General features: G+C 33.0%; 1 protein-coding gene and 3 long non-coding RNA genes across 4 annotated transcripts in view; 1 reads left to right on the forward strand and 3 right to left on the reverse strand.

The window, feature by feature from the left end:
* Positions 1–15,496: 15,496 nt before the first annotated feature.
* Positions 15,497–50,906, reverse strand: LOC143081602 (uncharacterized). The gene is made up of 3 exons (XR_012979986.1): positions 50,823–50,906; positions 32,560–32,661; positions 15,497–15,851 (listed from the first exon to the last, which is right to left on the reverse strand). It is a non-coding gene; the product is annotated as an uncharacterized LOC143081602 (long non-coding RNA).
* Positions 37,443–41,282, reverse strand: LOC143082653 (uncharacterized). Its single transcript, XR_012980430.1, has 2 exons — positions 37,728–41,282; positions 37,443–37,509 (listed from the first exon to the last, which is right to left on the reverse strand). It is a non-coding gene; the product is annotated as an uncharacterized LOC143082653 (long non-coding RNA).
* LOC143082652 (uncharacterized) lies at positions 44,683–45,154 on the reverse strand. The gene is made up of 2 exons (XR_012980429.1): positions 44,968–45,154; positions 44,683–44,749 (listed from the first exon to the last, which is right to left on the reverse strand). It is a non-coding gene; the product is annotated as an uncharacterized LOC143082652 (long non-coding RNA).
* An 8,035-nt stretch (positions 50,907–58,941) lies between the features above and the next one.
* Positions 58,942–72,089, forward strand: part of LOC143081603 (glutamate receptor U1-like) — a 19,183-nt gene continuing 6,035 nt past the window's right edge. The window contains exons 1-7 of the mRNA XM_076257387.1: positions 58,942–59,018; positions 64,490–64,674; positions 66,804–66,998; positions 67,772–67,957; positions 69,322–69,416; positions 69,922–70,012; positions 70,500–70,827. Of these exons, the coding sequence (XP_076113502.1) occupies positions 64,546–64,674; positions 66,804–66,998; positions 67,772–67,957; positions 69,322–69,416; positions 69,922–70,012; positions 70,500–70,827 (1,024 nt within the window). The 5' untranslated portion in view covers positions 58,942–59,018; positions 64,490–64,545. The remainder of the gene's footprint in view (positions 59,019–64,489; positions 64,675–66,803; positions 66,999–67,771; positions 67,958–69,321; positions 69,417–69,921; positions 70,013–70,499; positions 70,828–72,089) is intronic.

The following is a 72,089-nucleotide window of genomic DNA, read 5'->3' on the forward strand; positions in this document are numbered from 1 at the left end:
ATCATAATAATATGGATATTGATGATAATAATTTTGGTAATCCCAATTATGTTGAGAATATTGATTTTCTGAGTTATCTTTCACATTTTGTTGATAAACATGATTTTGTGTATCCTTTGATTTATCATTGCTTTCAGTAATATTGTCAGATAATTTATCCAATTCATTTTCAATCTTGTCCACAATAAATTTTGTGACTTTATTCCTTACTTGTACCAGTAAATCTTCACTATTATCCCTATTAAATTTCCAGATTCTGATTTTTCATTACGCAGAGAGGAGTTATTTTGATTTTCTTCCAATATAATAATTTTCCTATTCATTGTTTTTATGGTTTGTTCTAACTCTAAATTTCGGGCTTCAATTTGGTGAAGATAATCAAGAAGCTTGGTTTTCTCTTTAAGTTTTTCATTCACTGACAACTCTTTTAATTTCAGACTTTCTTCTTTTTTCTTTAATTTTAGTTCTAATTGACGCAATTCTTTCTGTTTCAACACACTATTTTCCTTATCCTTATCTTGAATTTCTTTAGATTTATCAGTAATGTTTTCGTCTACACAGACTAAAGTTGGACGAGGTGAATTAACCTTCTTTACTGAAGTTTCAATATTCAAATGCAAATTTTCAGAATTTTGACTATGTGTTGCTTCACATCCTAGACATATTTTATTTTCTTTTCCCATACATTTTAAGTGATAAGATTGATCACAGAATTCACAAATTTGTTCATCAGTATTTAACAACTCTAAACATAAGGCACAAGACCTTGGAAATTCCTCCAATAAGAGAGATTGAGCAAAAGTTACTTTGGGTATTACTTGATCTTTATCTATATGTTTTACTGAAGTATCGGATTCTATTTCATTTCCTTCTAAAAAAGATTCTTCATTAATCATGTTGACCAAAGGTAAGTTGATACTACCACATACTTGAGTGACAATGGGAGAATTCACAGATAATACTTGCTTATCATCTATGGAGTCTATATCACAAATTGAACATATATAATGGTTTGTATCTAAATTATTCTCTAAAATGTTAATCATTTAACTTTTTAGTTTTTCGCATTTATAGTGTATCCAATGTTCACCCCTATTACACCAGACACTTCTAGATAAGCAATTTCTAGTACATTTGGGGCATACTTCAGGGTTCTTAATGTCATTACTACCAGCGGCAGCATTTGTAACAGCTTTAGATTGACTAATCTTTGTATTATCCACTACAACTGACGAATTATGACCGTTGTTAATTGATGATAATAAAAAATCACATTGCTCTTTAATTTTGGTATTGAGATGTTTATAGTCTACATCATTACTCATCTGTGATGCAATTTTAGAAAGTTCATCTATGAATGACATAAATTGTTTCCCATTCACTTCAATACGACATGTTGTATTAAAAATGTTCACCCTATACAACTGCTTTGACGGATTACTAACGTCGGCAAATGAAATTGACCTCTCTGATAATTTCTTTGATAAATCGAACCTTTCATGTACTGTTAGTTTTAAACTTTGGTTTGAACTAAAATACTGGTCGAAGCATGTATTGAATTGCAAAAATGCAGCCGATGAAAACTGTATAATTAAATTCCCCCTTTTCAAAGTTGCTTGAATATCAATGTCTCTATTTGCAGCTTCCTTAATTTTATTCAAAGTTCTTTTCTCATTTAATACATAATTCTTAGTAGTTTGAATACTCTTGCTGGGTGTATATATTTTAGTTGGAACTAATTCTCTACTTGACCTTCTCGACATTTTGAATTTACTGTTGGTTGTATCTACTCAGAAACAGTGATTTGGAAAAAATTTTTAAGTAAAACAATTGGCTTTCATAAAACTGTTCACTATATATTAAAAGTGTTCATTGTTTAAAAGGTAAAAGGACTGTTAATTAAAAACTTCTTTAAAATTTCTTCATAAAACCAAGATGGCGACTATGAATCGGCTATTTCTTTGTCTCGTGTATCTCATTTTCTTTCGAAAAAATGGCAGTAAATGTATTTTCACTTTGCTAAAACATCATTCAGGGCTCATATTGGCAATACAGGAAATAAAAGTTCACATTAAAACACTATCAAGTCTGTACAAATCTGTAAAATCTGTAAAACTGTCTCAATAAATTACACAACCACCACCTTCAACCACCACAATTTCAATTTAAACAAAATATTTCACACCAATAAGGGGGGCGGGGCTTTCTCCTTAATAAGAAATCTCTGTTTTCAGGCATAGGCTCATATAAATTTGCCTTTTGAAGAACTGAAATAAATATGAAACGGCTAATGAGTTTTCAGATGCTTTACATTAAAATACATCATGTACATACATGTGACATACACAATTATATATAAATGTAGAATCAAATCTTGATAAATGTATGTAGTTGAAATTGTTAGCTTTAAACATTAAAAAAATGAACTCCCAAAATTTAAACACAATTAAGAATGACCATGTACATGACATGCATGATGTAGTCTGTAATGTATGCCATTGCCATGAAGCTAGATCATTGTAGGTAAACTGTCATCTATTCCCTTAAATCTTTGTCCCCAGTCACCCCAAGTTTGATTTAAATTTATAGTCAAGTATATATCTACTCTATTAGGTCTCTAGTTTGGATAGTGTATAACTTGCAAATTAAAATCATACTCCTTCCAAATTTCTTTCTTTAAAATATTATGGATGAAATAGCAAGTAAAGGATGAAATTCAATTGGATGAAATGTGTTAATTTTTTTTGGTAAAGTCATGAAAGTAGTATGTCTGAAGTTGTCAAACTTAATTATAGACCCTTCAGGGGCGGATCCAGTCATTTTAAAAAGGGGTTTCCTAACCCAGGACAAAAAGGGGGGGGGTAATTACATGTCCCCATTCAAATGCATTGATATTCCAAGGGGGGTCTTTGACACATTCCCCATTCCCATTCTCTATTTATCATGTAGTCGTCGTAGTCCGAAGACACTTGGTTTTCCCATAATTACTTTTAGTATAAGTTAACAGAAATCTATGAAACTCAAACACAGGGTTTGTGACCAGAGTTTTTGTCCAGAGTTTAGGAATTACATGAATTAGGGGCCAAAAGGGGCCAATATTAAACTTTTGTTTGATTTTATAGAAAATTGAATTATTGGGGTTCTTTGATATATATATATATATATATATATATATATATATATATATATATATATATATATATTCCAAATCTAACTGTGTATTTAGATTCCTAGTTTTTTGGTCCTGTTTAAATTGGTCTATCTTAAGGTTCAAAAGGTCCAAAATTAAACTTATTTTGATTTTAATAATATTTAAATTCTTGGTGTTCTTTAATCATGTTAATATGCTGAATCTGAATATTTACTTAGATTTTTAGTATGGGCCCAAATTTCAAGTTGGTCCAAATTGGGGTCCAATATTTTACTTTGTTTGATTTAAAAAAAAATGAATATATGGGGTTCTTTGATATGCTGAATCTAACCATTCATTTAGATTTTTGATATTTTGGCCCGTTATCAAATTGGTCCACATTGAGATCTAAAGGGTCCAAAAATGAACTTTATTTGATTTCATCAAATAATGAATTATTTGGGTTCTTTGATCATGTTGATATGCTGCATCTAACTATGTATTACGATTTTGAATATTGGACCATTTTAGAGGTTAATTGTCAATTTAAAATTTTTAAGTACTTTGACCACATTCATTCAATGTCAGAAACCTATGCTGCATCAACTATTGAATCACAATCCAAATTTACAATTCAGAGTTGTATCCATAAAATTGAGAGACAAAGACTAAGAGACAACAACCCGACCAAATAAAAAAACAACAGCAGAAGGTCACCAACAGGTCTTCAATGTAGCGAGAAATTCCTGCACCCGGAAGCGTCCTTCAGCTGGCCCCTAAACAAATATATACTAGTTCAGTGATAATGAACGCCATACTAATTTCCAAAGTGTACACAAGAAACTAAAATTAAAATAAAACAAGACTAACAAAGGCCAGAGGCTCCTGACTTGGGACAGGCGCAAAATGCGGCGGGGTTAAACATGTTTGTGAGATCTCAACCTCCCCGTATACCTCTAACCAATGTAGAAAAGTTTGAATTGAATGTTGTGTCCATACTTGCTCCAACTGTTCAGGGTTTAAAGTGTACGTTTGTATCAAGCTGAGCCATGCATAGCATTCATATTGGTTATTTATATATTAATTTGAAATTTTGACGAGTGAGACACATACAGATTATACTGTAAACAATATTTCAGAGTTTAACGTAGTCAAGCAAAACAAATCATAGAAGAATAGTTGAATCATGTTTTTGTTGTCCAATGAAAAATTAGTACGAACACCAAGAAAAAGTATGGGAATGTTTGTTTTTTAAACTATTGACCAGGGTGAAAGTCTTTGAAAGTCATGACTGACAAAAAGTTTGTGAAATGAAATAGCACAAATATTCCATTCTTATTAAATAATATTGTATATAAAGAAAATACTGATGTTTAATAATAGTTTTTACCCTTTTTATGTTTTATAGGACAAGAAATATAGAAAAATAATGAAAAATATAACCAGTTTCAATAGAAATGAGCGACAAAACAAGATAAACAGAATACAACAAGGCCTAAATGGTAAGACCACTTCTATATACTGTAAATTCAGAAATTATTGCTTGCATTTATTATTGTGATTTTTCAGGGAATGGACAACTTATTGTGATTACAAAAAAAATCTGCATCAATTATATATACATGATATATATATGTTTCTGTTATCAAAATATGATTTCTTATTTTTGCGATACTCACCCAGTCACATTAATCGCATTACTAAAAACCTTTGGATAATTTCTAAATTACAGTAATAAACATGATAAAAGTAATTGCCTTTGAATGATGACTCTTATAAAAATAAGAAGATGTGGTATGGTAAATGAGTGACTTATCCACCAGAGTTTAAAGAAGTGGATGCAAGAAATTAAAGGCCAATGATGGGCTGGCCTTCAATAATGAGACAACACTTCCTTTATAGGTCAGCCAATAAAGATCCCAACATGAAAAGATTTAAACAATCCAATTTAGTTCAACAGGTTCAAAAACAATAACAATTAATAAAAAAATATCATGTCTGTGAGCACTCAACCTCTTACCTGACCATAATATAGGACATTTGTTCAAATAACACAACATATGAACATTCTATAACAACTTTTGCAAGTGGCTAAACTTTAAATATCACTGCAAGGCACTAAACAACGAATACTAAATCTTGGACACAAAGCACTGAAATTAGAGAACTCATATAAAGCATGACAAGTAAGAATATCAAATGAAAGTTTCTCAAATGTTAAAGTCATATGAAACGAGTGAGTGATGAAAAATAAAGTTTGTCCAACTTTTGAACCAATGCATGTATACATCATAAACTTAGTCCTCTGTGCACGATTTTATCATTATTTTCACAAGTATATCATATAAATCGTCAATTTTTTTTTCTCTCTGTTTGTTATGATTTAACAAATAATGCTGCTCATTAAATGCCGTGTTTTGAAGCTGAGTTTTACCGCTTGTCACCTTATAGTAAACAAATAACAAAAAGCATGGGTATTGAGCACGTGTTTAACATGTATAATCAGCTATTTGTTTATTTCAATGACAGATCTATGCGTATTGTGGTCACCGGATTTTTACAAGGAGGGTTACGCTCGGGTCACTATGTATATGGAAAATATGTATCGGTGAATTGCTTCCTGGAAGCAAGCAATTAAAAATAAGTAAACTTCTTCTAAATGTGGACAAATTAAAGAATTTTCCTCAGAAAAAAGTATATGTACTTAAGTTGCATAATGAAAACTATCCATTTAGTTATAAAAAACATAATTATTATACATATTTTTTTTTATTTGAGGTTTCTTATGACTTTAATTAAAACATGATAAAATAAGCTTATTTATATTGCTGTTTTTTTCTCCATTTATCATGTTTATAACTTTTTTTTTTATTTTGTGTATTTATAGGTCAGATATCTTGGTTTTTATGATCATCGTCAGGTCCTGCAAGTCTATACTGAAGAGGAAACTTATTTGTTAATACTTTTCTACATAATGTGCTAATTGGATTAATTAATGTGAAATGAACTCAATTGTGTGTTTTTCTGGAAAAAGAAATAGAAAAAATTCTACAAAATTGCTATAAACAAAATGGAGTACTATCAAAGATGCACAAGAACACAATGGTGTAAAATGTAACAACCTACATATTCACTGATGGATTATGGAGAAATTAAGAAAAAAATTAGTATCTTTGTCATGTTTGTTGTCGAAATAAACACATGCGTTATCCATTCATGTACATAATATTATGTACATGGTTCTCCATCATATCAAATATACAGAGAAGATGTTTGAAGAACAAGTTGCCAAAATTTATTCAACCAATTGAAGGAAGATGTCTTGTGTATGGAATTATTTAGGCACTGAACTGTTATGTAGGGGGTAGAATAATTATACACAGCAGCTGAAACAGAAGACAAGTTAATTTGACATGAAAAGTGTTTATTTTATATACTCTTTTGTATCAACATGATCAATAATTCAGTCTAGGAGAAAATATATTTATACTATTTGTCAATGTTTGTACTGTTATGAAATTTTTATAGAGGAAAAACATTTCCTTAATGGAAATTTGATGTTCAGAAATTTCCTTAGAGGAAATTTGATGAACAATGATTTCCTTAGAGGAAATTTCCTCAAAGGAAAATTTGAAGCGGCAAATTTCCTCAAAAGAAAAAGAATTTCCTCAAAGGAAATAATTATGCAGCAAATTCCCTAAGGGAAATCTTTTTCCCTTGAGGAAAACTCTTTTTCCTCTGAGGAAATTGTTGAAAAAAGGGGCATAACTTTTTCAACATTGGTGCTAGAGCCAAACATTTTAGGACAAATATCAGAGAACCAATACCAATCAAGTTATCAACTTCATTTTGACTTAAACTCCAAAAATTAAGGTGACAACTTTTGCACTCAGCGGAATTGCAAACTTGTCCTGGATACTGTTAATATTCTTATACAAGACCTGTTTATTTTCTCTTGCTTATGACCTTAGATATATTATTAATGCTGTATGTTTATGCTTATGACCTTAGATATTATTGCTGTATGTTTATGCTTATGAAATTAGATATATTATTGCTGCATGTTTATACTTTTGACCTTAGATACATTATTGCTGTATGTTGATTGTCACTTGCTTATGACCTTAGATAGATATATTATTGCTGCATGTTTTTTTTTAAATGCTTATGACCTTAGATATATTATTGCTGTATGTTGATTGTCACTTGCTTATGACCTTAGATATATTATTGATGCATGTTTATGCTTATGACCTTAGATATACTATTGCTGTATGTTGATTGTCTTTTGCTTATGACCTTAGATATACAATGTATAATATTGCTGCATGTTTATGCTTATGACCTTAGATATATTATTGCTGCATGTTTATGCTTATGAACTTAGATATACTATTGCTGTATGTTGATTGTCTTTTGCTTATGATCTTAGATATACAATGTATAATATTGCTGCATGTTTATGCTTATGACCTTAGATATATTATTGCTGCATGTTTATGCTTATGACCTTAGATATACTATTGCTGTATGTTGATTGTCTTTTGCTTATGACCTTAGATATACAATGTATAATATTACTGCATGTTTATGCTTATGACCTTAGATATATTTATATTGCTGTATGTTTATTGTCACTTGCTTATGACCTTAGATATATTATTCATGTTATTTGTGCAGGTTTATTGACACTTGCTTAAGTTATTTTATTGCTGTTTGTTTAACTTTCTGTTTTTGTTTCACACATTTTACTTGATGGTGTTATCTCAGTGAAAGATGAAATATTAAAACACAAGTGCCTTATTTGTTATACCAATTGTAATGTTTTGTCTTTTTGAAAATGATATTCTCAAATGTACATAACTTAAATTAAGAAGTGTTGAAATTAAGTAAGGATATGGTATGTGATTGCCAATGAGACCACTAAAAACCAGAGACAAAGGTATTTTCAGCCAGTGACTGAACAGCCGTCAACAATGAGCAAGACCTATCAACATTTAAATGTCTGCATGAAAAAAATACAAAAACATTCAAATGGATAAACATAAGACACTGTGTGCAATGGTGTGAAAGCTATATATGCAAAACTATATACTGAAAATTCAGAAATTATATTGCTAGCAATTGTAAGTGCGATTTTTCTCAATTTCATCATTTTTTTGTGTGCAAAATTTAGAATAATCCTGTTTAGTTCATAAAAAATTTCAATATGCAAGTGTATATTATTGTGATTATAACCCTGTCACTATTTTCACAATAATAAAAACAGCAATAATTTCTGAATTTATTGTAGTTAAATTTTTGACACATAGTGATTTACTTTCAATTAAGCATGCCAAGACAAAAATCGTAGAACACACAATTATATATTTCTACAATTAAGATTCAAAGAAATATTTGTACCCATAATAACTTAGTCCGTTTTGTGAAATTGCTTCACTCATGCAATGAGAGGATTTTTTATGTTTTCTTTTTAGTTATATCACTTCCCATGTGAACAATTATTGTTCCCATGGGAAAACATATTGTTCCCATGGGAAAAAATATTGTTCCCATGGGAAAAGTATTTTCCCATGGGAAGAAAAGGAGTTCCCTTGGGAAATTTAAAGTTTCCCTTGGGAAATTTAGAACTTCCCATGGGAACAAACAATTTACTTATGTTCCCATGGGAACTTTAAAGTTCCTATGGGAACTCTAAACTTCCCATGGGAAAAGTAATTTTTCCCATGGGAACTTTCAATGTTCCCATGGGAAATTCTAATATTCCCATGGGAATTATCAAATTTCTCATGGGAAATGTACTTTTAATCAGCTGTAGTGACAAGAGTGACAACAGTGACAAGTTGGGACATATGGCATTTTTTTAATTTTTCAATAATCTATCACTGGGCAAATTTTTTTTTTTGATATCTTGTAAACCGACAAAGTCAGATTTGCCGATACCGGAATGGCAAATTTGTCCCGCACAGTTTTTTAGGTAGATTTTTCATATTTGAGCTTGAATCGGATCGTTTTTAATGACTAAATCTGTTAAAATCTTTCATATAAACTAATTAATTCAAATAAAATAGACACTTAAGTGTTTAAAAAGTGGTCAAAATCTTTCGTCAGATGAACCTGAAATTTGAGGCCAAAATCGGTCCTTACCGGACCTACTCCTTTGAGATTTGTTCATAGTTATTTGAACAATGGCTTGGTATGAGTCATTATTAAGATCTTTACACCTGCTCTGCAAGGTTTTTTGTGATGCTTAGGGTATAGAGCATTGGCAATTTGAAGTTGTGTGCTTTGTGCTCTTACAAGTTTTATATGAGAAACCTCTTTTGTTAAAAAAAACAAATACTTTTTTGAAACCTTTCACTCGCTCTGAAGATATTTTCCGAATGTCCCTTTTTATTTGAATGTTTTCTTATATTTTAAATTGTGAGTCATGAAAAAGGCCTGCAAGTTTAATTGTAAATATATACAATTTGAATTGCACTATCCTCTTCACCTTGATGACCGAAACCAATTCATTAAGAAACCTATTTATAGCCTAGACTAAACAGCTTACATCTTGTACTTACAAATAAACAATAACACTAACATGGTAAAACCTGAAATTGCCACTGAATACCCATCACCTTATAAATATTAGTTAAAGGCCACATTTATGAACTGTTGTAAGGTGTTCTTTTTTTTTTTTTTTTTCTTTTATCTGAACACGATTTTTTTATTTACTCTTAAAGGGTTTCTTTTAAATGGTGAAGTTCACTTCTGTCTTATGGTATGTATGTAAATTCTTTTAAACCAGGTGTATTCATAAGCACATGTCCCAAGTCAGAAGCATGTTGTTAAGTGGATGTCTTTTTATGGTGCGATTCGTATTGTTTTTTGTTTAAGGTCCAAAGTTAAATTGGATTTGTTTTTTCTTGTTTCAATTGTTTTATAACAGTGTTTTGGTGCCCTTAGTAGGATGCAGTCTGGTGTGAGCCAAGCCTTTGTTTTGAAGGCTATATTATTACCCATAATTGCTTACGTTGACCACACTGTGTCTTGATAGAGAGTTATCTTATTTGTATTCACACCACATTTAAAAAGACATTCCCTCTGACATTTGACAAATCCATTAGAATAGTCTTAATATTGAAATTGAACTGAAGTTGCCTTGTAGGCTTCTTAAATTGACCTATCATTTTTCTCTCTTGCTGGATAGTTTTATACTGGTCATTTGGGAGCACTTTGTAGCCTATTGATCAGTGAGATGGCCCAAAATCTCCTTAGTACACTTTTATGACTATTTTACATTTTCGTACTTACTATATTAAAACCGAAAATTCATCATCAAGAAATAATGATTATTTGTTTTTATTTTGACGAATATTTTGAAGAGCCTTAAATACTACAGGAACAAATAGTTTAATGATTGGTTCCCTGACCCAGATAACTATAAATAAAAAATAATATTTCTTATATCTGCCTGCATCTGTAAGCACTCGGTGTCTATTTGTAGACATTTGATATCTTTTCGCTGGCCCTGTTAAGTCCACATGCGCTTGAATTGGGTATAAAATGATACAGATATTTTTTTGTATTTTTTTTTTTGTTGTTGTTGTTGTTGATTAAAATATTCAATTTTCTATATTTTTATAATACATATCTACATATCTATCACTTCTGTGCATGTCTCACCTAGTTTCGAGTGATTTAAGCGCCTCAGAGAAAATACCAAATTTTACTATACATACTAAGACATATGGATAGTAAAATTTGGTATTTTATAGATAGATCGATAAATGTATGTATTATAAATACAGAAAATTGAATATTTCAATCAACAACAAAAATAAATCTGTATCATACACCCAAGCGCCTGTGGTTACGTCTGCTAAAATTGCATACATGATTAATTTTAAGGTTATTGGTCGTAATTAAAGCGGCACATTTATTTCGTTATTTCATTGTTTGTAGTATATTTTCTTACATCTGCATGGTCAAATGTATTTTTATTAAATACATTTTAAATTTGGATTTTAGTTTAAGTTTTCTTTTCTTAATATTTAATATCTACTTATTCACATTTTAATAATGAAAAGGATCCAGATGTACCTATAACAATCTGATTATTTTAACTTGTTTTGATAAAAAGGAAATGATGCTACAATATTTAAACAAGTTGCTTTCTTTTAAAAAAAAAAAGCAATACGTGAACATATGACCGCTGACTGCCGGGTCACCAAAAGATTGTTGCTGAATTTGTATTTGCTTTGAATTGAAATAATTGACTTTGATAAGAAGAAGTCAGTTAAGAGTGTATATTTACATCTACTATTTGAATATACATTTTAAAGCAAGACTATTTTATTTAGAACTTGGAAATGTACATAATTTTCCCGATGATAACCTTTAGCACATCCCAATTTCTACAAACCTGATGACTTATGCAATATGCATAAACCAATCGCAATATAAATGTGTGCACTCAGTTTGCTTGATAATCTGAAATTCTGCATGCATTTACTTTATCTATCATATCTTTATATTTTGTTTCCTGTATGGACCTTCATGTTCTCAACTCGTTATTAAAGTTGTCTTTACTCATGGTAGATGTTAATTGTATAGATAAATCTAAAGTCAAATTTCCATGTGCAATGAAACCTGTGGCATGTAACTGATTAGGTCATCTTATAAAGAGACTTTTTTGGTTAAAACATCTCAAATTTTAAGGATTTCCTGAATTTACTTAAATCAATTTACATATTCCACAGGGAAACTTGGTTTTGCCGAAGAATATCTTAATTCAGGAATTTTATGAATACTTGTACATACCCTCAAATTGACCAATTTATATAAAAACGTATGTAGATATAATAAGATCCCAGAATTAAAATGATGTTCACCAGACGCAAGTCCATTAAAACGCATCAGTTACACTAGAATAAAAAAAGTTAAAAGGCCATATAAATTTATAAAGTTATAAGGAATCTATATTAATTCCTTGGGTAGATAATCATTAGCTTTCCGAAAAGGTCAAAGTTTATTATAGGACAATGACTTAAAAAGGAAACAAAAGAGAAACAGCTTGAAATCAGCCTACCGTAAGTAATGATTAATTTAGTTAAGAAAAACGAAAATACGCATTCCCGAGTAAAATTAGAATTAGAATTTGAATTTTTGAGAACGGAAACCAAGAGTGTTTGTTTAAAATGTGATCTATAATGTGAACGAATCAAGACGTTAAGTATACATGCCAAGAAATTGCCTCCGTTGAAATTCTGCAAATATCCCATAGAGCAAATTACATGGATGATTAATATTGACCATATGGTCGTGTTCTTAACGAGACGTACATAAAGGTCATAAATTAGTTTGTTGAATGAAATTAAATCTGTATCTACTAATGGGTGCCGTAGGAAGTCCACCGGAATTTTTAGTTAGGATTTCTTGGCATGGGTAACACAATAATATGAACCCCTTGCAGAAAGAAAGAAACAAAACAAACAAACAAACAAACACACACACATTAAGCAATCAATCATGTTTCTTAGGGGGGGGGGGGGGGTAGACCGTTTACAATTGCTTTTTTTTAAGCAATTGATTCATATTGTAAAACGGCGTTTTTAACCATTTGTATGTACCGTTTTGCCCCCCCCCCCCCTAATTTGTTTTTTTCCCTCCACTTAAAACTGTTGAATGAAGCTGTGTGCTATCTATCCTTTCAACGGAGAAGAACGACAACTCCGGTTTTTTTCTCTTTAATATTGTACTTACATAGATCTCTTCTGAAAAAAAAAATCCACATGCTTGCAAGTTTTCTGATATACTCTGAAACTACAAGTCCAATCGACCTAAAAATTTGCAGTCAGCAGGGCATACATGTATTAAAACTTCAAAAACAACGTGGCGCAGCTACCTCCCAAGAATTTTCGCAGAGAATAGAAATTGCAATGCCGTAAAAATCGCTCTCTAGGTCCGTTAATCTCAATGAAATCCTACAATAAAATGTCTGCTCCTATATTATATCAAAACTTGTGTTACAAGCTGCTATTGAGAAATGTACATTGTAAGAAAATAATCAATGATCGTGTTTTAAAGTTACACAGAATAAATTAAATCCAAAGCATGCACTGCTCGTGAACTGTGATCGAAACGTCAATTTCCTACAATGACAAAAGAAATATACATCGTGTGTATTCCCTCGTTATATACATGTTGTCTGTCTAACGTCTCCACCTAAAAAGAAAGAAATATACTAAGTTTTCGCTATTATAAAGCCTCGTCACGTGACGCCACAACCTAGCGCGAGACAAAGTCGCGCGCGGTACCTGAAATAAAATAAAAACTTTCCAGACTAAATATAAAACTTAACCGCTTGTAGAAATAGAAATGCAAAGTAAATATAAGACAGGATTTAGAGCCATAAGAATAACAATTAGTGTATCGCTTCTCTCTAAAGGCAACAGTAGTATACCGCTGTTCAAAACTCGTAAATCGATGGACAAAAAACAAAATCGGGGTAACAAACTAAAACTGAGGGAAACGCATTTAATATAAAAGGAGAACAACGACACAACATTAACATGTAACACACACGTAAACGGACTAAGCATTAGACAAAATCCGATGAGAATAACAAATATAACATCAAAACCAAATACATGAATTTGGGATAGAAAAATACCGTGACACGTCTTATAGTAATATGAATTCACTCAAATATAAGAGAAAACAAACAAACCAACGTTAAAATGCAACACACACAGAAATGAACTATAATATAACAATGGCAATAATCCTGACTTTGTACAGGACATTTTTTAATACTGACACCTTTGTGCTTTATAAAGAATATTTCCATAAAAAATTGGATGTGAAATACCTGAACGTATAAGAAGTCTGCATGTTTTCTTTTAAAGTATAATCAAGTATGTACAGATACAATAAGTTAAACTAAATACAAAGATTGTGACTCACCCCACAGTAATCATATATACCTATTTAAGCTCGCGGGTTACTCATGATTGATGCAGAAAATTGTTTTTCTTGTACTGATCACATTGAAGATTAAAGACATGAATTAATTTATAAGTTGCCTTGCATATACATACACTCATCATAGATACCAGATTACACCTTTTTACGCCAGACGCTAGTTTAACAACAAAAGACTCATAAGTTATGCTCAAATTAAAAAAAAAATCCCCCAAAAAGCACGAATTATGACCTTCCATTTCTATTTCGCAATGTTTTAGTACCGCATGCATATATATACAGAATATATATTCATTCATAGCTTGCGTTTCCTTTGGTAATGTTATCGATAGATTGTTGCTGCTTGTAAGCTATGGATAAAACAATTCAAGGAGTTAATTGAAGTCATAACTCCGTTTCTTTCGACAAACGCATTCACGAGTTGTTTGTCCGGAATGAATGTCTGTTTCGGAGAGAAATGGGATACATTCCAATTGTCATAACCACATTCTAGTCATAATTACCATAATTGTGAAGTTAATACACGAGATTGGTCACTATTTGAAATCTTTGAATTCTTTATGGGTGGATTTTACATAGATAAATAAAATGTCTTTTTGAGCTTCATTTTTTTTTTTTATATATTGATTAAGATTTATAACACTATATATGTTGACTACTGTGCCCCTATTTTTGACATTTTAACCAATTGTGTTTGTTTGTTCTGTTATGCATCGTTGTCAATATAATAGAATTTGATGCAACTGTCATACAAGTGAGAGGTTTAACTAGCTATAAAACTAGGATCAATCCACCATTTTCTACATAAAATGCCTGTACCAAGTCCAGGAGTATGACAGTTGTTATCCATTCGTTTGATGTGTTTGAGCTTTTGATTTTGCCATTGGATTAGGGACTTTCCTTTTTAATTTTCCTCCGAGTTCAGTATATTTGTGATTCTACTTTTTGAACTACCTAAAGCAAACATGACGGGTGTCAGGAGCAGTATTTACTTACCTGTCTGGGTCTTTTCAGATTACTCCTTGATTTGTTTGCAAGGGGTTGGTAAAGCCACATATAGTTTTTAGTGATGTACTTTGTGCTTTTTTACTTTTCAATATCTGTGCTGTTTGTATCGGTAAAAGAATTTGCGTTCTCTGAAAATTAACGTCTTTTATTTATTTTTGCCTGCGACCGCGAAGTCTATGTATGGATGTTCTTTAGTGTTGACTAAGTTTGGTATTCAAAGTGGTCCGTCGTACGTTTCGAAATAATTTCCCAGTTTAATATAATATTATAACCTTATATAATATATATAATATATTTTCAGAGTGTCAATATATATTAGCAGTAATGTTTAGTTTATACATATTGTATTGTTCAAAGCAATTGATTGATTTGGCAAACGAAATTACAAAGTGTACTAACATTGATTTCTCAAGAAAGAAATTAGTCTCTGTTGTAAAGTTTTTATATATTCATCTGGAATGTTCAAAACAAAGCATTCCGAGATGAAACCTTGTAAATTAAAATTATTCTACTCATGTCACCAAAACTTTCTAACTTACACTAGCTGTATTGTCTCTATAGACTTCCCAAACTTCATGGAAGGTACATCCATTCCTTTTCCTGTCATGATTCTCCCTACATTCATGATTTAAATCTCTTTTCTGTCTGTGTTGAGGTTTTAGGAAAAGTAAGGCATCCTTTCGGTCCTTGATAAAATCAGGAGTCTGTCTCGTTAGATGCTTTTTTCTGACGGGTAATTGATCTGGAAAAACATTTGCGTGAATAGAATACTGTGAATTCATTATTATTCGTTGGATACCAATTTTCGTGGATTTTATGGTTACCCGGGAACCAAGAATTCTAGTGTACATCGTATTATAAACTTCATATAAAAATGTATACAGACTTTAACAAAACCACGATATCAAATATCCACGAAAGTTTTCCTCAGTCCACAAAACAAAATTGGTACCCACGAAAATAAATGACTCCACAGTATAAAACAAACGTGATAATAAATTATTTCATAAATGTTTATAGATATAGGAAGATGTGGTGTGAGTGCCAATGAGACAACTCTTCATCCAAATAACAATTAATAAAAGTAAACCATTATAGGTCAATGTACAACCTTCAACACGGAGCTTTGGCTCACACCAAACAAAAAGCTATAAAGGGCCCCAAAATTACTAGCTATATATATTATAGTGTAAAACCATTCAAACGGGAAAACCAACTTAGTTTAATTAATACATTCCCCGCTTTGCATGTGAAAAGTAATAAAAGTTGTCACTTTGAAAATATATGCATGACAGATTTAGATATCAAGCAAAAATTACCTAACCAACTATCGCGGGGGGGTGAGGATCTTCAACAAATCATTGTCGTAACATCAGTGTATTCATTTTACAATGGATTCTTTTCTAGAATCAACGTGAGCGCTGAATTGGCTAATTTACTGAATTCTGTTCACTTATGTAACTAATTTAAGTCGGACTAACATCAACACATCGACGTCGTCATAGGTAAAATAGCGATAAAGTTAAGATGATCTGGCCTTAATCTGAGCTTAGGTATGAGTTTAAAAACAGAAAAACTATGGACAAAAGTGTTGTGCTGGAGAAATAGAAATCAAAAGGCATTGTAAAATTAGTAAAAAAGAAAAAGAGAGTAGATTATCATTACTGAACAAAATTTGCTATTATTTTAGTGAGTTTGAATGGTCTGTACTGCTAAAGTTGTATGCGCCTGGGTAAAATCAATTGAAAAAGGTGAGAATTCATTGTCAGATGGTACTTCTATGTTAGATGTTAGAATGTTGATAAGAAAGAAGGTGTTAAATAGAACAGCTAGTAGATTTCCAGATAAATCTTCTTAAAAAAATTAGATGTAATATATCTTATGGCCGCGTCACACTGTCCCGATTTTTACGCCGATGGCAACACGATTATGGAAATTTCCAAAATCGGGACTGATCGTATCCAGATCGGGCTATTCGTAGTGCCATCTTTAACCATCGTAGAACCATCGGCCACTTTTTCTAGCCTTCGGGGACAACTTCGGGAAGGGTTCTAAATTTTTTAACATGTTAAAAAATCCCCGAAGGTGCGTCCGATGTTGAGAATTCGTACTGAGTTCGTATCACCATTCTCACCATCGTAATGTCACCGGGAATGCATCTTTGAACATCGTATTGCATTCGTGTTTCCATCGTTTCCATCTGGCATTACATTACGATGTCTACACGAATGAATGACGAAGCTACCCGAAGGTCTAATGATGACAACACGACTTCGTGAAGACCTCGTAATCCCATCGTGTTGCCATCGAATAAAAGTACGAAGGCGACAAGATGGAACTACGACGGCAATAAATCCAGCTAAATGTAAGTTAACTTTTGCGCTAAAATACATTTAAAGTGCCATGAGCGATATGCACTGGTCAGTCTAATACGACAGTTAAGAAAGACGTTCACAAAACATGGAGCCCATATCATATGATTCTATGAGAACAAGAAAGAAGAGCAGCTATTACACTAAAATATTATGTTTTGTATCAAGTAACATAATGAAAATCATAAACGTGCCTCGTACACCAACACTGCAGGTACACGTATGTAGGGAAACCAACTTTTTCTTCATTATTCTGATATTTTATGTATCGTCTGAGTTGTTGTCATACGAATGTTTACTCCATAACCATTTTGTTTTCTATATGTCATATTTTGCCGCATTTGTTGCTTTCCCCACATCCTTCCTTTTGTCTATATTATTATGACATTCTCCTGGAAAGAGCTCTTTTTGAATAAAAGGGATCAACGAACCTATTACCTTACCTTTAAAATAGATCAGTAAACATGGGCATAATTATGGGTGATTATTCAGACTAGTGCACACATTTTACAGTTCAAACAAGGCAATGCCGCGCGTGGCATCCCCTCGTATGTAACATATTGGGGACACATATGGACACTATATTTGTATATGACAAATGCAGAAAATGGTAAATTGAATATGCATATTTGATATATAAACGTCTTTTAGACATCGTATGGCTATCGCGCCATCATCGTAATCCATCGTGTAGCCTTCGTAATCCACCGTATAGCCTTCGTGATCCATCGTGTAGGCTTCGGCTGAGATATGAAGCTTAAATATTCGTCTTCGGTTAACCTTCGTATGTCCATCTTTTGCTATCGTATATAATTTCGGGACCATCGTATAGACTTCGTTATTCATCGTACTTGTTTTGGTCACTTTTTGGTATTTTAACGAGATTGGGACCAACTTCGTACGAACTTACAATTTTCGCATTCGGGTGTCCATCGTCTATAAAAATCGGGACAGTGTGACACGGACATTAACATGGACATAATTTAGACATTGCAGGCAAGAGTAGATTTGTACAGCACATTTGTTCCACATGTTTACGAGAGGATAAGGCTAAACTGAAAAGTGCCGTGACTAGATTTAGAAAAAGCTGTTGATAGCATTGGGGATTTAAAGCCAAAAGTCATAGATACTTTTTATCCGGAATGGTTAAATGTAGATTCAAATAAGGATAAAATTCTGATTGATAAAGGTAGCACTCCACAGTTAGAAAATAAAATTAAAAATGAGCCACAAAATGTTTTATCATCTCCTATTCCTGGATTTCTAATACATTAACCTAACTGTTTGTGTTGTACATGTGCATATGTATGTAATCAGTATAGTCCATAGATTTGATTTTCAAAAGTTAAAAGAGTGAAAATTAATTCCTTTTATGTGTATCCATGGCAACATTCTGCATTTATTTACCATAAAATATTGCAAAAAGGGGGGTGGACATGTCACATATCCCCCCAAAATTTGGATCAAACTAGAATTTCAATGCCTTTGAGTGATACCTTTTTAGAAACTGTTTTCATAAATCTTCCTAATGATCAAATAAAAAATGGGGGTCTTTCGCCTCATTTTTTCGTAAATTCCAATCACAAAGTTCGTGCGATAAAAAGTTGGAAAAAAACATTACAATAATTGCCGGACCAATGTATGGTAGGGACATGCAAATACGGACTGTCATACAGAAAACAGCCTATATTACATACATTACATAATCTTGATGTTCATATAAACCCAATACAAAGGCTATTTTAATACTCAGCTATCCAAAAATGAATTTTATTGCACACTAGCTCTCATATTTGAAAAATCCACAGGGGCCAAAATGCGAAACTACACACCTAACTGTGGAGTGCTACCAAAGGTGAAATTTCTAAATCAAAGGATATTTCTCAAATTGATACGTGTACAGTTAATAACCAGGCTGAAGCTCAGTTAATATTGTCAATTATAGAATTGCTATTTCCAGTAAAATGGTGTTTAATAAACTATGGTCAGTTCAATCAGCTTTGATTAATGCATCAACAGAAAAAATGTTTAATTTGCGATTTGAATGTTAACCCTCTTGATTTACAATTTTTTGTGGATCATGTGGATATAATTGCTTTATCAGGTTTACCAAATGATCAGGGTTGAAGAATACCAGTTTTATCAAAGTTTTTTTTTTTTTTTGAATCTATGTTAGTTGATTATGATGATCATCTAGTATGTGACTTACCCTTTTGGTAAAATATCAAAAACCTCGTAAGCACATTGGAGCTAGAGATGTTCCCAATTTCATTATGAAGTATTTGAAAAAGGAGTTAGAATATAAAGCTGGTATTGGTCCGTCAAAAGTGAATCCTTTTATATATTCGTCATTAGTTTTATCTCCTTTAAATTCCGTTCCAAAGAGTACATCAGTGAAAGAAGGGTAATACTAGATTTAAGTTTTTCTTCTGAAAATTGTATGTATGCAGGTATTGATAAATATATTTATTTGGGCGAGTCAGTTAATTTGACTTATCCATTTGTAGATTATTTTATAAACCTGAAAACGTTAAACGGTAGATATTGTGTTATCTTTAAGAGGAATTTGAAGCGGCCATATCGCCAAATTCCAATGGATCCGGAAGTTATTAGTGTTGTTGGATTTTTATTGGAAAAATCTCATTTTTGTAGACAGAGTTTTAAGTATGGGGTTAAGATCATCAGCAGATACTTGCCCAAAGAGTGACTTCTTCTGTAGTTTACATGATGATCATGAAACACTCTGTATATTTATTATAAAATTATTGTGATAATTCTGCTGTAGCAGAAAAAGCAGAAGATGCAATTTTATGTTCGATTTATAAGGTAGACTCTTAGATAGTTGTGGTCTTGAAGAATCGGTGTTTAAGGCTAGCTCTTCAAGAACTGCTATGACTTTATATGAGTGGATTTTAACACTTCGGAACATGCTCTAACATGTTAAAAAAGTAAAATCACAAAAAAACTGAACTTAGAGGAAAATCAATTGGGAAAGTCCTTAATCACATGGCAAAATCAAATAACAAAATGCATCAAAAACAAATGGACAAGAACTGTCATATTCCTGACTTGGTACAGGCATTTTCAAATGTAGAAAATGGTGGATTAAACCTGGTTCTTTAGCGCTAACCCTTTCACTTTAATGACAGTCTCATCAATTTCCGATATATTTACATGGATGCGTTAAATAAACAGACACAATAAATAAAATAGTCAAAATATGGGTACATCAGTCATCATCGTATAACAATTTAAAAGGAACAATTTAACAAAACACAAAAACATCTACTATCTACGAACACATTTATTGATTTGAGTGTCTGACGTCAGAAAATTTTATACGTCACATAAATTTGTCGTTCAATGTGCATACAAACAATTTTAAAATTAACATGGGAATGTTAGCATACAGGGTTAAAAAAATCAATAGTATGTAAGAATAAATTTCAGAAATAGACCGAGATTTAAACTAGTCCAAAAGTTATATATAGAATTTATAAGAATCTAAAAATAGTTAATTCCACTACGCGATTGAATGATTTTGACGTTTGTGGTTCAACGTATATTGTAACTCATAATAGATATATATCATATAAATGACATATATAGAACAATATCATACTGACGGGATCTTTTAAAGTACAGAGTCATGTTATAAGAACAAAAGAAATACAAAAAGTCGCATATACAAAACAAACCACCAAAAAATGAAAGCCAATACAAACAATTGAAGTCTGGAGATGGCATGTCAGTTAACTGCTAGTAGTCTGTTGTTATTTATGTATTATTGTCATTTTGTTTATTTTCTTTGGTTACATCTTCTGACATCAGACTCGGACTCGGACTTCTCTTGAACTGAATTTTAATGTGCGTATTGTTATGCGTTTACTTTTCTACATTGGTTAGAGGTATAGGGGGAGGGTTGAGATCTCACAAACATGTTTAACCCCGCCGCATTTTTGCGCCTGTCCCAAGTCAGGAGCCTCTGGCCTTTGTTAGTCTTGTATTATTTTAATTTTAGTTTCTTGTGTACAATTTGGAAATTAGTATAGCGTTCATTATCACTGGACTAGTATATATTTGTTTAGGGGCCAGCTGAAGGACGCCTCCGGGTGCGGGAATTTCTCGCTACATTGAAGACCTGTTGGTGACCCTCTGCTGTTGTTTTTTATTTGGTCGGGTTGTTGTCTCTTTGACACATTCCCCATTTCCATTCTCAATTTTACATTGACGAGATGTATAAGTACCAAGCCACGTGAAACGGATATTACATAAAACCATTCAACAGTAAAAGTAATATTAATAATAGAACAAAGACAAATGAAAGAACTATAAAACACGTTGTTAAGATGATAAACAACATCAGTACGCAGAATCTATACATCAAGACCATCGTGTATTATTTGAGAAGTTGATACGGATATTTATCAACAAGGTCTTGGTACCTTCCGATGAGCTTTTTTAGAAAAAGGACGAGACGTTCTTTGACATACCCCTGGTTCATCAACTTTCTACTCAGACACGGATGACGTTTTACAAAGTCTGAGTAGGAGCTGCAAGTAACCCCGCCACATTATTTAAATATGTGCCTGTCCCAAGTCAGGAGCCTGTAATTCAGTGGTTGTCGTTTGTTTATGTGTTACATATTTGTTTTTCGTTCATTTTTTTTTTATATAAATAAGGCCGTTAGTTTTCTCGTTTGAATTGTTTTACATTGTCTTATCGGGGCCTTTTATAGCTGACTATGCGGTATAGGCTTTGCTCATTGTTGAAGGCCGTACGGTGACCTATAGTTGTTAATGTCTGTGTCATTTTGGTCTCTTGTGGACAGTTGTCTCATTGGCAATCATACCACATCTTCTTTTTTATATACAATATCAGTTACGACTGAAAGATTTGAGAAGATTTTATTGTTAGTGAGGATTTGGTTAAATAAACAGGTTGCTACAGTTAAACATTTACAGTCATTGTTTGATAAATTACATTTTACAACTAACTTTGATAGGCCAGGAAGGATTTTTGTTTCTAGGTTGCTTACTTGGCGTCGAAGTTTACCAGATGATAAAGGGCGACCATACTATATAGATATAGGAAGATGTGGTATGAGTGCCAATGAGACAACTCTCCATCCAAATAATATAAGAGTAAACCATTATATTCCTTTGTATATAATGAAAGATTCATTATGATGGTGTCACTTTTTGAAGTTTGACAATGGGGTTTCTATGATGGCTTCAGATGATTAATCTTAACCAGATGAAAAACTGTTGTCTGCTCTATGGTCGATTTGTTGTCTCTTTGACATTTTCCCAAATTTCATTCTCAATTTCACTGATGTTACCCTTAGTGGATGTTGAGCTTGCTTCCTTTTTTTCTGTTCAACCTCCTTCTTTTTGATGGATTTGAATTTGCGTATAAATCAATTTGAAATGATTGTATTGATGATTTGTGTTAAAGTATAGAGTGTACTTTTTGAAAATAGAAAGATAAAGTTAAACGTGATAATCAGTCTACTGTGATGATTTTGAATTCTGGTTGTACCAGAGATACTTATATGCAATGTTGTTTAAGATAAATGTTGTTTTAGGATGCTAAGTATAATTTTAAAATTAAGGCTGTTCTTTTTCCTGGAGTTGAAAACAGAACAGCAAATATTTTGTTAAGATGACATTCCAAACACGCGTATGGTGTATTAAATTATAATACTGTTACCTTTGATAACAGTTACTATTAACATTTTGTATTTATTTCGGTTTTTACCAGCATCTTTAAATTTGTGATTTTGTATGCTTAATTTTTAAGTAGGTCTTTTAAATCAGTGTATTCTATTAAAATCATATAAATGGAGTAAGCTTATTGCATTTTTACAAATTTTTTGAACTTCCATATTTACAGAGATTTTCATTAATACTTACTCTAAAGTATTACAGATATTTAATCCGTAATTGCCAAGGAACGCTCTTCATATAACTCCTTTGATTTTAAAACAGATGTATGAGTTTATTGACTTGAATGACACTCAGTATAAAACTTTTTATTTTTGTAAGCCTTTTTTTTTTAAACAACATAATTAAATATTTATTTCAAATATTGGCTTGTTACAATATCCTTCAGGAGTCCAAGCTCCTCCTGATGATCCCCGTTACATTCTACTAATCACCCAGGGTAGTGATTAGTTGTAAAAAACATATTACATTTTGTACATCAAATATATATTAAATAATATCACTTAATGACTTAATATCACTATTCATATGTTTTCTAATATTTGCTTAAACATTACTTTTAATTTTCAAACATACTCTTCTATTGAACTCATTGAGAAAAATTGAGAAAAAATTGACATTTTTTGTCTTTTGATCAGATATGTAGTAGGCTTTGTAAATTGAAAAAACCCACAATTGTTAAAAAATAGTCAGTCAAAATATTCTTCTTCAGAAGTTTTATATCCAAACACTAAGTGTCTTAGTTTTATCTTAAAAGTTATTTTACTGTTCTTTGAAACTTTATTTATTTAATACGGACACAGTATAAAGAAGTGATCATAATCTTCTTGTGTACAAAAAGGAGTAGGTCCGGTAAGGGCCGATTTCGGACTCAAATTTCAAGTTCATCTAACGAAAGATTTTGGACACTTTTTAAACACTTAAGTGTCTATTTCAATTGATTCAATCATTTTTTGGGAAAGATTTTAACTGATTTAGTCATTAAAAACGCTCCAATTCAAGCTTAAATATGAAAAATCCATCAAATATGCCAAAAAACGTCACTTTTCAGATGGTTTTTGTCAAAAATGAAAGTGGCCGCATCCGTGTTCATCCTCAACCTTATATATGTTATGTATTATCACCAAATACAACTTACATTTCAATATTATGAATGAACACGAATGCGGCCACTTTCATTTAAGACGGAAACCGTCTAAAATTTGACTAAAATGCTAAAATTGTGAAGATTTCAGTAATTTAGCATGATTTAATGATGATAGTACCCGATATATGTACATTGTATTGTCAAAAACCGCCCATATTTAAGTAGCAGAATCATTCTTCTTTCCAGTAAATATCTAAAAGATTACATTTTCACAATTTTGTAAAACTGCTATATTTTGGGGCCAAAAAGGGGTCTTACTGAACCTACTCCTTACAAAACTATTGTTTACAATTTTCCACCTGCACAACAGTTTCTTTGTATGTAGAATATGTTGTAGTAATTTCCATCTAAAAATTCTAAGTTTATTTTCTTTCGTCTGTCTTATCCCACTGTTTGTTTGAAACACTTACCAGTTTGTTCCAAAATTATAAAAATAATGTTTAATTTCAATTTTCCACCCTCCTACACAATCATTTACTAGTCTTTTTACCCACATAGCTTTTAAAGCAGTGAAATAACTTCTTATATTTATCATATTCAATCCCCCATTTTCATATGGACCAATAATTGAATTTCTTTAGTGGTTAGTGCATCGGACTACTAACACAAAGGTTCCTGGTTCGATTCCCGTCTGGGATGAAAATTTCAGGGACTGAATTTTTGGCGCGCCCTTGACACTATTTGCGAGTATGGTCTTGAGGAAACGATGATAGTCCGTCGGAAGTTGACGATAAATGGCTGACCCGTGTTAAGAGAGAGCCATATCTTTTGCACGTTAAAGACACCCTTGTAGATTTCGAAAAAGAGCAGGCTAATGCCGCTACAAGGCAGCACTCGCACCCGCAAAGTGGAAAGGGATTAATATAAGTTGCAAAACTTGTTTCCCAATCCACTATAATTAAATATGTTTAAACTAAATTGCCTGCATTTCGGGGATTTTCAGAGTGCAGGGAAACTTGCCTGTCACGCAAGTTCATTTCCGTCACTAACAGAAACAGTTTGTCTTCCTCGTTATCCATGTAAATGCGCCACATATCACGGCTTCTCTGAATACCTTTTATCCGTTAAGCTAGAATTTTTGTATCAAGGACCTTGTATAATTCTATGTTCGTAAGCCATAGAGGTCTCGGTGGTTTAACAGAACCAAATACATCGGTATCTGTCAGAAATATAGGTTTCATATAGTCACTGGAATCATATGATTCATCTGTAATATTATCAGCCCCAACTGTTTTATTTTGGTTTGTGTTGGTGTTTTTATTTGACAGTACCTCGGAATATGACGCCATACTTGTTTTGTTTTTATTTGAAATGTCCACCTCGGGGTCTAACAACTCTTCTTGCATACCTTGCATATCTTCTAGAAGACGTTTAAAACGATCTTTTTACATTTGTTTAACAAATGCTTTAATTTCTGGTTCCATCATGTAGTATAACATTATGAAAATTACATTTTTTTCTAGAGCGGTATCTCACTAAGCCTTAGCCATAAAGGGACATCACTCATGTAAGCCTTTCTCAATGGTAGGACCGGTAAAAAGCTTTCAACTTTTGGACCTCGATAAAACTATTTGATCGCAAGCGTCATTATATTTCGCGGAATTTCCCATGCAGCTACGGAATTGGAGCATTTGGAAGATTTTGAAAATACCGCCGAAGTAACGACGTTGCGTTTTACCTATTGTACAGCCCGTAACAGAGAAGTGATCGAATTGATGTTTCTTTACCGTCAAAATTAGCTACGTTATCGACAAACTTAATTGAGTAGTGACCGAACTATTGGTATTTTAACGTTAAAAAGATTGACAATGCTGACAAACTTTCATGTGTCGATTATCAAGTTTGATACCGATAATATTGAAAATAATTCTAATAATATGAAACAAAATATGTCCATGCACCATTTCGATTGGGCGAAAAGTAGTCATTTCTTCAAAGTCAGAACAGAAAAAAAAAAAAAGATTTATGGAAGTCTTGATAGTATTATTTCCTTTACAAAACTAAAAGAAATATACTGATAAACAATTAAAAAGGTGTTTGATAGGAATGAAGTCCTTTATTTTTTCGGACTACAATGTGTACCGTATGTGTGATGGATTTGAATTCAATCAATAACTTTGAAATGTTTTCTCATATGTATACACAAAAGGGAGGACTGATATTTGTACTTCTGTTAGAATATGTCTTCGTCCGTTTCACATGCCAAACTTTTCCTAGTACAGTTTAAACTGGAAAATTTTGTTGATTCTGTACTCATACTTCACGTGTAGTTGAGTGTCCTCGTAGTGAACGCACCCGTCTACGCGTGCAGTAAAAAGTGTACTCTTACGTCGGATACCGGGCAATTTCTTTGTTATATCTGTACTTTATCAAATACATGTACATGTTAATATTTACTAACTTAATATTAAATAGGTAACAATTATTGCTGAAAGCCTGTTCAGGGTTTCTTTCTTGTGTATGATTATATAATTTTTCACATGCCTGAACTCATTGACGATAATGTAAGGTGCTCTATTAGAAAAAAATAGATTTCTAGTACGGGTTTGAAAAAGAAATTTCGCCTTTTCTTTAGCCTGTTTTGTACATTTAGTTTAACAGATATGATTCAATGGAAATTTTCACATGGAACCTTCGGTAAATAGGAAAATGAAAAGATATGGGGTAATTTATAGAGAGACCACACTCCATCCATGAGAAAAACGGAGGGAATTTAAAAATCTAGAGGTCTCCACAAGGCTTTCAACAAGGGTTGAATCACACTCCTTCTGAAAAGCTCTAAATCGCCCCAACGTGTACATACGTTTGGTCATCAAGAGATTCTGGTTTCTCTTTTTGTGTGTCATAAACATTCAATTCGGATTTGAATTTAATTTACCGAAACATTTCCGTACATTAAATCTTAGGACGGTCAGAACATTTTGAGGACGCAACAGATCGAAGTACAATTCTAAGTAGTTCATAGATGTGCAATAATTCAGCTTCCTGTACATGTTCATGAAGTTCTAAATTTTGAATGTTGATTTCTTTAAAAAACACCTTTTTTTTACAATAAAAAATCTCAAAATGTCCGTTAACAATGAAAAAGTTTGACCATGAAAAATCACATATCTAAGAAAAGCAGTCGTTTAATTGATTATAAGTAAGTTTCAGTATATCATGTCAAATTTCTTTAATTTGAGAGTTTTCCTTTAGTTACAAATGTAGCTCCATGCATGTCTGATGGTGAAATACAAATGAATGCCTCAGAAAGTGGTGAATTAATTTCCATAAATGACAGATGAATCGGTCCAAGCTTAGTAACTTACAGTACACAGACTACTGTTACGTTGACGCACTCGTCGAACTGTTTAAAAGATTTGTGTTTATGACCAAAAATTTATATGCAACTTCATTTATAAATTAATCTGAATTTTATAGCGCGTCGTCACAATAATGAAAGTTATAAAAACAAATCTATAACCAGCAGATCTATACTTCTATAAAGAAAGTATTCTTGTACAAAAGGGTATTTTATAAAATGGTCCTAACTATAGAATAGATAGTTTACCACAGAAATCTTAAACGGAAGTTTCGACAATTTTAAACAGAAGAGATTTAAAAATAAATTTAACTTTAAATAAACACTGAAATAATTTTAATACCTCGAAGGTGTAAAGAATAAACCAACAATCTCAATCTTTAAAAGTGTCTTCATTGCACTAACCGACGAGTTCATGTTTACAGTAGAAACAGTGGATGTGACTCCAATAAATTCACATTATCATTGTAGTCATGAATATTTATCGCTAATCTTAAATTGATAAAGATTTTATCGAGGTCGCACCAACTGTTTCTACAGCTAAGATCAGTTACATGTAACATGATCTCGTCGATTCGCACGACGAAGCCATTGTTTATGACGGAACACACATTCTAGATTATGTATTTTTGTTTCCGTCAGTTCGAAAGTATTTGATCATTTCAACTCCTTTGTATTTCATAATATGTGTCATGAACAAAGACATATGTTCGATTGAATAATGATTTCCTCGTAACAAATGATAGAAATTTCGGAGATCCTGTATTTGATCCTTTACCGTTAAAATGAAAATGCCAATGACAGAGGTTGATTATAAAAAAATGTTTTACTGTGTTAAAAAAACTTCGACTTAAACAATGAAAACTTACACGTTGGACATGAAATATTTTGTCGATGAAGAACTTTGAAATTAAATTATGTCACTTCTGAAATAAGTTTGTCGATAACGTAACCTATTCTGACGGTAAAGAAACGCGAATTCGATCACTACTCTGTTACGGGCTGTATCTTAGATAATCTAGGGTTGACTTCAGTGCAAGACGAATATTTAGCGTTTCAGAATATTTGTGAGGTAAACGTTATGGTTGGGTTTCTGCTCTTTATATTACGATATTTGATTTATCGCCGCCATTTATTGTCTGTTGTCTTTTTCGATTTAGCACATACTTACAACTTTTCGTCCAATCAAATTACTTAATTTTGCCTTATAACTTTCATAGTATATACTTTTTCCGTGTACTAAGTAACGACGCATGAATGACCACAAGGGTAAGATTTCATTATATCGCAATCAAGATATTGAAATAAAAATTGCTACTGGCTATTTTGAAAAAAATGTTGTGTTCCAAATTAAACTAAATAGTTTGTAAATAGTTTTCAAATTAATTTTTAAACATCCCACTATTTAGTCTTTGGATCTAAAAATGTTTTTCACAATTAAAAGTTTCTTTCATTTAAATAAAAAGTAACAAATATAGTTCTTTATAACTTAATTTGAGTACAATGCCATCTAAAATTGTAATCATTTATCTTCCATGTAATTACTTTGTACCCACCAATAGAGTGAACCATGAAACCTTGTGAAGGGAAATTAAATCAATTTGATCCATTGATGCTATTTTGTCATGAATTGGTTGTTTATCGGTTACTTAATGTCCTGTGACAGACATTTCATGCACGTAAACTATCCACTAGACTACCTATGGGTACATACCAGGGGCAGATCCATCCATTTTAAAAGGGGTTCCAACCAAAAATAAAGGGGGAGGGGTCCAACTGTATGTTCTTATTCAAAACATTGATCTTTCCAAAAAAAAAAACGTTTTCCACCACCCTCTTTTTGGATCTGCCACTGCAAACTATCTATATGTTTTAAAATTTATCATGTCTAGTAAAACACAGCTTTATACAAATATACCAATAAACATACTAACACCAGCAACTGCAATCTTTTCATTCTGGAGTCAATATCTTACAATGATAATAGTAAAATTTAAAGGGGCACTAGCTGTCAAATTCATTGTAACCGATTTGACTCAAATTCTCATATTTGGTTTATAACAATGTAAAACATTTATCCAAACTATCAAAAGTCTAAAATAAACAGTTTACAGAGCATAGGGTAGATAATATATAGGTTCGTTTCGTGTGTATTTTAGTCCAGACGCCATCTAATTAACTATCGATTTGACCTCAGATGACCATATAAGCGATGTAAACAAAAATAAAGATACGAATAGATTAAACCAACACGTGCAATTGGATTTATATAGGTCTGTTTGATTTTATTTTATAGATTAAAAATAGATGTTTCTAATTGTTTTAACCGTATAAGAATGATTTTATGTGCATCGAATTAGTAATCAAATGATTTACCGTAGTTTCACTTTCATTGTTGACATTCTTTTTCTTTAAATAACCAGTACACGTACAATGCATGCGTTGTCAATCTCTAGCTAGGGGTTAACGTGAAGTTCACATGAATACCGGTTAGAATGAGGTCGACTAATTCATTTGCAAGTGAATGAGTCAAAAATTATGTTTAATCGCTTATTTTAACAAAATTAAAGCAAAATGATTGCTAAAAGCAAATTAATATTTCATTATTCCAATTTGATTAATGATTGATCTAAAAAAAAAAAAATACTTTATTTTGTTTATATATCGTAGCTAGTGCCCCTTTAAATCAAGGAAATATAGAAGAACAAGAGCTAAACCACGAAGAGATTGAAAAAAATATCGAAAATAATTTATTAAATGAAATGATTTCGCCCGATGAAATAATAAGAAATATAAAAAAACTTGAAAAATAACAAGGCAAGCGGTGATGAGTTATATACAATAATCAAAAATCTGATTTTTTTTCCCATGTAACACCGGAGTTAGACAAGGGGAAAATATTTCCCCTCTATTATTCTCTTTATATATCAATGACCTCACTGGTTTTTTGCTATCACATAATGTGAAAGGTTTGTCATCAATATCGAACTCCCTTGCAAATAGCCTCAATATCTATTTAAAGCTGTTCATTTTATTATATGCCGATGATACTGTTCTAATGTCTGAAACAAAGGAAGACCTTCAAATGCAATTAAATTGCTTCAGTGAATATTGTGATACTTCGAAACTTAAAGTAAATACATCAAAGACTAAAGTTTTAATTTTCTCTAAAGGAAGACAGCCTAATTATATTAATTTCATTTATAAAGAAAATGAAATTGAAATAGTGAAAGAATTTAACTACCTTGGACTATTGTTAACAAGATCCGGATCCTTCAATAAAGCAAAGAAAATACTATCAGAAAAAGCAACAAAAGCTATGTACAACGTTATTAAAAAAAGGGAGGCAGTGTAATTTATCAATTGAATAACAATTAGAGTTATTTGACAAACTGGTGAAACCAATTCTTCTATACGGATGTGAAGTATGGGGATTTGGAAAAAATGACATTATTGAACAAGTTCATCTCAAATTTTTATAGCATTTACTACACCTCAAGAGATCTACCCAAAGCATGATTGTGTACGGTGAAACTGGACGATACCCATTGGAAATAAGCATTAAATGTCGAATGATAACATATTGGTACAGGCTGCTTATAGATGAAAACAAGTTATCATCAATCTTATACAAATTTGTATATTCCCGATATCACACAAACATTGATGATATTTTATGGACAAAGAACATTAAAAATATGTTGGACAGTGCCGGATTTTCAAACTTATTTTATGTGCAAAATACAGACCTCACCAAATGGTTACCAAAAAGTGTCAAACTTAGATTAATTGATCAGTTTAAACAAATTTGGAATTCAGCTATTCAGAACACATCAAAATGCATTACTTATAGGCTCTTTAAGGAACATTTTGAATTTGAGAATTATTTCTACATCATAAATGACCGAGATATATTTACACTTTGTAAATTCCGAACATCGAATCATTCACTGCCAATAGAAAAGGAGAGATGGTATAACATTGACAGAAGTGATAGAAATATCGGAGACGAATACCACTATATTTTTGTTTGCCCGGCTTTACAAGATGAAAGAAGAAGATTTATTCCAAATGAACTAATACTAAGACATAACATTTTTACATTCAACAAACTGTTTAATTAAAAAAAACCAAAGACACTAATATAAGAAACCTCTGCAATTTTATAAGATGTATTAATAGTTAGCTCACTCCTTCTTAACAACCATAATTTATTTATAGAAAGTATTTCTTTATACAATTTTAGCTTTTACATTTGACTATGTAAGTCTATATATATATTCTTTTATATGTTATCTCATCCGAAATTTTGAATTTTATGCATTTTTAATGCATTTTTTATTTTTATGTATATTATTTTTTTAACTTCTCTGTAACCTTTGTACTTGCATGGTTTTATGAGAATAAACTATCCTATCCTAGTAGATTTCCAAAACTACGTAAATGAGCTACACCTAGTCAGCCAAAACATATCAATAGACTAATTAAAGGATTACTCAAGTTGTAAATATGTGCTAAATTGGATAATGTATAGAAAGGTAAATACTATGAAAATAAGAGCTTGGGGCAAGCCCCTCGCTCTAATTTTCATAGTACTATATACCTTTCTATACACTAACCGACACATAATAAAACAGTTACTGACTGGATATTCGTGAAATTGTTGGTTTACTGGCTCCTCGGATACAACAACTGCCCTCGGCTACGCATCAGGACAAAGTTGCACCTTAGGGGACATTAAACTTAATAGTCCACTTAAAGCCCGTGAATAAGTATCCATTAGTAACAAAGCGAACAATAGAACTACCATTATATAGTGAGCAACAGTCATGTGTTTATTAACTAGACTCGGTTGAGATAAACCTCTACTTAACTTGTGGCATCAATAATAATGTAAAACTTACACTGATCACTTTTCCCTAGGGTAATGAACACTAATGCCATATAGACGAGGAACTGAACTGTTATCTTCATAATAATGTAGTGAATCTGATCTTTCAAACAATCTGAAATAAAGCAGCCGAAATTAATAAAGAATGGACAGTAAAGAAACAGTTTTCGGGTGGTTCTTTCAACAGAAATGGTGCATTGATTCTCTTAGTGACATGAAACATAACCGATAAAAGATCTTGATGCACTTTTCCCCAATAGTCTCTCATTTTCTTGCAACATTGAAACATATAATTCAAATTGAATCTTAGGGCCATCAAAAGTATAAGAATATCAGTATAAGTGTATAATAGTGTTTCTTGTGTGGTTAAATTGCGAAAAACTATGACCGCTAACATGGTACATGTTGTATTTGTTCTTGTTGAGTTGGATTTTCAAGTTTTACCCTCTTCTTTGACTCTTCTGCTATCTTTAAAATCAGTAAGATTGGGGAATAATCTTCATATATATGCTACAGTAAATAGGTGATATTAGGAATTAAATGTAAGTACAAAAATTTAGGAATTACATGTAATTCCCGATGCGCGTAATAGTAGTACAAGAAATTCGTGAAACTGCCCAATTATTCCCTATAATTACTAATTTTAAAATGAATTTTTACACCTATTTACTAATTGCTGAGAAAGACATTTATTGTTCTATTCTTGTTCAATACCTTTAGGAAATAATGATCATCAGCATAAGACTCATTGCTGTGTGATACAATAACATCAGGTTAGAAAATAAACACAAACATAATGTGCTCTTGCTCCTTATTAACATATTTGAAATATTATTTTTTTAAAGTTTTATTTCTGTGATACGTTAAACATGTACTGTATATTTGCTATGTCAAGATTTAAAAAAAACCATAAACTATGTAAATTAACTGAACTAGGATTGATTTTTAGTTGTTTAGCAAGCCAACATGTTTTAAAAACTCACAACCTAACACTAACGATGATGTTCTAAAAAATCAAGAATAACCTAAAAATTGACAGAATCTGTTTAGGAATCAGAGCTTTTCAAGAGGAGACCTATACTTATATCCTAAAATATTGGCAAACGGGTACCGTTGTGAGTCTAATTAACACATCATAGATACCAGGATTGAAATTGTATATTTGCGCCAGACGCACTGTGTTGAAGGTCGTACTTACATTGTAGACCTATAATTGTTAACTTTTACAAATTGTGACTTGGATAGAGAGTTGTCTCATTGGCACTCATCTTCTTATATCTATGAACCAAAAACTTTGAATAAAAACATATTCCATTTTCATTCCAGTGCATTATAACTTTCATGAAGTTTCCAAACAAAGGCTGTAGTAGGGTAAAATATAAAAAAAAAAGTGCAATGCTGGTACTTTTGGAATTTTTAGTTTTGGGTTTATCTTAAAAGAGGAGCGAAAGATACCAGATAAAAAGGTAAGATAAGAAAAAAAAATAGCGAACTCTATGGAAAATTTGAAACGGATAATCCTTTATCAAATGGTAAAATCAAAAGCTCAAACAACTTTGAATCAAATCAATGGAAAACAACCGCCATATTCCTGACTTAGTTCAATATCGGAGCTGCTACGTAGTGCTATGTAGATTTTTGTCTATTGAACGTGTAGCTAGCCTATAGTTTCTATATAGATATTGATAGCAGCTACGTAGCAGCTAACCAGCCGCTACGTAGCTGCTACGATCTTAAACACAACCCAGGTACTTCCTTTAATAATGTAGCATGCAGTTTTAAAGGACCTTTAATTTATTAGCCCTCAAGTCAGCCCTACAATCCGTACCCTTTTACTTTCAACTCGCTCTGGCAAAGTTTGCTTTAGATGGTTTGGCTATTATACATGTATATAGTTCCTTTTTATACAAGGCTTTGCTTTGAAAGGATAGTCAGATGTTATCATTTACTAAAAGAGCTGTAAAATATCGTTTAATTATTTGACATAATAGGTGTATCAATAGCTATTTCACTCACATGTACAAAGCGTCACTAGATGAGTGCAACAAGTGGACCAATAACTGTTAAACCTTGCACAGTAACATGAGTGTAGCACAAGTTTTCCTTTAACAAAGCTCGTGTTGCTTAACAATGTTTTGTATTTTACACTGGTGGTAAGCGGATGGTCGTAACTTAAAGTTACGACCATCCGAAGATGGGAGACAACTCTAGGGATAAATGTTTCTTTTCCGATTTTCGCGCAGTAAAAAAATGTTTCAGTAAACCCGCTTGTCTCATACATACTAATCGTCAGTGCGTTGATATTGAAACAAAATTTGATACATAAAAACATTCCAATTTTCGTAAAATGATCATTCAATAATTCGAGCATGATGGTCGTAACTAAAAAAAACAAAAATGTTCAGGATGGTCGTAACTTAAAATTGTGATGGTCGTAACTCTTTATTAAATAAGACCTAATAAGACAAGTCAAGAGTTTTAAACGTGTCTTTTGTTATATGAATATATTATATGATATATTTGTGAAGTTGATTTCACTAAATGATAAAAACTAAGAGGTGAAGAGAGGGATACCTGTAAAGTGCGAAAGGAAAGAAAATTGGAACGAATCGAAAAAAAAACCAATACAAAATGAAATGACCAGTCACTGTTACTTAAAATATAATGTATAAAATCAACCAAGAGGCAACTAATTATAAGCTGTTAAGTTTAATAACAATATAAATTTCTCAAAAGTGGAGAATTCATTTTAACACACAGCTCTGGTTATGATCATTCTTAGTTACGAATTAAGAAAAGGCGCTTTTAACAAATTTGACATCACATGAAATAACAGTATCCTGATTTATTTTCTTTATATTGAAAATTGAAAAGATAAACTTTTTAAAAACTAGTATGTACCTACTAGGTGGATTTTAAAAGAAAAATCTACAATTTAAAATTGATACTTTAAGTATGGCAAGCCGTTCTCGTAAAAACTATGTTTAAACCATTTTTCGAGAAATTTACACACTGAGAATTACAAAAAAACACACTGAGATTTAAAAACTTCAAAACACACACTGAGAATTAAAAATTACACACTGAGAATTAAAAACTACACACTGAGATTTCATAAAGACGCACTGAGATTACAAAAATGAAAAACACACAATGAGAATTGAAAATTACACACTGAGAATTGACAATAACACACTGAGATTTCAAAAAGACACACTGAGAATAAATAAACTGAAAAACACACACTGAGAATTGTTAATTACACACTGAGATTTCAAAAATACACACTGAGATTAATATGCAAATTACTAATGAATATTCATGAGATGAATAATTCAACAGATTAATATCTTGATCTCAAAAACTCTTGTCATTATAGTGAAATGCGATTCCTTAAAACAATTAACATTCGTAATAAATTTCATGACTTAACATCGCTCATATTCACAAGTTTGTTGTCTATAATTCATATCATTACTACCAGTGTATCGGGACTTAAAATCGTTTTAGCATGGGTCCCTTTTAAAAAGTCTTCCAACTGTTACCCTGATTTCGCAAGTTATAAATCTTTTATATTTTTGTTACGTTTATATGCTATTATAGACACTTGAGTAAAAACTTCACTGCATTATTTGTTTTTCAGTGCAAATTGTTCCAAGTTTTCTTATAATTTTAATATAAAATTTTCACCATTTGGTATAAATATTTTGTAATAAGAATAAGCGGGTATTTTTCTTGTCCTTGTATTTCTAAAGTTTTTTTTATGAATAATTTGGAACCAAATCGAAGGACTAACGAGTTCTGTCCCCTAGTTGCTTTAAGCTTGTAATAGATTCAGATTAAGTATGCTAATTAGATATGTGCGCATAAAAAGTGCGCACAAATCTCAGTGTGTCATTTTAAATTCTCAGTGTGTAATTTCAAATTCTCACTGTGTGTTTTCAATTTATTTATTCTCAGTGTGTCTTTTTGAAATCTCAGTGTGTTATTTTCAATTCTCAGTGTGTAATTTTCAATTCTCAGTGTGTAATTTTCACTTCTCAGTGTGTGTTTTTCATTTTTGTAATCTCAGTGCGTCGTTATGAAATCTCAGTGTGTAATTTTTAATTCTCAGTGTGTAATTTTTAATTCTCAGTGTGTGTTTTGAAGTTTTTAAATCTCAGTGTGTTTTTTTTTATAATTCTCAGTGTGTAAATTTCTCGAAAAATGGTTTAAACATAGTTTTGACGAGAACGGCTTGCCATATTTAAGTCGAAAGAGCATAAGTAAGGAGTCAAAATAATGTTATGGGGATCGTTATCGAGACAAGACCATATCCGCGAATTCGCAGGTCTGTCATCGAATTAAACAACATACATCTTATTCTTAGCCTGGATTTTGAGAAGTCGTATTGTAATTTGGTATATAGTCAAGCTGATTATAAGGTGCAAATTCGAAGTTCAGGTATAATTATTACCCGTGGTTTTAGAACATTCTGAATACGCCTATTGGTACCATGCTATCCGCTATACATCTTTGTCTTTCTTATGGAAAATACCATGAACCCTGGACCACAGGTTTTTTTTTATTCCCAATTCATAAGGGGAAGCTTTTTTAATAAGATACTTGATACACGTCTTTGTAAATCCTTAGATAAATATCATATCATTGATGAGAGCCAAATTGGGTTTACCAAAAAAAAAAAAAACATGACCATCTGACCATATGTTCATTCTATAAACTATTATAAATAAGTATTGTAATACAAAAGAAGGTAGAGTGTTTGCCTGCTTTGTTGATTTCCAGAAGGCTTTTGATACTGTCATTCTCCCAGGGATAATACTTATGCTGAGCCGGACTCAACTAGATTAACCAGGTGACTGCAATCGCAATCTCGATGAAGATATAACGAACACAACTTGTTTGAAATTGTAATTATAAATTCCACCAGAAAGGTTTACATGATAGTCAGTAGATTGGTAAACTGAAAGAAATAAAAATACAATATTTTACAATGTGTACGAATTAAATATGAATGTTAAATACAAGATTATTAATCGAGTCAAAAACGAAAGTAGAATTTACAGTTCATTTCTCGGAAATAAATAACTTACAGTTCGTATGTATTTATAAACCACTTATCCAAAAATAACGGAGTTAAACAGATTAATTTATCACAGTTTATGAATGAATCAAACGTACTTGAAAGTGGTATGTCACGATTTCCTCAGAAAGTAGAAATGTCGTCCATTTTCCATGTGTTGAAATATTGATGCGGACGGTGTCACAGAAATTAAAAGTGGTCGATAAATACGGTGATTTAAGAAATCGGTCCAGTTCAATTTGTTCCGGATAAAATGAAAACAAGAAATAAACATAGAATGTGGAACAGAATACTCCCCGTCTGATGTCTAACTGATATCACTATTTCAAATATATCACAAACTAAAATATCTGATTATATAAATCCAAAGTATCACTAAAATATTAATTATACACATTCATTCTCGATGAGAAGAATCATGTCCACGATAGGGCGTGTGTAGGTTGTGGCTTTTCCATTAACGATTACTCGCACTTCTGCTTTTCGGACATGTTCGTCTGAACTTTTAAATGAGTTCACTATAATTCCAACGGGCCATTGGGTACGGCAAAGGTTTTTGTCCTTTAGAAGAATGACGTCTCCTTCGATGAGATCACGGCGATCTTCGGTCCATTTTCGTCTTTGTTGTAGTAACGGCAGGTACTCTTTCCTCCAACGTGACCAGAAAATACTGGCAAGAGCCTGTACTCGTCTCCATTCGGCAAGACATAGATCTCGTTTATCGAATTCTCCAAGATGATCTGAGGTGAATATGTAGTCGGTTTTCTGTGTCAATAACATAGCCGGAGTTAATATTAACGGATTCTCTGGATCTGTTGATACCGGTACCAGAGGTCTAGAGTTCACTATTGCTGAAACTTCTGCCATTAGTGTGTTGAGCACGTCATGCGTAAGGCTTCTTCCGGCTGCACTTAGAAGCATAGAATCAAGAATTCTCCTGGTGATACCAATCATTCTCTCCCAGGCTCCACCCATGTGGGACGAATGCGGCGGATTGAAGATCCAAGTTGTACCAGAATTGTACAGAAAGTTCTTGAAGGGTCCATCTTCAACGTTGATTGAGTCAATCTTTAAATCGTCGATTGCGCCAATAAAGTTTGTTCCACGGTCGGATCGGAAAATTTTAACTTGACCTCTTATAGCGGCGAATCTTCTGACGGCGTTTATGAAGGCTGAAGAGCTCATTTCCTCGATTAGTTCGATGTGAACAGCTCTAGTCACTAAGCATGTGAAAAGAATTGCCCAACGTTTTGAGTTTGCGTATCCACCACGTGTTTTACGTGAAACAATTGTCCAGGGTCCAAATGTGTCTATTCCAACGTTGGTAAACGGAGGTGACGGTTCAAGACGGTCCTCTGGCAAATCAGACATGATTTGACACTCAGTTTTTCCTCTTAGTTTGCGGCATGTCACACATTTGTGAATGAGAGAAGAGATCAAGCGCTTTGCTCCGACGATCCAGAATCCTGCGGATCGAATCGCTCCATCTGTGAAGTGGCGACCTTGATGTTTTATCTTGTCATGGTAGTGTCGGACTAATAATGTCGCTATATGATGGCGTCCAGGAACGATCAATGGTTTCTTTTCACGGAGGTTTAAGTCAGATTTAGCAATACGACCTCCTACTCGTAATAGTCCTCGTTCGTCCAAAAACGGATTTAAGTTAGCTATCGGGCTCCGCTTATGAATTTGTTCCCGACGTTTAATGCAATCTATTTCTTCTCCGTAAACTTCAAATTGAGCAGATATTAAGATGAAATTTTCGGCATTCGAAAATCCATCCAGAGAATTCACTGGTGCTGCTTGTTTTGACCCGTGTAAACGGGAGAAACGTTCTAAAAAGGCTATCGCTCGCACAAGTGATGTCCAGTTTGAGAATCTGTCGAATCTTTCAGTTCCGATACCTTTATGTTCAAGTGTGGCAAATGTTTTTGCAACGTTAACAGTTGCACGAATTTCTCCATCTTCCTCTGGATCTATTAGCTGATATATGTCCTCAGAATTCTTCTGTTCTGAGGAAAGAAGTTGTCTTGGTCCCAATAACCATTCACTGCTATGAATTTCGTGGGCTGGTACGGACCTTGTTCCCGAATCTGCGGGATTACGGTTAGTTGGTACGTAATTCCATTGACTTGGAGAGCTAAATTTCCTTATTTTCTCTACTCTATTGGCGACATAGATAAAGCACCTTCTTGTCTCATTACTGATGTAACCTAAGACAACTTTACTGTCTGTGTAGAATTTCACGGTGTCTATATGTAAATCTAAATTATCCACAATGGTTTGTGTAATCTCAACTGCTAATACAGCAGCAGATAATTCAAGTCGTGGAATAGTGTGACCACTCGTTGGTGCAACTTTAGCTTTCCCAAGAATAAACCCAACGTTAGGTTCACCATTACTATCGGTCGTGCGTAGATATGCAACAGCCGCTATAGCTTTTTCTGATGCATCAGAGAAGACATGTAACTCCTTTGTGGCAGTTTTGCTAAGATACGGCACGTAGGTACGTGGAATGCGTAGTGTTTCGATAGCAATTAGAGTATCTCTCCAAGATTTCCACTCAGCTGCTGTCTCATTAGAGAGAGGTTGGTCCCAATCAACGGTTTCTGATACTATTTTCCTTAATAGGAGTTTCCCTTGTATAATCACTGGAGCTAAAAATCCAAGAGGATCGTAGAGACTGTTTATCGTTGATAAAATTCCTCTCCGAGTGATCGGTTTGTTTTCTGATGATAATTGAAATAAGAAATTGTCAGTGTTTACGTCCCAGCTGAGTCCAAGACTACGTTGTAGGGGTTTGTTGTCAGATTCTAAGTCTAGATCCTTTAAATTTGAAGCCAAATCACTGGCATGAAATGCAGACATAACTTCCGCACAATTAGAGGCGAACTTGTGAAGACGCAGGTTTCCATATTTTGCTAATGCTTGTTGTGTGTCCTTCATGAGCTTAACAGCTTCCTCTTTTGTAGGACATGACGTAAGACCGTCGTCAACGTAGAAGTCTCTTGTAACAAAGCTAGTCACGTGACTGCCGAACTCTTGTTCTGATGCTTGAGCTGCTTTTCTGAGTCCAAGCGTAGCAACGGCAGGTGACGGACTATTTCCGAAAACATGAACTCTCATGCGGTATTCGACAAGGTTCTCCTGTAGGTCATTGTCTTTATGCCATAAAAATCTCAGGTAATTTCGGTGGTCTTTTCTGACAACAAAGCAGTGAAACATATGTTGAACGTCTGCAGTTACTGCGACCATTTCTTTCCTGAAACGTAGCAGTACTCCCAAGAGATCATTGGTCAAGTCTGGTCCTGTAAGCAGGACGCTGTTAAGTGAAACTCCGTTACATTTGGCGGAAGAATCAAACACACCTCTTATCTGATCGGGTTTCTTCGGATGATAAACACCAAACAATGGCAAATACCAGCACTCCTCGTGTTCATGCAATGGTGGAGCGAGCTCTGCATGATTATTGTCTAGGATCTTACTCATAAATGTAAGAAAGTGTTCCCGCTTAACTGGGTTTTTATTCAGACTGGTGTCTAACATATTAGCACGATGAAGAGCTTGTTGTCTGTTGCTTGGCAATGGCTGTCTTGGCACTCGGAACGGCAACGGTGCTACCCAACTTCCTTCCGAGTCTCTCACAAATTCGTTGTCCAGGCTTATCATCATCCCTTGTTTTTTCAAAGAGTGGCGATTGTAAATCTTTCATTATGGGGTCTGTGTAATTTTCCCGGATATCAAATTTGCTTGTGCATGGTTGAAAGGTTGACGGTTGTCCAGTTGGTAGAATGTTGGTTATTTTGACGTTTAATTCAGAGGGCACGTGCTGCTTGTTAATGCAGGTCTCTCCTATCACTACCCATCCAAGTTTCAATTGTTGTGCATATGGAGTTCTGGGTGGTCCTATGCGCTGGTCAAGGACGTGTTGTGCCTCTATAAGGTCTCTGCCAATTAGGAGAATAATTTGGCAATTTTCCTCTAATGGTGGAATGCTTCCTCTGAGTTCTTTTAGATGAGGGTGATGCATTGTGACTTCCGGAGTAGGAATTTCGTCCCTATTATTGGGAATATGATCACATTCTATCAGGACCGGCAGGTCAAATCTGTCACTACCAGTAATTGATTCCATGATGAAACCTCTTCCTCTTTTCCCGGAAGTGACTACTTTGCCGGAGCATGTTGATAAAGTATAGTTCTCCGGTTTATCTTTTACGTCGAAAAGATTGAAGAATTCAGGTGATGCTAGTGACCGGTTGCTTTGGTCATCAATGATGGCGTACATGCGAATAACTTTGTCCTGGTTATCTTTGTGATAAACATTCACAGGCAGTATTTTAGCACAAGATTTCCCGCTATATGTATCTTTGCAGATCTCAGTACAGGTAGAGTTAACTGAGGTTGCCTTAGTTTCAGCCGATTCTGTAGGCTCCCCGCCGTAGGCTTGCTTAGGTATGCTAGACTGAGAACTTGCAGGTTGCTGTGGTCTAGTGATGTGTAGTGCGGTAGTGTGTTGTTTACTTCCACATTCTTTACAACTTATACTTGCATTGCATTCCCGGCTTCTGTGTTTGGTAGAATCACAACACTTGTAACAGACATTGTTTTCTTTCAAAAGACCTTTGCGTTCCTCTATTGATTTGGCTCGGAACGCTCGACATTCATTTAAGGAATGCTTTGTATTGTGCAGAATACAAAGACCTTGTTTGCTGGCGTCTCCGGATTGCTGCTCAACCGCTGTTTTATGAGTACCAACTTTAGTCTTGGGGTAAGACGTGAACCTTGGCGCAGCACCTTTTGTATTTGGTGTGACTTTTGACCCAAAGATGAATCCAGGATCGTTTTTAATTCTACTGATTTCACTGATGAATGCAGATAACTCTGTAAAAGGAGGAAAGGCAGCGCCGTGGTTAGATTTGTATCTAGACGCCCTTGTAATCCACTTTTCCTGAAGTCCATATGGTAGTTTTTCAATGACAGGGTTTATTCCGGTCGGTGAATCGAAATAAGCTAGCAGACATCCCAGCTTGGGATTTTCCTTGTGGTATTCTATTTCTGATAGAATGTCAGACAGTTCATAAAGACGTGCGTTGTCCTTATTCGTCAAGGTTGGGAATTTGTCAAGTTTACTCCTGAGAGAGGCTTCCAACATTTCTGGAGCACCATACCGCTCGTCAAGCCTCTTCCATAATCTTTGTATACCTATTGTAGGATTATTGGCGTTCGACGCTCTTATGCTTATGGCATGTTTAGCAGACTCAGGACCGAGCCACTTGATCAATAAATCAATCTGTTCCGATTCAGATACTTGTAACTCGTCTGTCACGTTTTTAAAGCTTGCTTTCCATGTATGGAAGGATTCTGCCCGATCGTTAAAGCTTGTTAATCGGGAGAAAAGCAGGTCCTTACGCAAGAGAAATCTAGTAATCTCCGACGTTGGGTTGATTTGTTGCTGGTGTGCAACAGGGATCTCTTCTATCACGCCTTGTTTTTGGTGTGAAACAGGGATCTCTTCTATAACGTCTTGTTTTGTGCGTAAGACAGGGATCGCTTCTTTAATACCCTGTTTTTGGTGTTCAGCAGGGATCTCATTTGAAAGGCCTAGTTTTTGTATGCCGGTTACTATTCCCAGATCTGGGATTAAGGTAACTTCCGGTGACTTAGTATCGGAAGGCAAGACAGCAGATGTCTGTGGCGGCAAATTCAGTGCCACGGATGGCACGAACGCTGGTGCTTCATGACTGAGTTCAATCGTACCAGGACTTTGTTTTATCTTGTGAGTTCCTGTTACTTCCTTTACAGCAGTTAATACAGGAAGTTTATTGACGAAATCTTGCACACGCTGGAGCGGGTCTTCCTTTTCGTCGGGAAGATCGCTAACTGCTTGGCTTCCGTCGTCTTCCAGGACACGAGCCTCGGCTTCTGCGGCTGCAGCTTCTCTTTTTGCTTCGAGAATGTTCCTAGCGGCCTTAAGTTCGGCTTTTTCTCGGACCGCACGTGCGGCTTCCTGTTCCATTTGAGTTTTCCTGCGAACGGCCTCATGTTCTTTTTTAGCTTTGATGTGCTCTTCCTCCTGTTCTGCTTCGGCTTTTCTATGTGCGGCCTCTTCTTTTGCACGGATAGCTTCTTGTTCCATTTCGGCCTTGATTTCTGTTTGTCTATATAGGGTCTGTTCCTGTAAAACGGCCTCCTGCTTTAGGAGGGCAGCTTCTTGCTCGGCAAAGGCTATCTTCGATCTAGCGGACTCTGCCTTGGCACGCTTTCTCCGTGCTAGGCTCGACATGTCGGAGGCGTGTGAGCTCCCACTGTGCGAGGTGGTCTTGCCCTTAGATGTCCTCGATTTTGTAGATTTAGCCTTTGTCAAGGTAAGGCGATGCTCGTGCAAAGTTTCAACTGCCAGTTCTACTTTAGACATTCGAATATCCGTTGAGAATTTGCACGTATCAATGTCTTGAAGGCTGTCTAAGGTTTTTGTATTTTTCAGAAATGTCAAGTACTCGTCTGTGAGCCTGCGATACTTAGTACAGGCTTGTACAATTTTATCTTGTGCTGTTAACAATTGCTGGAGGTCGTTAGGAGGCTTGGCCGTTTCTAATAACTGAGATTCTAGGTTTGACCATAGGGCCTCTAAGTCGTGATAAAACTTGTCACGTTTTTCTATAAAGGCTCCCTGTCCCTTTTCGGTAAGTTCACGCCCTCGCCTAGTCTCGGCATTTTCATCTACATTTGTTGTTATAGACGGATTTTCTTCTGGTTCTTCAGTGACATCTCCCTCTGGGGGCTGAACCTCTTCTTGCTCTTCCGCGTGACTTGGATCCATGATGTAAATCAACTATTTGTAGGCAATGTTTGTTCAACGTTGTTGGTTTGCTGCCTAGGACGCACAAGCTGTGTTGCGTAGTGTCAAGGTAACAACTACGAACGATGCTCCGTTGTATTTCCTGTTCAGGAGATGTGTAGACAAGTTGTTGTCAATTTACTATGCTGAGCCGGACTCAACTAGATTAACCAGGTGACTGCAATCGCAATCTCGATGAAGATATAACGAACACAACTTGTTTGAAATTGTAATTATAAATTCCACCAGAAAGGTTTACATGATAGTCAGTAGATTGGTAAACTGAAAGAAATAAAAATACAATATTTTACAATGTGTACGAATTAAATATGAATGTTAAATACAAGATTATTAATCGAGTCAAAAACGAAAGTAGAATTTACAGTTCATTTCTCGGAAATAAATAACTTACAGTTCGTATGTATTTATAAACCACTTATCCAAAAATAACGGAGTTAAACAGATTAATTTATCACAGTTTATGAATGAATCAAACGTACTTGAAAGTGGTATGTCACGATTTCCTCAGAAAGTAGAAATGTCGTCCATTTTCCATGTGTTGAAATATTGATGCGGACGGTGTCACAGAAATTAAAAGTGGTCGATAAATACGGTGATTTAAGAAATCGGTCCAGTTCAATTTGTTCCGGATAAAATGAAAACAAGAAATAAACATAGAATGTGGAACAGAATAATACTTAACTAGCTATTGAATATAGTTAGAGAGTATGGTAAGAGATCTCTTTAGAACTAAAGTTGGAGTAAAACAGGGAGACAATTTGAGTCCAAATTTGTTTAAAATTTTTATATATGAACTTCCTGATTGTGTTAAAAGTTCCCCTGATCCAGCTGTTGTTTACTCACGACCAGCCTATTCTTTACTATAAATATGCTGATGATCTTGCCATTTTTTCAACTTCAGCAAAAGGACGTCAAAGTAAACTTGATGGATTAAGATCGGTGTTTGAAAATTAATCCCAATAAAACCAAGGTGCTTGTATTTAACAAGACAGGCAGACATATCAAACATGATTTTTATTTTAATGACATACTTTAATATTGATTGTGCTCAACATTGTAAATATTAAGGAATAACTTTCAGGGCATCGGGATTTTTTTCCTTCGCTCAGAGAGAATTGTATAATAAGGCGTTAAAAGCCTACCATAAGCTACGCAAGGACTTTCTGTCACTGAATCCAAGTTTAAAAAACAGCCTTCATGTTTTTGAGCATACAATAAAACCTTTTCTCTTATATAGTACTAAAATTTGGGGATCATGATTTCAACCCTTTCAAAAAAAAAATCTATGACTACAAATGTAGATCAGGCTTATCCTAAGATTCTTTCAGAAAGACTACGCATTGAATTTTGTAAACATTTACTTGGTTTTACCAAAAGAGAAACACATTTTGCCAATTTTTCTTAACTCGGTAGATTCACTCTGTATTTTGTCATTGCAAAGTCTATGATCAGATACTGGCACAGGCTTGACAATTTGGGATCATCTTTCCACTACTAGAGGAGGCATATTTAGAGTCAAAATTACTACACGCGTTAAAAAAATTCCTTCACAGTATGGATCCTTAAACTTCTTTCTAAAGAATATTAAAGGGGTTAGCAATCTACATTGTTTACTATATGCTGATGATAATGTATTTTTTTTTAATTTCAGCAAAAGGACATCAGCAAACAGTATTCATACATAGCTTGTAGCCAGGATAATATTTAAAAGATAGATCTTTATGCTTCAACTCAGCGTGCTGGTCTTTTAAATCGGAATATATTCATACAATATAAACATATAACATAAACATTATTTTCAACCTGCATTTGTATGTGATAGTTGCCGCAGTACATTTAGTTCTACCTTGTAATATTATCTTAGCTGCAAGGCTGGCTATAAACTACTAATATTTGATCTTACTCTTAAATTCAAAGTGTGTATCATGGTAAAATATATACCTGCATATATGTATGTAATATTTGCTGCAGTACATTTAGTTCTACCTTGTAATATTATCCTGGCTACAAGCCTGTCTACAAACTACTGATATTTGATCTTACTCTTAAATTCAACGCGTGTAGCATTGTAAAATATCTCAACCTTATTCATACTTTCTAGGTTAACACAATGTTCATTGCGACACCATGGATTAAGTTTTTATTATGAACCAATACTTAGAACAATTATCAATGATATACCGCAAGATCGTCATGCAATCGATAAAAAATAAAGACAACACATTTGTGGATTTTCATTAATCATGATTCACCAAAAGCCGAATATTTGAAAGCCAATTGTTTATAAAAACTGCAATAGCTGATTTAAAATTAAAGAAGATTGTTCCAAATTGTACGTTCAATAATTTCATCTGCCGACATGATTGCAGGAAATAAAAAGTGGTAAATAAAAAAAAATCTGAAAGCAAATATTCAACAATTTTATGCCTTAACGTACAGTAAAAATATATTAATACTCAACCCTAACATACTATTTGGCTTAATGAGAGTTGATTAGTTTTCACTGTTTCTCCTAAATGATGGTCGTTTGGAACATATCAAAAATGTATGATTGATAATTCTTTAACTTAATTTCTGCATACCATAATCAGAGTAACAAATGAAATGATACTTTTTGTAGTAAACTTTATAAAACAACTGAGTTTATTAACATGGTTATGCATGTGCACAGTACTTTTAAAATAGCTTGATAAAAGTTCGTCTAAATACTTGAGTTACGATCATCTTTCAAAGTTACGACCATCTTGTGTCGGTTACGACCATCATCCAAAATACTATAGTTGACATTACGACCATCACAAGTTAAAGTTACGACCTTCATGCTCGAATTTTTGAATGACTATTTTACGAAAATTGGAATGATTTTATGTGTCAAATTTGGTTTCAATAACAACGCACTCACGATATGTGTATATGAGACAAGCGGTTTGACTCAGATGAACCTTTTACTGCACGAAAATCGAAAAAGAAAAACTTATCCCTAGAGTTGTCTCCCATATGCAGATGGTCGTAACTTTTAGTTACGACCATCCGCTTACCACCAGTGATTTTAGTGTTGTATTCTGTGATACTTTGGTTTTTTTAAATGTCATTGTCGTTTCATCTAAAAATAGTCTTGTCTATCCTTGTTCATGAAATATCTTGCTTTCATTTCAACTTTTAATTTTTAGAAAAATTAAAATGGCAAGAGAATTTTCAAAACCGATAGTTACAAATACGGTGATGCAAAGTGTAAGTTAGACATATAGACCATTCAGTATATCACGACATAACGACATTAATCACTTTTGGAGCATGAACTGATAACCTTTCCGGAGCTTCTGTGTTCACTTGCGCTTCTTGTTTGAGTTTGTGTTGCTTTCTTTGGTTTTCTGTAATGTTTTGTTGTATGTATATACGGCCTAGCCAAGATCAGATGTGCATTTTGTGTTTCACATGAAGTCAAAAATGAGTATCACCTCAGGGAAAAACTCTTTTGATATTTTGGTTCAAAAATGGTTTAAATTATGAAAAATTGCTATCGTTAGGCTAACACTGGAAGCATTTATATAATTACATGCAGTTTTTGGAAGAAATATTTAATATTTTTATTAAATAAATGGTGTTTAAAAACTGTATAATTTTCTTTAATGGTTGGCTTCAAGACATGGTCACCAGTGTCAGATTTTTGGTCAATGACAAAGACAACAAAATATGTTTAGAATTATTGAATATCAAACATTTTAATTGAAAAAAAAATGACAAGATTATGTTTAACTCACAGTTATTTCAAACACCAGTAGCTTTCTTTGATCATTAATCTTATCTGATGAAACTGTATCTAAAATTATCTATAAATATCTAAACTTCCAAAAAAAACCTTTCTTTTGGTGTATAGAACATTAAAATAACTTGATGCATATTCTTACAATAAACAATCAAACTTAGCAATACAATTTATATGTTTTGTCTACGGACAAGACATTGTATTCATATTTAATGAAATGCATTATTAAAACCTAATTTTGATATAGCTGAAAGTGTTCTCTTGAAAAAAAAAACATACATTTTATCAGGTTTATCTATCAAATGATGCTTAACTTCGAGGAAAATGGAAACAAATACATTTTGATAATGTCTACGGACAAGACATTTTATTGATATTCAATTAAATGCTTTCAAAGATGATTGTTAAAGTTAAGATTAAAAGTTACTAATTAAATTTTAAGCTGTGTTTTTTAAATTTTGGAAAATATAAAAATGTACCCATAATTCTTTACATATCTCAATAATTTATTGATTAAGCCAAACTGAAGACACATTCTTTTAACTGAAATCCATATATCTGACTGCTTAAAACAATCAAACTATTATTAAAACTTAATTTTGACATAGTTGAATGTGTTCTCTTAAAAAAATAACATATATTTTACCTATCAAATTAGGCTGAAATCAAGGAAATTGGATACAAATATATTGTGGTAATGTCTACGGACAAGACAATTTCAGTTAAAAAAAAATCTGTTAGAATTAATTGTGACTATATTCATGTTGAAAATACTGAGTTTTAATTTGAATAGATAACTTTCATCACCTATAAATAAGATTTAAGTTCCATAGCAAACAAATGATTGAATTTAATACTTGTTATGTACAAGTGTCTTGTCCGTAGACACTTCCTCATCTGCAGTTAATACTGAAATGCAAAAGATAAAGTTAGAGAGAGAGAAATACTTTTTCTTCATTTGATTTAGTTAATCTTTTAAGGTATGCATCAACTGGAATAAACAATATTGAAGTAAAATAAGGTATGCTTTTTATGACTGATAATCTGACACTTTTTAAAATCCACTCCTGTAAAGTAATTTTACAAAAATTGAGAACACTTAAATTACCATTTATTTATTAAAAATAAGATATTTCTAAGTTTAAACAACACATAGGACTAATTGAGATCCATAAAGCCAAGCAATATTGATAAAAAGACATGTCTACGGACAAGACATGTGTCTACGGACAAGACATTCTGACATATTTTTGATTTTTTTCCTCTATTAATAGATGGTAGAAAAAAATGTTAGTAGTGTTTTCATATCTACAAAAGAACAGGAACTTAGCAATGCAACATTAATGTAATTATGCTTCCAGTTTACTAGGGAATGCATGTCTACGGACAAGACATTTTTTCACTTTATTTGTATATCCAACTTTGATGGCATATATCTCCAGCTAGGGTACTGCAATTTTGATAAATGAGGTAGTTTTTGATAATGTATATACTAGAAGAGAAAACAAAACACATAATAGCATAAATTTGATTTTTTTTTCTCTTTTATCACTACACTGAGCAAGCTAAAAACAAAAGTACAAAATTGCATAACAAGCGCATAGTATTCAACTTTTTATCATAACTTTGTAACCACTGAAGATTTTTTGTTGCAACAACCAGTAAAAGAAAGAAGAATAAATTGTCTATAACAGTGAACCAATAATGTAGTTCAAATTAAGTTCACTTATTAACTATCAATTGATAAAAACAGGTAAATTTTAAATGAAACAACATAACGTGTAATTTTGCCCATTTTCAGCGTGTATTTTAGTGTTTTTTTTCAAAACGGTAACACCTATACATGATATTTGATATTCATTGTGAAACCCTACATTCTCTTCTTCAGTTCAAAGGTGTATTACTTATGTAAAGTTTATCTTCTTGTCTTTACAAGCCTATAACATAGACCCAATATGAAATGCACATCTGATCTTGGCTAGGCCGATATATATTTAAAGTGCCTAGAAAATCAACCTAAAGATGTTAGAGTAGATTTGATTCGTGACTTCCTTCTACGACAACACCGCCTAGCATTGCGCAGAGACCTTATCCCATATCGTCGTTCTTCTGTGATAAAAAATCTATATAAAATCTACTATAGTGATGATATAATTTATTTCGTAGGCAAATTTTACTAGACTTCTAATCCATTCACATCGGCAAAAACGTTAGATATAAATAGACAGTGTAATAGTTAGGCATAATAGTTTCTTATGATTTTTCATAGTTGTGTGTATCATACGAGTATTGGAGTCCTGAATTCTAAACGCGCGGATGGTGTATAAATTATAAGCTTGTTATCTTTAATGAAATTATCTGTATCCTATTTTGAACAGCGCATCATAAAGAAACTTAATAAACAAACGAAAGGAAAGAAAAACAAAAGTGTTGTTCAATTTATAACACCCCTTTTGACTTCTATACCCTGTAATACTGGAAGTTATTTAGCTGATTGAAACTATATTTTAGTGCTAAACAAAAGTTTGAATGCATGCATCAGTCCTAATTGCCAACAGTAAGTCTTACCTGCTTTCTTGAATTAGTTTTGGGTACAGTTTTGAAGCCATTAAATAATAACATAATTCTCGTAAGAAACTTTAAATAATCTTGGTTACGGTTGAGTGTAATGACATGCTATATATATGATATATATAATTCAATTTAATATGGCAGATAACCATGATTACGTAACTAAAAGTTTACAATAGTCAGTGTGTCCATCACTTATCTGCAGTTCTGCAGTTGATTTCAAGTGTAAATATTTTGATGATTACAAGGTAACCTGGATATATGCCAAACTATGTTTTCGGTTTTAGATATTTTAGTCATGAATTTCTGCAATATACATAAGATAGAGATTCAAAAGTGCTGCATAAAACTACATGCCTATCCTCTCTTATATATGTTTCTTTTTCTAATTAGAGAGCAGTTGAAGATTTATACTAATTTAAAAGGAAATTTTAAACTCATCAGTCGATTGATAAAAGTTGTTTAACGCAACTTCCAGTACTCTTTGCTATATCATGACCGTCCGTTTTAATTGGTTTAGGAAGGCGGAGTGCCCAGAGAGATATACCGACCTTCGATAGAAAAACTGGCAATCCTATTTAAATAAAACGAAATTGAACACAACTGTCACGTATGGGGTGAAAACTCACAACTTCAGTGTTACCATCATTGTGATACTAAGACCACTTGGCCAACGGAGAGATAAATAAATCTTCAAATAAATTCTAGAAAAAAATATTTGTTTCCCTTCACTGATATTTGCTTAATTTTCGCTGTAAACTGTAAAATTTTAAACCTATAATTTGCTGTAAAAGAATATTTATTCGAACAAAACATTTCGTGTAGTGTCTATATTTAATAATATTTTGAATAATTACCTTTCGTGCGAATATTGTTATATTACCAAGAGCGGGTTGCTGCAAATGTATGTTAAGATATACTTGATGAGATTTTTTATGGGTCTAGGAAAGTTTACACCAAACTTATCTCTGTATGGTGATATGGGCTGGATTCAATGCAATGTAAAGCAATGGACAGCTGTTTTTAGATTATGGTCCAGATTTTGTAAAATAAACAATGATAGATTGAACAAGAGAGTATTTATGTGGTCATATAAGTATGGAAACAAGCCAATTAAAAGCTGGTGCTGGTAACGAATGACTAAATTTAAAGAGTATAATCTTGAACCATTTTGTAATTGTGATATATTGTTAACTTAAAATGTAATTAAGGATATAGAATGCTTAGCTATTGATTTATATAAAACTGAATGGTATAATAAGTTAGTTTCGAATGAACATGCAAAACTACGTACTTATGAATTATTTAAAACAGAATTTAAGGTAAAAAATTATATGTGTAAAACTATTGCAGTGAAATATAGAAGTGCTTTTGCAAAATTTCGCTGTGATGTTGCGCCCCTAACTTTGAAATTGAAACGGGCCGGTTTCACAACTTACAAATGTACCTATAAATGAAAGAATATATTTTAATTGTAATGATGGCACCATTGAAGATGAGAAACATGTAATTTTGAAATGTCCACTATATGCAGATTTTCGTGCTGTATTGTTTAGTCATGCTAATTCTTGTTGTCATGATTTTAATAGTATGTCAGATGACGATAAATTTGTATTTTTATTTAGTGATGAAAATGTTTACTTTTATACTGCCAAAATCTGCTATGATATTTTACTGAAAAGAAAATGTTTATCATATTCATTAAATTTGTATACTTCTAATATGTTTTTGGTTTATATTATATGTGTGTTACAGTATATATATATATAGTATTCTATGTAAAAGACCATTTTTATAGTCTCTCATAAATCTTTTAAGAGTGGCTCTTTAATATGTGAAATTATAATATTATGTAAATGTTTGATAAGAGGTGTGACTCAAATAAAATAATGTCTCTGTCTTGTCTTTGATTTTCTATAATAGCCATTTTGTGCTGATGTCATGCTTAAACAATCACCAATCCAGAAATCAAAAATGGTATTAAAAAGCATTAATTTATACTTCTACTTCTACCACTAAAAATGAAAAATAGTGTGCTGTACATAACATTTAAACATGATGCAAGTAAAAACATGGGATTTGAAATTAAATGTGCATGTAGTAGTCTAATGAACTTTTTGACTGGACACACATTCACAGATATATTTATACTATTCATAGGGCCAGGAATTATGGTAATGTATACAGCCATTTTTTACACAAACTTTTTCACGACATTTTACAAAAAATGAGACGAAAGACATATAAATTAAATTGTATCACTTGATTACTGGTGCCAATAAGAGACACATAAAAAATATAATTTAACTGTTATTTCGGTTTACTAATCCGTTATATCGGATTCTAAATCCGTGATCTCGGATTTGCAATACATGAAATCGGATTGATAGCCTGTTATCTCGGATTGATAGTTCCTAATTCGTTTTTCTCGGTTTCCACATCCGTGTACTCCAATTGCAATCGGAACTACTCGGCCTTTCTGGTTGCACGAAGAAATAACTGTAGTGCATAGCGAGAATAGTCGAGTAGTTACGATTGCTCCAATTGATTACCCATGACCTCAGATTGATAATCCGTGACCTACATTTTGTTGTGGCAAGCTTATTTAAAAGTTAACCTATAGCTGTACAATGTAACATATGGGAATGCAACAAGAGTATAAATCTCAATAACCGAAAATTATACCATAGCTATCTATGGTATGATTTTCACAATTATACCATGGTTTTGTTGTGTATGATTTTCGAAAAGAAAAACAAAGATGGCAAGACTTAAAGGAGGCTGCCTGAATTTTTAAATTGACATATGAACAACAGAGTCAATGTGGGGCCACTAAGCTAAACTGACCGCTTTGCACCAGCCGATATAAATGAATGCCTAGGGTGGGAATCGAACCCACGTACACAAACTCCGTTGTCCCTATATTTATAAATGAACAAAAAATTGTCAAGAACAAATTTAAAAAAAGGTATAAATGTGTTAAAATTTAATTATCAAATTATACATGAAAATATAAGTTGATTTTCGGTGATTCAGAATCTGATATCTACTTTCGATTGTAGTCCCATAGCCTCCATTGTACAGCTACATGAATATATTTGGTAAAAGGGTTTAAAATTGCCGAGGCACATTTTTTTGGGGAAAAAGGAGCGGAAGGCACGACCTTTTCAAGGAGCTTCGTGTATGGTAGATGCGTAGTTCTTTTTTAAATATAGTTTTACCTTAAATGTTGACTTGCTAGACCCCTCCCCCTCTAAAAATCCTGGGTTCTCATCCGATTTGATATAAATTTAAACTGTTAACGAGGTTGCTTAAGTAATAACAATTATGTTTGAGAATTAAAATAGATAGGTTCCTTTAAATGAAGCTGAACATAGGTTTGAAATTCTTTAAATGAAGCTGAATACATAAAACAATAGAATATACATCGCACGCGATTTTAATCGTGGACATTTTGAATTCCCTGTTAATTAATGCGTCGACTTGGGCTTCTGGTACAAATTAAAACGTGGAATTATTCATCCAAACTCACTAAAAGATTCTTGAGATTCAAATTTCCACGGAATTATAAAATTAATCAACAATAAAAATTTAAACATTTCGAACATTTAACATTTTGATAAAATAAAAAATTACACTAACCCTTTGCAGTTCAACTTTTAATCTGGGGTTCCGGAAAACTTTTAAAATATCTCTTGCAGGCATATGCAGAACATCCAATTTCTTTTGTCTGTAACGTTACCCGTCACCAATGTAGATGTGCATCCATCGCTGTCGAAAAATCTTGTCTAACTGATGTTCCCGCTGTTTCAGAAGCCCTTGCTTATTTCAGAAAGTAGGCGGAGTTAATGGGTAAGGTCCAAAAAGGGTAATTTGACTGTTTCGTATTAAAGTATTTTTAAAGTAAACTAACAAAAATATATGAAATACACATTTTTAAACAGCAATATATGCGATAGGTTAAAACAGATATTTCATATATTTTGGATAGTTTTGTGGTGTTTCATAAATTATACCATAGCATTTGTTGAAACCCCTCGGCAACCTCACTCGACTTCGTCTCGTGAGGTTATTGCCGGGAGTTTCAACAAAAGCTATGGTATAATTTACGATACACCACAAAACTATCCAAAAGATATGAAATATCTATAACTTAGACAATTGAAACATTTTTTTTAGCAATTTTTATGTTATTGAAGGGGCATAATTGAAGAACGGTAAAAGTGATGCCCCCCCCCCCCCCCCCCCCCCCCCCCCAGTTTCGAACTTGATCTTAATTACGTGGTAATACGCATTTGGTATAAGTTTCTTAAGATTTTGGTTGAGGTAAACTAAAGTTAGAAAACGGAAACCAACGTTGGGACGTACCAACAGACGGACTGCCGTAGGGACGGACACTTGTAAAACGTAATGTCCCATGAGCTACGGCGATGGCATAAAAAGAGTATTTGAAAATAACAACAAACGCGTAACAACATTCAGGATTAAAATACTTTTTCAAAATAAAGTAGTCTTTGATGCATGATTTTTCAATGCCCCACCTATGATAATAGATGGTCATTTTTTTTATAGTCTGTGCGTTCGTCCGTTCGTTCGTCCGTTCGACCATGACCAAAAACTTTAATCAAAAACTTTAACCTGAATATCATTTTTTGTTTAGTGGACCGTGAAATTGGAATAAACAATCTAATTTGGCATTAAAATTAGAAAGATCATATCATAGGACACATGTGTACCACGTTTCAAGTTGATTGGACTTCAACTTCATCAAAAACTACCTTGACCAAAAAATATTAACTTGAAGCGGGACAGACAGACAGACGAACTGACGAAACGGTAATTTGATAAACCAGTCTATTTCACAGTAAACAGAAAATTATGTAAATACATATACAGAAATGTGTCATAGAGTCACATTGGCTCTTTATAAATATCTTTGTGAAAATTAAGTGTTTATCAAAAACAATAAATTATACTAAAAAGTCTTCTTTTATATAAAAAATTGTATTCTCTAAATTATCTTGATATTTATTGACTAGTTAAAATTCTTAAAGTTATTAAATCATAAAATTTTCTTTTATAATATAGAGTGGGGTGCGCATATTCGCCGGGGACACAATTTCGCCGTTTTATAATTTTGAGTTGTAAATACTTCAAAAGATGGCTGAAATGGAAGAAATATGCCGGTAACTAAGATTTTTATAACAAATATGATTTTATTTTAAACTACGACAAAATTGCGGCACTTACCGCAAAGGACCGAAAAACGGATAACGATTTTCGGCCAATTTTCTGAATGAATAACACGATTTCAAAGAAGTATTTCTTAGTAAATCTTTGACTGATTGCCCTAAATTTCAGTTCTGTACACCTTTAACATGTCTGCTATTGCCATCTATAATGAAATTGATTTGAAAAATATTGTTTAAAGCTGCAGTTATTTGGGTTTAAATAGATGTATAAAAACGGCGAATATGTGTCCCCCATTGACAAAACATTAGGCAATTTCAAACACTCTTTAATCTAACTTTTCAGATGATTATTTTCAAACAAACACGTTTTCAGGCCAACTTTGAACATGTTCAAAACAATCGTGGTGCGGTCGTGGCGAAATCAGGTCGTAATAGAAGCGTAGTGAGAGTGCACTAAGATCGTAGTAAGATCGCGAAGGTCGCTGTACCATCGTAGCGAGAGCGTAGCGACAGCGTGATTCTATTCGGAAAAACTGCGCTACGATCTCACAGCGACGTTATTACGACCATCACGTTCTTACTGCGACCCAACTACGCTCCCACTACGACTATACCACGCTGTTCGCGCCCATATATAGTACGATTCTAACACGCCCTTGCCGTCCTCATCACGCTCCTCTTACGACCTGACTACGTTTATACTACGACCATCATTCTCATTGTCATTTTCACATAAAATATATTAAATCTCTCAAGGTTTTGTTTGTTTGTATGTAATTAGAACTTCTTTTTCATTTTCTCTAATAGCTCATGATTCTCTTTTTTTTATATAGATTATACTGTTGGTTTTCCCATTTGAATGATTTTACATTAGTAATTTTTGGTGCCCTTTGTAGCTTGCTGTTCGGTGTTGAAGCCCGTACCTTTGCCTATAATGGTTTACTTTTATAGATTGTTTCTTGGATGGAGAGTTGTTTCATTGGCACTCATACCACATCTTCCTATATCTATTGACACATCTGTGTCATCTCTGCTATCGTTCACTGAAATATCGTCATTTGAGCTTTATGGACTAGCAACAGGTTGTAATTTAGGTTGGATTGTTCGGTCCGACATGATCATCTCTGCTTGACCAGGCCTTGAAGTCATTAAACTTTCGAGTCAGTTTTTTGTACTCAAAAATCAACCAATTAAAATACTGGATTTCATGTTTCGAGCATGATTTTTGTGCTCCGAGCACTGAGCAATTTTTTATCACTTTAACCCAAGGATTCGTTACTATAAGAGCTCCCTCCGGCTCTACATCAACCCCTACCTCCACGCCCACGTTTTCTAGTAGATTTTGGTGGAATGACTATTGTTTCCGAGAAATCTACGTATTAATCAGAAATAGAAGGAATGGAACTGTATTGATATTGACGTTATTGCTGAGAACGTAGTAAGATCGCGGTATGAACGTAGTATAATCGTGGTAAGAACGTGCTATAATCGCAGTAGAAGCGTGGTAAGATCGTGTTGCAATCAGATAACTCGTGGAATGGTCGTAGTGAGAACGTGATGAGCGTAGAAAGACAAGCGTAGTGAGGTCGCAGAATAAGCGCGGTGAGAACGTGGTATAATCGTAGTGGGATCGTTGTAGAAGCGTAATGAGAACGTAGCAGGATCGTGAAAGCAACGCAAATTTACATTTTCATGCCGCTCATACCGCGACCTCACCACGATCTAAATTTATTTTAGATCGCGGTGAGCGTGGTGCGATCGTGGTCTAGTGGGACTGGGGCTAAAGAATATTTTGCATTTGAAGTTATCTTCATGTAGAAATATCAGTTTACTTCACAAACATATAGACCTGAACATAAAGTGTGGAAAACATGGAAAGATATGGCGAAAATGAGAACCTACTCTACATGAAAAAATAATTTTAGCAGTTGATTATTCTGGAATTCGTTCGAACAGATTTTTTTCTTTGTAAAGTATTATTCGTATCAGTATATAACATAACTAACTTAAATTTCACAAACCATGGAAGATTCTGACAATATTATACTTCCATGCATAAACTAAGTGTTGACTGATTTTAGCTCCAAACTGAGTTGACATGAGAGTACATTAAATTTTAATCCAGTTCATTGTACTGTTTAGATATAGCAAATTGTGATGTACACAACATATGCTCAGGTTATCGGGTTGATTAAAGGCTTTGTTCTGTTTAGTAAAAGTTTGGAAAGATCTTTGCCGCATAACTTTTTGCCACACATTGTCAAAGAAACTAAAGTGGCTTAATGTTTAGCAAACTCGATTGGTCTAAACTGAAACAGCAAATCTGCTAACAGATTTCAGGACATTTTAATTTTTTTTTTTTATCACTTTTGACAAAATAAAGCACGAATTCCGAGTGCGTGTTGAGTTTATCATAATGCTGATACTCTATTTAACAAATGTTTTACATAGAGAAAAAAATCTGGTCAAAAAGGGGTAAATTGACATATTAACACATTGAATGAAAGTACTAGTTTTGGGAATATCAAATCCTGTTGCTGGTAGTCCGAGTATCGATGTGATCCCTCAACCTTATATGTACGCTAAAAAGATGGCAAAGATACAAGACTTCATGCAAATTAATTGTCCTAAAATTTGGCTTATCGGACATTCGCTGTTTTTTAAAAACTGTTTAAAGAGAATAGGCATTTAACTAATAGATTTGAAGAAATGTGTTCCGTTAATATCCAATGATTATGACGTCATATACAAAGTCTTACATTTTCGATTACTTAAATAAATGAATAATAGTTAACGATTTTAATCTTGACTGTACTTGCTTTCCGGCAGTTAGATCATTCTGACATGACGAACACAAGTGAGATATCATTACAAGGATGTCAACCACCCGCATGGAGTTCGATATACCTATACAAAACAAATATAGTTACACTTACTTTGATCTCTGTGATTACCCATCTAGAATGGACCTCAGTTTGCATCATTTACGACAAAAATACAGGTAAGTAGATAACAACTTCTTTTAATGCAAAAAATGAATAAATAAACCAAAGTTACGCGTCCTGAATTAAAAATATGTTAGTTCGAGTTGCATTTATCTGAATGCTTTGATTCCTCCTCTCGATAGTATTCACTCTTATACCAAATTGAATGTAAAACGTCTATTTGTAATGGCAACTTATTTCATCGCTGAAATAACATTTGTATAAAAGTATAAATGTAAGAGAATGTACCAATTAGACAACCATCCACCAAAGTTCAAATAAAGTGGACATAAGCAATTATAGGCAAGCGTACAGCTTTCAACAATCTGAAAAACCAATTACGTATAGTCGGCTATAAAGGGTCCCGACATAAAGAATATAAAAAAAACCATCAATTGAGAAAACGTATGGCCTAATGAGTTGAAAAATAGCTTTTCACATTATGAGCAAGAATAGTGTTGAAATTAAATCTACATGCGCACTCAAATAAATGAAGACATTTTTTTGTTTTTATTTCAATGGCTATTTGAAAAAGAAAAAACACTCTATTATGTCTTCTTTTGTCTCTGGTGTATAGAAAAAGAGATAGGGTTTGATTACTAATAACACAACTATCCCACACGGTTCAAATGACGTGGGTGTGAGCAGTTTTGGCCTTTAACAATGAGAACCATAAGTATTGGCAGCTATAGAAGACCCCGACATGCAAAATCAAAACAGTTCAAACAAAAAAACTAGCGACTTGATCTTATAACACTATGCTTTAGAGAAAACAAATATGACACATTAACAAATGACAACTTCTGAATAACAGGCTTCTGACTTGCGACAGACATCAGTTGCAAATGGCTATAAACTCAATAGAGTGGTTAAACAAACACATGCACACATAAACAAATAACATAAAAACAATAGACACAAAGAAAGAAAATATACACACTGAATACTTGTGTACATCCCAGTCAGAAAAGAGGAAATCGTTTCTTCTGTCCTAAATTGATGTAATGCAATTTTCTGTGTGAAACTGAAAAATCCAAATGTACCAAGGGACAATTTTTATGCTGTCTGTACATGTATTGCTAGATTGATTTAAAGATTTTTTTCTTGGGTAAATTTCCGCAGTAAGCTCAGAAATTCTTATAGGAATAGTTTCAATGAAATTTATTCCAGATCAATTTAGTAACTGACTTTTATTCAAATGAACAAATCTATGGGGTCTTGCATGTATCTTATCATAACTAATACTATATGATGACAGTGCTTTATTCTAGATACTTCTCATATATTATAAAGAAATTCTATCTATCTACTTTAGCTTGGAGACCTATAATTTATACATACATTTTAACTAATTACAATATCAGTACATTCTGGTAAGTTTGAAAAATGCTATCACTTTCGTTTATATTTTCAATCTATCTATAGCATATCATTCGGTGTATAAAACTGTATTATACCCATCAGAGCAAATGTGTCCTAAGTTAGGAATCTGCCCGGATAATCAGTAGTTGTCTTGTGTTGATGTGGTTCATACGTGGTCCTCCGTTCTCGTTTTTTATATAAATTAGACCGTTTGTTTTCCCTTGTAAATAATTTTACACCAGTCATTTTTGTGGCTCTTTAGCTTGCTGTTCGGTGTGAGCCAAGGCTCCGTGTTAAAGACCGTACTTTGACCTATAATATACAAAAGAAGGTGTGGTATGATTGCCAATGAGACAACTGTCCACAAGAGACCAACATTAATTTTACACTACAAAATAAGTCTGAATTTCCAATATTTTGTATTTATTAACGCGTCAGTGTTAATTACACGTCTCTACGTTTATCATACATGTACCTAACACATTACTTAGTCTTTACCATAATTGATTGTTTATTAAGGTATTTGTATACCCTTGGATAAACATAGTAAGTCAAAGTTAACACAAGACTGTTAAATAATAAAGTATGGTTTTTTGGTTAAATTAAGTCAATACATACATTTTTTAACACCCTCTGTATATTAATCAAATAAACATTATAAATGAAAACATAAAGGTTTAAAATTTATTGATATGATAGTTAAATAAAAAGTTTGCGTCAATATTTAAAATGTACTAAGTTTTTCTAATTGTTTAGGATATTTAATAATTGTAACAATGCAGAATCACAGTCGAATGTATATATCATCGTGAAAATTATTCGCATCGTTACCAATGTTAATTTAAGATTTTCGATGACATTTCCCTGTTATATTTATTTACTACTTTTTTACACTATGTTTAAGGATGTTCGCTTCACTGTTTCAAAATAAAAAGCTTTCTAAAAGACTGTTATAAAATGATAATATATAAATAAAGGACCTGAGAAAGCAGAAAAAAATAAGGTCCGTGTGCTGGTTTCGAGATACATGTATACGCCGTTGAAAATTTGGCGGGAAATAATTCTGTCTACACTTTTCATACGTTTATCATTGGCACCCTTTTTATTAAAAAAAATATGAAAAAAAATAGCATTTTCAAATATTACAGTTATGGGTGTCTTGTTTGAGAGAAAGCTGTCCTCTGTTTGTTTTTTATTACTAAATTTCTTCAAATTTCAGTTTAGATTATTATATTACATCTACTTCATATGAACTTTGGTAGATAGTTTCTCATTTGCAATATTACCACATTTTTTTAAAACTTTTTGTATTGTTAATGTTGTATAATTGTGGAATATATACATTTTTTGACGCTTTGAAGATTGTATGTTGACATCGACATGCCTGTTGTTTGTGTGTTTTAGGTTGCTGTCTTTTTACGTTTAACCAACATTTTCTTTATTCTTATGAATTTTTCGTTTATATACAAAGTTATTAATTGCAATATTTTACTTCTACAATCGACAACTGCAAATTATCCTGACCGTCTCATATTGTGTAAGCGTATCTTCAATAATATGCAACCGTCTCATAGGTATTGTGGTAGCGTGTTCGCCTCGACTGGCTCGAGTGCAGAAGGTCGTTGGTTCGAAACCAAGACTTAGACTTTTAAATTATTATATACTGCTTCACCTCTGAGCATGCTGCTCTCAATAGTAAGAGCAAAGAATTAGTAGCGCGGAAATTAGAATATTATGTTCGGGTAGGGTGACATGTTTGAAACATTATGATTTATTAAAGTTAGAAAAAAAACTCAATTTGTTGGTCAAGTACAAATCAAGGTTTTATATTACTTTCACATGTTCTTGTCTGACGGAATATATATTTTCTTTGTCGCCGGAAGTAAAAAAAAGTCTAAATCATCATTTAGTTTGTCTTTCCGCGTGCAGGTTTCTCAAATATTAAATCTTTTACACACGCACACAATGTTGTTTTTGGTTTTTATAAGATGCATGGTATTTGAATTCAGCATAAAAAGGCCATTACTTCAAGACAACTTTAATCTTTTTTAGAGATATGAATCAAGTTTGGATGATTACACAAATGTCTGCTTTCATGTTTGTTATTAAACTCTTCTATCTCAATCTCATGCTGTTATTTCAATCGAAAGTGTTTAATGGTTTCCTTTCCTTAGAAATACAATCTTCAAAAGCTTCTTTAATATTAATTCCAGTCTTTCAATAAGAAACCAAATAACATGGAATAAGTTTGAAATTAAATCAGTAGGCTTTGTAATTCGTTTATGCAGGTTTTCTTCGATCATTTCGAGAATACAGTTTTGAAGACAATTTGTTACATCAGTGGTATGACTTAATAGAGTATACAAACATGTCAGGCATATCAATTTTACCATGTTTACAAGAGAAACTGGTAGTCCAATGGTTTCTTTGTCATTTAATTGGTTTTTTCATAAAGACCTTTGTATCTTTATTTACTGTAAAGTCTTTGATGATTTTAATGATGAAAGCAAATCAAGAAAAGCGCTTCGATAGAACTCATTGGGTCGATACCACTGCTGGTGCATTGTACATGTAAGTCCCCGATCGTATCACCAATTCAGTAGTCAGTGTTTCCGTATAAATATGACTTATTAAAACAAATTCAGAAACTCCCCATTTATGAATTTTAAATAATACTTAAGAAACTGATGAATAACTCCCTCAGTCAAAGGGAAATTTTGTATTTTGCTTTTCCATATCATAATTAAACGATTACAGATGTTACTTTGCAAAACATAATTTTAACTATTTGCGTGTACATTTAAAGAAATAATGTTCATTATTATTAACTTTTTATTTGTATTTATCGACCAAAAAAATATATAGAAGAGATAATCTTTGAAATGATATAATTCACTAATAGAAACATCGTTTCCTGTTTCAAATAAACGAATGTAATTAGCTTTATCAATATCATTAGCATTGAATAATACCATATTATAGCAATATTCTTCCCGTCAACATATCATTACGAAAAGAGAACAATTATATACAGTGAATATTTCAACTGCTTCATTTGATTTTATTTAATTAAACATATATTTTCTACCTCCAATGGTGACTGGGGGAAAGAAATATGGTCACTCTTGGACTTCTGACGACTGGCTGTATAACTCTTGCAATAGTAGGGTGATTGTATGTCTGTGCGGAATGTTACGTTCAAGTTCGTAGTCACGTCCGGTCAGAATATAGACATTAAGTACGACTACTCGTTTAGAGATATTGTCACACTATCTGCACGTTTAGGACCATTGTAACAACTCTTTGAGGGTTCGTAGGTGGCCTGTTGCAAGGCATAATCTCCCTCTCTATCCAGTAAACACAGTATGTTCCAGTGGCAGGCCATATTTACCATACTTTCATCCTGAACGGCCTATATACATGACTTACCTAATTTGTTCTTATGAATATGAATTAAATATATATCACTGGAAGTTAATTTACTAACAGTTAATTAATCGTCTATGTTTATTTTATATATTCGTATTCAAAATTGCCCATCCACAATCTGTCGCTAAGGACACCAGCGTTTTAGATGGATTTATTTTATTATTTTTAAATTTTAGAAATGGGAATGAAATCAAGGTTGCAACATCCTGGTTAAAATTTAATAAAAGACGACTTTGCTATTTTATTGAATTGTTTCCGCAGGTGTTAAATGCTTTTTAATGTTTTAACAATGCGGTTGACACCATTTGCGAGTATGGTCTTGAGGAAACGACGATAGTCCGTCGGAAGGGGACGATAAATGGCCGACCCGTGTTAGGAGAGAGACATATCTGATAATCTCTTGCACGCTAAAGACATACTTGTATATTTCGAAAAAGAGCAGCAGGCTAATGCCGCTACAAGGCAGCACTCGCACCCGCAAAGTGGAAAGGAATTAGTATAAGTTGCAAAACTTGTTTTCCAATCCACTAAAAATAAATATGTTTAAACTAACTATGGGGTTTCCAAAACCTTGATTTCAAGCGAACATATCTATATAATGAATGTTTTTTTCGGATAACACGAAGTACACAGTAATCGTTATGAAGCTGGTCTTTACAACAAGTAAATGCATACAATTATGTGTTGAATTTTTCAGAATCCGATGCATTAGAACTTCAGCAAAGCTTATCAGTAACCGGAAAGTATGCTGTTATGTATTCAATGGAGGAAATGACATCTTCAATAATAGACGATGTTCTTAGTCGAAATACACATGCATCTTTCATGCTGAACTTGACAGTTTTGTGCAGTTTAGATTCATGTAAATCCTTTTTAAAACAGGTAATATTTTCTTTCAAAGCTTTAAACAATTTCTATTCTGCAGCAGCGTTATCTTTAATTATATGAACTTAATTTTAGCTATCTTCCTTATTGAAAATCTAACACTGGTTTCCCCCCCCCCCCTTTTTACCTTATACATCAAAATGGATTGACTTAAGCTTTAGTCCTGTCATCTCACATTTATGATTAAAGAAAGGATTTTAGAAACATCATTAAGGAAAGATTTGGAGATTACATATTTTTGTTTAGTAGAAACAGACACACTTTTATAGATAGTGTGAATCATGAGAATGTAATTTAAAAGAAGACCATTTGCATTGACAGAAGAGGCATTTCAAACTTAGTATACATTATCATAAGCCCTAGTTTGTCTTGCTCATATTTTTGTTTAGTCTAGTATGACGACCATTGTCAGCAATAGTACACATTTTTGTTTAGGGACTAGCTAAATCATTCTTTCGGGTACGGAATTTTTCGCTGTGTTGAATATTCATTAGTGGGCGTGGACTATTTAGTTTTGCCCTTTGGTCCGGTTGTTATTTTTGTGACACATTCCCAGTTTCCATTCTCAGTGTTAGTTGAAACATGCAATTGGAAAAAGAACAAAGAAAAGGTTGAGGGGACATTTCTAGTCCTGAAGTAAAGTAACTAGTTTGATGTAAAATCAATCTTATACAAAAGTTATTTTTAGTATTAACAAAAAAGGCAGTGTGAAACATATGACGAGGTTAATTACACGTAACAAAACGTAACAACTACAAAAGGAGGGCAAACGAGTGCGGCAGGTTGATTTCCGTTAATAGGATAAAAGTATTATTATAAACATTTTCCTGGGTTGATATTTGTCTTCTGTTCACTCCAGGCAGGTGAAGGAAGTCAACTTTGCAGCGCTGTGATTAGATGCAAGGTCATAATTTATTTTTAAACTACACTGTTTATAAAAAAACACGTTTTTATAAGAGACCAAATGATATAGAAATTATTGTATATTTACAATATTTTGAAATGTACAAAAAAAATTCTTGAGGCTTCCCCATTTCATAAATTTGATGTACAATGACTAAGATCATAGATACTGTATAAGCAAGCTTCTTCAAAGATGGTCATTCTACCATTTTACTCCAATTTTAACATCAAACGGGTTTTGAACAAACCGAGGAATACTTGTGAAGCTGGAGCTAATCCTTTGAATTTAACAAATGTTACGTCTGTTCCTCAATTGTGTAGTGTACTTATGTATGTGAATTGCAGTCGACAATCAGTATACATGAATTAATCAACTATTTAGTATTTGATGTATTACTTGACAATTCTGAACTTCGTCTATGACAATAAAACATCTATATTCTACACTTCCCAACATTGTTGAGCAATAGCACAATAATGAATCAATAACTTCATCAAGATACAAAACATAATTTTAAACGCTCAACATACGTTTCGTCTAAGCAAGATTCATCAGTGGTGCTGAATCAAAACAGTATTCAGCTAAACCAACTACGTGGTTGAAGAGGTTTGAAAACCAAATTTCATTTCAATTTTATTTAAAAATGCATAAGAAAATAAAAGCTTTTAGGGGACAAACACATCTAAATTGTTAATCGACATACACATCATGGCAAAAACAAATGTAGGACAAAACGTTAACATGGTAGTCCACTGAATACTTCAATAAAAAATGAAGAAAGAGCCCCACCAAAACCGGTCGAGATATGGTTCTCAGGATGGACGGTGCATGGCGGATCAATGTACACTTATTGTGTCTGTTCTATTATGAATAGTGAACATCACGTGATAAGTTTTATTTGGCATGTCCGTAACGCGCAAGGAAGGACAATATTGTGGCTCCGACAATTGAAATGAATCCCATGGTCATCTCTGTCAGAACATGCAACGAATCATGATGACGTGCATTAAATTCTGAACGGACTGACTATATTCTCTCTAAATAAAACAATTATTTCAGTAGCTTGTTTTTAAGTGGCAACCATATATGAGGATAAATAAGTAAGGAATGGTTCACATCAGTTTAAAAGTAAGTGTATATACTTAGTTCGCTGGTTGTACTGGAATACTAGAACATTTCTATTACAGTAAACATGCATTCTATTCACTTATTTTTTTTTTAGCCTTTTGAGTATGATCGAACATATATCTGGCGAAATTCACTTCTCCATTTTTCAAGATGGTTGGTTGGTATTTTTGATGACAAAGATTTGTTGATTTTAGAAGACAATCATATTCCATTTGACAATGTAGCAGTGATTAGTTTTTTCTCGTCTGGATTGAAAGCATTAGAAAACAGTCACATGTTAAAGAAAAAGGTATGTGTTTTCATACTTTTCTTATTTCCTGCTTTTTCTATTTATTTGATATATGTGTTATACGTCGCTGAGAAAAACGACCATAAGATATCAGCAAATAACGCCGGAATGGTCATATGTTAGACAATAAATTTGAAGACACCAAGAGGTCAGCTTACATCCACAAACAAAAGATATGGTCAATCAGACAGCAAATTGCCTCGTTTATTAAATGTGTCAATAATTTTGACTATAAATTATGTTCGCCCAAAAATATTACTTTCTATTGACTTTTTACAATGATTTTTATGTTAAATATTAAACATTACATGTAAGCATTGATGTCATGCAGGTATTCGAATTTGTGTGTAGACCGGATCATATAGCTATAGATATGTTCCTAGGATGATGGAGTGTGTTGTTATTCGAGACTTGTTTTTCATTATTCAAATATGATTTTGCTGAACTTTTGCTGTTGTGTATCTGTTTCAATACCTTTTAATTAAGAGTACATTTTTATGGCTTTACAGAAGTTTCACAAGAATAAATCGTACCAGACATTTATTTAACTATAGATAAAGTAAGTTCTTCATATATTTAAAAAAAAAAAACAACAATAAAACTGAGAATGGAAATGGAGAATGTGTCAAAGAGACAACAACCCGACCATAGAGAAGACAACAGCAGAAGGTCACCAACAGTTCTTCAATGCAGCGAGAAATTCCCGCATCCGGAGGCGTCCTTTACAAATATATATACTTGTTCAGTGAAAATGAAGCTTGTTTGTATTTTAGCAAAACCCGTGTTCACGTGAGGCAGATAACTGTAATTGGTTTCCAATCTATACCCTATTGTGGCACCAGGATCGGCGTGGTTTAACTGTTGTAAAGTCAAATGGAAGTACACTAACAGATAATGAAATATTTCCAAATGCGAAGTTTGGTTTTAATAAGAGAAAGTTTCTAGTCAGCACAATACCTGTAAGTAAGTGACTGCCTATTTGATGTCCGTCATTTAGCTATTAATAGTATAAGTCACTCTTATAACATGTACATTATTCAACTAGATCAGTAGACAAAGATATTTGGAATAATACTCTGCTGCACAAAAAAAGTGCCACATAATATCAATAACTGTGTGAAAGAGTAATGATAATTTCTTATGTTTTATTATTTTTAATGGCAGTTTAATACTGTCCTTCTATAACTTAAGAACAGTTTACTTCTCACAATATAAGACCTGTTTTTAAATTAGCTGTTCGTGGTTGAACTCATTACCCAGTGACAAAATAAGCATTTTTACGCTGAACTCGTAAAGTTTATGATTTTGTCTAAGAAATTTTCATTTATCTGACCTTACAGCAGAAACCTTCTAGCGTATCTATTTTTGTTATTATCATTATTGTAATTATCGTTTTTGTTTTAAAAAAGCACATGTCTATGGTTGTGTTTTTGACATTGGGAAAGGTCCGTTAATTCTTCATCTCAATTATGTCTCTAAAGACATTTTCTGTTTAAATTCGCCTGTCAACTGTTCTATTATAGTTATTTATTATTCTTTGTATAACGCCATGGGACTTTGGAAGAAATCATATTTACCCGAAATTTGACTAGCGATATCTATAGACTGAAATGAATTTTCAGACCAATATATTTTATTACAAAAATATAAAAAAGTGTGATGTATAAATAAACTCATTATAGAAACTAGGCTTAACACTATCTACGCCAGACGCGCGCATTTTTCATTAAAAGACTAATCAGTGACTCTCAAATAATAAAATTGAAAAAACCAAACAAAACATCTCAAGGACTCCAAAACTCCAAAAGGTTTTGAAAAATATACAAAGCTAGACAACTCAAAGTATTTTACATCGTGAATTCAAGTGTGTTGAAAGTCAATTATAACGGGAAAGTACCGCGCATAATTCCAATCATGATGATACGAAACCCAAATTAGTAAAAAAAATAGAAAAGATTTAGTTTTCGATACTTTCTATGCATTTGTTCATTTGAAAGCAAACATTTTAATTATATATTAATTTGAAAATGATACATTCATTGTATTAATGATTCACAATACATTTTTGTAGGCAGCTTTCCTTACATAACAACTTCATTATTGATATATGCCGAATATCTTGACTTTATGCAAAAAGAAAAATCACAAAAATACTGAACTCCCAGGATAATTAAAAAAGGAAAGGCCCTATGCACTTAAGTTTATAATGTTACCTTGATTTGTCTTTGTAATCGATTACTAATATTTTAATTTTTTAATGCCTTAGTTTACATAGATGACTGTGTTAAACTTTCTAAAGTAACATTCTTCTTTTTCTGTAAAGTCGTATCCATTTGTCGTGTTGAATAACCGAACAAAAACATACACTGGTATAACAATGGACTTACTAAGGCACCTGTCAGACGGTCTTAATTTCACGTAAGTATTTTGCGTTTTTGTTAACATGACACTTAACCATTTAGTTTTCATAGATTTTCATAATAAGATCTAGATATTTTTGTATTTACCTTAATCGAATACTATGCAAACAGTTCTTACCGTATGACATGTATTGTAGATTGTTTCAGATACTCTAATTATCTCGTGGATATTTTGGGTTAGTGTAAACGGATCATATGTTTGATCCGGAAACGCAGTATAAAGAAAGTTGTTGGCAATAACAATCCTGTTTATATAGATTCCACCAAATACAAAGTAATAGTATGTCTGATACGTTTTGATTTGAATATTCATGTAAAAATGCTTTAAAATTGATTGTTCAAATATTAAAAACGTCAAAATTAACCGAAACCTGTATGGAACCTTCCACTACCTAACTGTCATTTCACAGTGTTGAATTTTGTAACTTTTTGCTATTTTGTATTCTTAACGCATTTGTCTTACAATAAACCTTTTGATGGACAATACTTGTTTTAAAAAATAGATATGATCTCATTGGACCACCCGACGGTAACTGGGGTGCAGAAATTGGTAATGGTACTTGGAATGGCATGGTTGGACAACTGCAACGAAAAGTGAGTATTTTTTATCTCGGTAGTACACACTTTAAAATTGTAAAATGTTACCTCCTTTTCAGTTTTGTAACCATACAATAGAAACTTGCTATTAACCCTGTTTGAATGGCAGTCTAAATAGTATTGTTGCTTTATGTGGACAAATTAATTATAATGGACACAATCCCTCGATTAACAAAGTAACTATGAAAGGCAATTTCTATTTTAGGATATTGACCAACTAATTTCACTGCACCCGACGTGCATATCAGCAATAAGTGTTTAGCATGCTCGATGCCAACATAATTGAAATGAGTAAAACACATATTAATACAAACGTTAAAAAGCTGATAAAACCAATAAGGAATTATTCATACCCGGACACTGAATCAGAGCTGTGTTTAAAACTGAATTGTTCCAAATTAAAGTCAGTTGTTTTAGGTGGGCTGACAAAAACCATCGATAACGTATAATGCTGCATTAGTTTTTTCCGTGTTATATATTACAGGAAGTTGACATGGTAGCCACTGCTTTTACAGTTCTTTCACAACGGGAAGTGGTGATGGATTTTACACAGCCATATTATTATGAATCCACATCAATTCTGATAAAGAAGCCAGATCCAGACGATAAACAATGGACTAAACTACTTGACCCTTTCAGTTCAACAGTCTTTTTATGCGTCGGGATATCGGTACCATCATGCGCGCTTTTACTTTTCTTATTTGAAAAGTACAACCCGTTTTACAGAAAAGTCAAAGACAAAAGGGAAATACAGGAACTACACCAATTTTCTGAATCAGTTTGGTACATGTATGGTTCACTTTTAACACATGGTAAGAACACTATCACGATATAAGCAAAATTATCCACACATTATTATTATAAAATATTCTTGATTTATACTTATTTGTAATAATTTTTTATGGTTGACAGTATTTGACCATTTCATCTGATAAAGAGTGTATATTCTCTTATAACGACATCGAATATATTGCTAACATTACAAGATATGTGTATTAAAATGATGGTAAACACAGTAGTTTCTATAATCCTACTTCAGAAATCAAAATTGTACATATATGTTAATTATTAGTTTTACAGTTAAAGCCCTGGTCACAACGAACCCACTACACACCAATGCAGTGCCACGACATGAAATTTAATCAAATCGCGGGTCATCTGTGATCGACGTACGACAGTCGCACGATTTTTTAGCATCGTGGTGCTGTCGTATGTCGTGGGACGAAAATTTGACATGCACCTTTTTGGCTCTACGATTTGTTTTGTCGTGTCACTGTCTTGTGACTGTCGTGAGAGTCTTATCACAGCCGTGTGACTATCTTGTGATAAACGCATTGTCGTGGATACCAACTTAAACCATGTTGATAAAAAAAAATCGTACGACTGTCGCATGACTATCGTATGACAATCTTACGACTGTCGCAAAACACTCGTGATACAGTCGCACGATTACCAAATTTCGTACGATGCTCGCACAACATTGATTGTCTGTCGTACGACAGTGGTACGTTCGTCGTGCAACATATTTTCGTTTTATTAAGAAAAATACAATTCGGAGGATATGAATGTTTGGAAAAACATACCGTCTGTCTTTTAAAGAGGATGGCTATTCCCCCAGCATGTATATTACGTGTGGCCCTGCTAAATAGGCCCCTTGTCGGACTCCAAGAAGGGCAAAATATGGCACTGTTAACTTAGCGTTGCTACCACCTTTCTTTTTTAAATTTTTCTTTTCGGGGGCATCCTGGTTTAAATTTGATGAACAATTAATTTATGATATAAACTAATACGAAAAACGTCGTTTATTTGGACCGAACTTATAATGACACTGAATGATATTGAAAGCAAATGGCGAATTGATTGCAATAAATGGGGCCTTCTTTATTTACTAGTAGCTTGGAGTTAAACGCGCGAGTTATATTTGTTACAAATTTTTATGGTTGACAGTATTTGACCATTTTTAAAATCTGATAAAGAGTGTATATTCTTCTATAAGGACATCGAATATATTGCATTACAAGATATATAAATTAAAATGATCGTAAACACTGTAGTTTCTATAATCCTACTCCAG

The sequence above is a fragment of the Mytilus galloprovincialis genome, chromosome 7 (assembly GCF_965363235.1).
Source record: "Mytilus galloprovincialis chromosome 7, xbMytGall1.hap1.1, whole genome shotgun sequence".
In the NCBI taxonomy this organism is placed as follows: Eukaryota; Metazoa; Mollusca; class Bivalvia; order Mytilida; family Mytilidae; genus Mytilus; species Mytilus galloprovincialis.